General features: G+C 48.6%; 2 protein-coding genes across 3 annotated transcripts; one reads left to right on the top strand and one right to left on the bottom strand.

Moving 5' to 3' along the window:
• Positions 1-17,521: 17,521 nt before the first annotated feature.
• Positions 17,522-35,749, top strand: SPRYD3 (SPRY domain containing 3). 2 transcript variants are annotated; one of them, XM_078156998.1, is made up of 11 exons: positions 17,522-17,624; positions 19,698-19,844; positions 20,906-20,981; positions 21,425-21,549; positions 21,904-22,039; positions 23,147-23,335; positions 31,853-32,002; positions 32,416-32,473; positions 33,628-33,747; positions 33,825-33,997; positions 34,303-35,749. In XM_078156998.1, the coding sequence occupies exons 2-11, from the start codon at positions 19,717-19,719 to the stop codon at positions 34,435-34,437; spliced, it is 1,290 nt and encodes a 429-aa protein (XP_078013124.1). In that variant the 5' UTR covers positions 17,522-17,624; positions 19,698-19,716; the 3' UTR covers positions 34,438-35,749. The 2 variants fall into 2 exon arrangements, with proteins under 2 accessions (XP_078013124.1, XP_020821796.2); XM_020966137.2 differs by lacking the exon at positions 17,522-17,624 and adding an exon at positions 17,739-17,761.
• Positions 35,750-36,008: 259 nt separating this feature from the next.
• TNS2 (tensin 2) lies at positions 36,009-58,326 on the bottom strand. The gene is given in 30 exon segments (XM_020966280.2): positions 36,009-36,667; positions 36,861-36,890; positions 36,999-37,067; positions 37,183-37,250; positions 37,252-37,352; positions 37,603-37,680; positions 37,855-37,932; positions 38,251-38,343; positions 38,527-38,652; positions 38,889-38,978; positions 39,471-40,036; positions 40,201-40,357; positions 40,579-41,793; positions 42,715-42,831; positions 42,943-43,008; positions 43,207-43,336; positions 43,555-43,630; positions 43,970-44,030; positions 44,124-44,236; positions 45,036-45,119; positions 45,661-45,725; positions 45,828-45,950; positions 46,567-46,617; positions 47,329-47,500; positions 48,393-48,442; positions 48,590-48,628; positions 48,975-49,013; positions 50,051-50,088; positions 50,664-50,772; positions 58,137-58,326. Coding segments are annotated over 30 exon segments (4,212 nt in total). The 5' UTR covers positions 58,206-58,326; the 3' UTR covers positions 36,009-36,528.
• Between the last annotated feature and the right edge of the window lie 2,622 nt (positions 58,327-60,948).

The raw sequence follows: 60,948 nt of genomic DNA, 5'->3' as shown, positions 1-60,948 counted from the left end.
CATCCAGTTGAGCTGAATAATAAGCTACTGGGTGCACTGTGGGTCTTAATGGTTGAGTTAGGATCCTGGAGGCCACTCTCCTTTATTCACATACAAAAAAAGTGAAGGGTTTATTGTAATCTGGGAGTCCTAGGGCAGGAACAGACATTAATGCTTTCTTAAGGTTAGTCAAGGCAGCAAGATGTTTGGGATCAAGCCGCAAAGATTCAGTAACTGTCAGAGAAATGGTTATTTCTCTCTTGTATTAACAACCAATAATCAAATTAGGATTAAGGTTTTTTTCCTTTTCTGCTTCCTCATTCAGAAAGTCCCTGTAGGTTATTCAGGGGTGCAGGGCTGATAATGAGAGGGAAAACTCAGGTCTGTTCAAAAGGTAAAGAAATTTTAGTTTGGGTGAACTGATGGATTCTGGCCCATTTTTTTTTTTACTCAGATGGGTCTGGGGAAAAGTGGATTCTGCCCTTCATCTAGATTACCCTAGATGGGGTGATATGAGTATAGATAAGTTTCTTTAACCAAGACTGAGTGATCAGTGGTATCCCCCAGACTCTCATTAGAATAACCTGCTTCTCATTATTATGTTCATTTTTTCATTACTTGTTAACCAATCAGAGCTGATTTCCACCCTCGGGTACACCCCCTTTTCCAAAGGCTTTATAAGTATTGAAGGTTCCACAAATTAGGCCTCTTTGGTCATGGAGAGGACAAATGAGCCCTTTTTGTTGACTATGTGCTAGCTGTAGTTGATAAAATTAATTATGATTTACCTAGAAACTCTGTCTCTTGAAAATTTTTCCTCACCACAACTGGATCTTTACTCAAAGCAACAAGAGGTTTAGTAATCTCAATAAATGAGGGGATTCACAACATCCTCTACTCTGAGGATGGCACATACCTGCTTCTTAGTCTGTGAAATAGATAATTGTTGAAGAGCCTCTGCTTGTGTTTTTTGGAAACAGAAAATGTCCCAGCAGACAAGACAAACTCAAGATAGTCTACCTCATGTTGACACTCCAGGTTGATCTGGAGACCTCATGGCCACTTTGATGAAGCCAAAGAAGGAAATGATGGTGATTTATTAGGCAGATCTCAATGGTGGGTGATGCTACCAGAAGGTCACCAATATACTGGACTTGGACAGAGTCTGTAAAAAACGATCAAATCTAGATCTTGCTACAAAATTTGGGAGAACAAAGCTGGTCTTCCGATGTACCTTTGAGGCAGACGTTTAGGGTTGATTGTTCTAGGTGAAGGTGGATAGGTATTAGAAATTTGGGCGAATGAGGAATGCTAAAAAAAATGCAGAGCACAAATCTATCACAGTAAAGCAGGTTGCCCCAGAGGAAAGGAAAAAACAGTTGGAGTGGGGTTAGGTGCTATAGGGTGTCTGGAATGTAAGATCTATGAATCAAGTTAAGCTGGATGTGGTCAAACAGGAGATGGGGAGGTTAAACAGTGACATCTTGGAGGAGCTCAAAAAGGATTTTTTTTTGCTTTTTTTTTTTTGGTGAGGCTATGAGGGTTAAGTGACTTTCCTTGAGTCACACAGCTAGTAAGTGTTAAGTAACTGAGGCTGAGATTTGAACTCAGGTCCTCCCGACTTCAAGGCCAGAGCTCTACTCACTGCGCTACCTAGCTGCCCCTCAAAAAGGATTTTAAAAATCAAATAAGAGAGAGAGAGAGAGAGAGAGAGAGAGAGAGAGAGAGAGAGAGGAAAAACTGGGGAAAGAAATGGTAGTGATACAAGAAAATAACACCTTAAGAAGAAGAAAGGCATGGAGCACCAGCCCTGAAGTCAGGAGGACCTGAGTTCAAACCCAGCCTCGGACACTTGACACTTTTTAGCTGTGTGCCACCCTGGGCAATTCACTTAACCACACTGCCTAGCAAAAAACAAACAATCAAACAAAAAGAAGTAGGGTAGCTTCCACCCAGTAAGTCAGTCGATCCATCACAACCAGACAGTGTTTTAGATGTCCTTCCTTGGGCATATGTATAAAGTCTATTTGTAAGTGCTCACAAAGAGTACAAGCAAGGGGATGGCCATCGAAAGCTGTAATCCTAAAGGCATGTTGATTAAAGGCTAAACAGATGGGACAATTTGAAGTTATACAGGCAGCACCTAAAATGATACCACGACCAACCCACCCACATCTAACTGAATCAGTTCTTCCCTGTGTGCCATAATGACCAGCAGAATGAAGTGAAAGATATGCCTGATGATAAAAAACTAAGGCAAAGGAGTGGCCCAGACCCCAGAAACCTGTTTTGCATTGTACTGCTGCTTCCATTTCTCCATCGCAGTGTCATTGTAGGGAAGAGGATCCCAGTGAGGGTTGTATGAAGGCTTGCCTGAAGATGATGAAGAATCACAAAGGTGGAGAGCAAGAGTAGGTCCTTCCATAGGTGCAGAATTGGCAGCTGCATCTGCAAAGGCATTTCCAAGGGAAACAGGATCAGTTCCATTAGTATGAGCAGAGCAGTGCATGACAGCAAGTGCTCTGGGCAATTTTATGGCAGACAGAAGAATTGGCAATAACTTTACCAGAGGAAGTAAAAAATCCTCTTTGTAACTACAACACCCCATTACAAGGCATACTCCAAAAGCATGTCAAGAGTCGGGATATATGGTGACATTTATACCAGTAGCAAGGTGGCAGGCCTGAGTAAGAGCAATCCATTCAGCAGCCTGGGCACTGAGGTTTGGAAGGGAGTGAGGCTGCCCATACCATGCTGTAATCAGAGACAAACAGCAGCTCCTGTAAAGAGTTCCTTCATAAACGAGGAGCCAATAGGACAGAGGACCAAATCTGGATTATCTAGAGAGACATCAACAAGGTCACCGTGAGACTTCTCAGCCAAGTCAACAACCTAGGCACAGTCATGTAAAGGCTCCCCTGAGGCAGGGAACACATGGTGTTCTCTGTATTCCCACTATTTTTATAGATTGAATGGTACATCCAGAGCTTGGTTTTTTAATCAAAACTGATTGAGTGGCTCCAGTATCAATATGGGATGCTTGCCATTTTCAGAGTTATGCTTGGTTCTCCAGTTAGGGGATAGGCAGAGGCAGGATATTGGAAATAATACTATTCCCTGCCTCTTCCCTACACCTTCATGCACAGAGGTTTCCTTGTTGTTCATACTCTCTGTTGTTTTTTTCCTGGACCCTTCCTATGCCCATTGGTCCCTTCAATTTGATTTAAAGGCTTCCTGAATCAGAGGCATAATCTTGCCTCTGAGGCCAATTTAGGTTCTAGTAACCCAAAGGCCCCTGTGGGTTTTTCATGCTAGCCTAGGCAGTACTTGAGAAAAAAGTCTTTGATTTTAGGCAATGATTAATTGACAAAGGCTGCATTAATAATCGTTAGTATAGCACAACACTTTCCACTCTTACATAATATATCATAGAATCTCATAGGATTTTCACCCTTTTCCTGAGTGGTCTTCTGAAACTATCCGGTCTCTGCAAAAAGTTCCATACCCCTAAATTGGGCATCTCTAGTCTGTTGCAGCTTGGCAAACCATGTAGGTGGGTTAGGATCCCAGTGAGGATCTTACAGTGGCCTGATCCCTTGACCTCCTGGACCCGAAATTTGTCTGTTTGTAACTTCAATAACACCTGTACTTTCTCCTGGAGATGAAAGGGTCTCCATGAGATCATCACCTCATGTTGAGTGATAGCCGTGAAAGACAGCTTTAAGTTGATTGATAACCGAAACAGGAACTTCATCAAATCTAGGTGTATCTTTCCTCCAATTAGAGAGGTCTGATGGTCTAAAATGACAATGTTCTCTAATATATACAAGCCTTCCCCCTGCTGCTTGGTGCATTTTATAAGAGGAAAATTAGCGGCAGGCTGTTCTGTTCCTTGGACTTTCGTTAAGGGAGGTGGTGCTTCAGAAGGAGCAGAAGCAGAAGGGGCTTAGGAAAAAGGAGGAAGACAAATGTCTCGTAAAGCTCGAAAGATAGATGAGGGCTGGTTGTCTTTAGACAGAGCCTCCCAGCAATACCAATAATTCATCTGCCCTATACTAGTTTTGGGAGATAGCTCAATAAAGTTCTGTAACTCTTTAAGAGTAGGATAGTCAAACTTTGGCCAGAACCATTTCCCTAAACCCTTTGTAGTTTCATACCAAACCTTACACAGCTTAATAGCTCTTTCCCCAATCATCCTCTGTTGGAGAGGGAGTCTACCCTTATCCCAGGCTGTTCAAAGCCTAATGGAGATCCTGTAGAAATGCTTATGCCTCACTTTTTTTTTTACTTTATTTTTCTTGAGGTTTTTTTGGTCTATGTTTTCTTTCACAACACGACTGTTATGGATATGTTTTGCATGACTACACATGTATAACGTATATTGAACTACTTGTCTTCTCAATGAGTGGGGGTGGGGGGGAGCAAGGAAGAGAATTTGGAACTCAAAGTTTTATAAAGGAGTGTTAAAATTATTTTTACATGTAACTGGGGAAAATTAATTACCTAATTAAAAAAAAAGGAATGTTTATGCTTGACCCCATCTCTCCTGTGGGCATCCCCAAACAGGAGTGGCACTCCGAGGAGGTCTCTTGAGAAAACTGGACTAGATTCCCAAGGTACTTGCCTTTTGGCTTATTTTGTTTGATAAGTTCTGCCCTGCAGGTGCCTCCCCCCACCTCCGCACTACCACCATTATGGATCGTAGGGGGCAATCTCCAGTCTGCCTGAGTTCTGCCTATATGGAAATTCTTTCCTACAGCTAATACTCATGTTTTAGGGCTCTGTTCTGGCAAATTTCTCAAATGCTCTTAATTTTTAATTTTAGGGCCAAATCTCTAAGGCTTTAAGACCAGTCAGCTAGAGCCCACAGATTCTTTATCAGTGACTAGACCCAGGTGGTTGGTCTCTCCTGTGAAGCTAAACTGTTCCCTTAGGGTTTGGCAATTAGGAGTTTCTGTCCTGAAGAGTCATACTGTTCAATCCCCTTCAGTCTTTATGTATGAGAGGCTTCCGAAGATGTAGTCACAGACTTGGTGTCCAGGTTCTTGAAACTAAGAGACCCCCAAGGAGGCCTTAACTGGTGGCACCCTCCTGGTCATTTGGGGCTATTCATGTTGTTCAGATTGATCACCCTTGCTTTCAAAGCTGCTATCACTAATAGCTGCTCAAGACAGCCTTGGTGAGGCTATGATCATCCCGGGTACCATGAAAGCTAGCAAGGACCTTTTCTCCTATTAAAGGGTTACAGGGTTTCACTATCAGCCCTTGCTTTCTGTAACTGGAATCACAGTGCCCGGCTCCTCCAGTCACAGGTGCAGCTGCCAGCAATGTGGCCCTTTCCCCTTCATGTAGTACTTAACTGTACTGAAGAGATCCAGAGACCAAGCTTACCAACTACCTCTAGGTTAGAGCCAATTAAACTTCAACAAGATTGATGTCAATTTCTCAAAGGAAAACATCTAAATATCCAGTTTTACTTACTAGTGGAGGCTTAAAAGGAAAAAAAGTAATTAATCTATTTCAACTCTGCCAAAAAAGAAAACCTTTTCATTAGCTGACTAGAAAAAAAAAGAGGAACAAACATTCTCAGCTGACTTCACTTAGCAGTTTCTTTTAGCAAAATGAAGAAAGCAAAGAAAAACTGGGAAGAAAAACCTGGTCTATGTTTTAAAAAGTAAGACTATGGTAATGAGATACTCTTAAGCGCTCTGGAGCTTATGTGCTCAAACAAATCAATCATAAATTTGAACTGTCCCTTTTAACTCAATTAGGGATCTTACTTAAAGGATAAGAATTTGGAAATAAATCAAAGCAGACTCACAAATCTTCAGAGACTTACCTCAGGCTCAGAGAATGCAGGTGTGAACAGCAAGGGGAATCCAACCTTCTTGGGCTTGAATCCATAGGAGAGCCAACAGCAAAAATTGCTCCAGACACACTATCTTTTGGGTCTATTGCAGGTAGGAGAGACAAAGGAGGTGAGAGTCCTGTCCTCCTGGTACCTTTGTGGTTGCCAAGTATGTGGGGACAATAACCCCTAAACTGCAAAAAGAGAAACTAAGCCAAAGCTCCAAGCCAATAGCATCTTATTAAAGGGACCTGGCCCCCTCAAATGAAGTGGGCTCTAAACTTTCCTTATGGTCTGAGATATCCCTGGCTCCCAGGACTTTGTTCCTATAGGGTTTGATATCAGATTCAATACCTGAACACTTTGGAGGGGCTTCACAAAATACAGAATCCTATTGGTTGATGGACCTTGCTTCAAGGGCCAAACATGATTCATCAGCTAGAAATGGTATGCCAGTGATGGGGAAGGGGGTGTGTGTCATGGGTTGGGTGAAGCATGGAATATCTTAACTGACTGGTCATAAGATGGTTGAGTTCCTCCTCATTTGAGTAAGAAGAGATAGTACAAGTTATATAAAGATACAAAAAAAAATTGGGGGACTTTCTGTACCACATTGCCCATGTTTGGCTTGGTCATGGAATTTGAGTAAAAAGTCAAGCCTCCGTCACTTCCAGGGCACACCTAATTAAAGGTCTTTTTCTATCTCAAAGAAAATTGAATCAGGGGCCCCATCTCATGAATTTTCTTGTTTAAAAAAACAAAACAAAACAAATCACACTTGGGCTCATGAAGAAAAGAAAACATAAAATCTGATATGCTTCCAAAAATGCTTTTAGAAAACATTTGAGAATAGACAAAAGCTCTCTTAAAGTCTAATTTGGCTGTCTCATGTCAGAAATTGCCAGCCTGTGTTTGACAAGTTGAGAAAACTAAAATAGTGAATATAAGTAGACTGTATAGTAACTATTCATCAAAATTCCAGAAAACTTTACAGATACTGCCATCAGAAGAATGAGCTTGATTGGGAAAAGATTTTTCTATGTGGTATAACTATCAGAACTGCATCTGTAGTTAATTCCTGCTGCTGTTGCTGTAATCATCTCTGGAACCTTTACATTCCCTGCTTCTAAACTCAAATTTGTCCCCTCCCCCATAATCTAAATTTCTATCCACCTCCTCTAGAGAGTCCCAGTCTCTGCCTCCACAGATAAGAAAAAAAACAAAACAAAACCTCAGTGTATGTCTCAATTATTGTTGATTTGCCATGCCTGCATAATCACCTTTTCGCATCAAGAAACTTTGCAGTCTTATAGCTCAAGTAAATGGCTGGGATCATGACCAAACCCCACAAAAAAAGTCAGATCATAGAATCTTTCTTTGGTAACAAAGAAGATCAAAACATACAAGTGGAAGAAGACAACAAAGTCAAAGCTCTTACATCCAAAGCCTCCAAGAACAATATGAATCAGTCCCAGGCCATGTAAGAGCTCAATAAGGGTTTTGAGAAACAAGAGAAGAAAAGGAAAAACTGGGAAGAGAAATGAGAGTGATGCAAGAAAATCATGAAAAACAAGTCAATAACTTGCTAAAGGAGACCCCAAAAAAATACTGAAGAAAATAACACCTTAAAAAATAGCCTAACCCAAATGGCAAAAGAGGTCCAAAAAGCCAATGAGGAGAAGAATGCCTTAAAAGGCAAAATTGGCCAAATGGAAAAGGAAGTCCAAAAGTTTACTGAAGAAAATACTTTCTTAAAAATTAGAATGGAACAATTGGAAGCTAGTGACTATGAGAAATCCAAAAGAATAAAAAAATAGAAAACAATGTGAAATATCTCATTGGAAAAAGAAAACTTTGCTGTCATGACACATCTATACCTTTAGCATCACTTATGTCATTACATGTGATAAGGCCCAAACTTTTAAGTCTGTTCTGTAAATTTACAACTTTGGCAATTTTCCCATACTTTGGAAAGACTCAGTCTATCTAATGCCTTTATGACTGAGATACTAGGTGAGGCAGGAAGGGTAAGCTGTTTGAGTAAACAAATCAGAGCAACCTGAGTCTCCTAATTGGGAAATCAATTCATTTCACTTTTAGATGTGTAAAGGTGGAGTGGAACTACCTCACCCCATTTTAGCCTGGTTACCTTAGGGAGGTAAGAATACACCTCAATCAATCAATCATAATTTGAAAAGTCTTTGAAAGTCATTGCATAAAGTGAACTGAGTAGACAAGAAATCTAAGTAGCTAAAGGATTCCTCCAAGCCCTTTGGATCCAATATAAAGACATTCAACCAGAACTGGAGACCTCGTGGAGGTCTAGCTAAAACTCTTGGGAAGGGATCTCCTGGGAGGGAAAGAGATGCCTCAGCTTTTACCTTGAGCATCCCTGCCTCCATATTCCCATCCTCCCACCCCAACTTTGGCCAAAGGAAGATCTTGGGAACTTTAAAGGGTCTGAAAGATTTTGGTCTTCTTATCTTTAAAAAGGAAATCAATCAGTATTGATTTCTTTGATTTATTTTTAGTTTGATTATAGGAATAAACTTCTTTCTTTAGGAAAAGCTAGCCCTGACAGCTAAACCAGACTAACATAGTCTCTCAAGTCTGGGTTACCTACAGGTTTAGTGAATAGACTGATAAGACTTTATTGTTTAGTAACAGATAATTTAGAGGAATAAAATAATTACAGGATTATAAGGTTTTTTTTTTTTAATGCTAAATTCCCCTTTCTGGCAGCTGGACAAAGGTTAGCCATAGGTTAAGTTCCTCTTTCCAGTCCTAGTGGATAAGCTCTTTTTTTCTCGAACTAAAGTCTAAGTTGGAAGATGTGTGTGTGTGTGTGTGGGGGGGGGGTGACAGCTAACTAGTGACCACAAGCTCCTCTTTCTCATTATGATTTCTGGTTACAAAAAGTGCCACCTGTAAGGCAAGGACTTCTAAGGAAGGATTAAGAAAACCTGGGACAAGCTAACTAGTCAGGTGACCTGCCTTGTCTAACTGAATTATATTCAAAACAAGTTTCAATCATTTTATTCCTCATTTATGTTATAAAAATCAGCTCTATAAATCACTCATGGCCTCTGACTTCTGAGGAGTCAGATAATCTGATTTGATATGCAAATTAGCTTTGCAAATTAAATCATCGATGTTGGATAACTTTGTCCTCAGTTTCCTTTTATGATTTATTTTAATTAATTTAATTAATTAATAATTAATTATAACATCTTCCCAATCATATCCTGGCATTGGCCCTCTGGGATAGTAGAGACTGGAGGCTGGTAGCAGTGGCAGCATTGGTCCGCTTAAGCGGACCAGCAGTCAGAAGCTGTGAGTGACCCCTTTGCCTCCTGTGCTTTCTGGACTTGGGTCCGCTCTCCTCTTGTCCCTGTATCTGTGGAAGAGTTGTCACAGATATCTCTGGGAAGATGTTTTGTATGAACTGTTCTTACTGTACTACCTTAGTAAACGTTATTGTTATTCAGTGGTTTTTCAGTCCGGTCTGACTCTTTGTGACCCCGTATGGGGTTTTCTAGGCAAAGGTACTGGAAGGGTTTGCCATTTCATTCTCCAGCTCATTTTACAAGTGAGGAAACTCGAGGCAAACAGGGTCAAGTGACTTGCCCAGCTAATAAGTGTCTGAGGCCAGATTTGAACTCAGAAGATGCTATACCACCTAACTTCTCACCTTAGTAATAGCCTTTTCTAAAAATTAGTTAAGTGGGGACAGATAGGTGGGGAAACGGATAGAGCACCAGCCCTAGATTCAGGAGGACTTGAGTTCAAATCCGACCTCAGACACATAACACTTACTAGTTGTGTGACCCTGGGCAAGTCACTTAACCCTATCGCCTAGGCCCTTCCCCCCCAAAAAAATTAGTTAAGTGATGCTGAGTGAAATGAGCAGAACCAAAACATTGTATACAATAACAGCAACATTGTGTGATGACCATCTTTGATAGACTTAGCTCTTTTTAGCAGTAAAATGATCTAAGACAATTCCAAAAGACTTATTATGGAAAATGCTATCCACATCCAGAGAAAGAACTACGCAGCCTGAACACAGATCAAAGCATATTATTCTCTCTCTTTTTTTTCTTTCTCGGGATTTTTCCCTTTTGTTCTGATTCTTCTTTCACAACAAGTGGAAATATGTTTAATATGATTATACATGTATAGCCTATGTCAGATTACTTGTTGTCTTGGGGAGGTGGGAAGGGAAGGAGGGAGGGAGAAAAAAATTTGGAACTCACAATCTTATAAAAGTGAATGTTGAACTAAAAAATTTTTAAAGTAAAAAAATAATAAAAATAAACAATAAAAATTAGTTAAGGCTAGCTGACTGATTCTCAAATGATAATCTTGGAAGGAAGGATATTGGTGGGGGCTTGAACCAATGACATTAGGTTACAAAGAAAACATCAGCAACTGCTGACAGGTGCCTACTTTCTCATTTTTACAAAATCTTAATGAGAATGTTTTGCACACATATGAAGGAGATCCTTACTGAAACTATGAGAAGTAAACAGGTACATTGTACAGATAATTCTTCTACAGCAGATCACATCTTTACAGTTATACAATTGACTAAAAGGTACAGAGAAAAAAGATCTTATATTTGATTTCAAAAAATATTCGCCAAGCACAGTCTTGAAGGCTCACCCTCAATAAAGTTTCTTGTATGTATATGATAAAATGATACTGGATATCTGATAGCTGCAACTATAGAGATAATTGTTCAATAATTGTCTCATTATTACTCCATAAATATAAAATAATATCAAAATTATATAAGGAAGTGACTAAAATATAAAATGCTCATACCATTTGACCCAATAATTTCACTACTTGGCATTTAGCCCAAGAAAGTCAAAGATGGAAAGAAATATTTGATTTATTCTAAAATATTCATAATAGTACTTTTGTGGTAGTATAAAAGCTGGAAACAATGTGGGTATCTATCAGCTGAGCAGTTAGCAAATGTAGTGGATAGAGGGCTGGGCTTGAAGCTAGGAAGACCTGAGTTCAAAACACTGCCTCAGACCCTTACTACCCACATGACACCGGGCAAGCTTAACCTACCTATGCCTTGGTTTGAACATATGTATACGGCACATGAGTTAGGCCTACTCTCCCAAATCCTACTTGAAATGGCAGACTGGATCCCCAGATAGTGGCTACTATGTGTCCCCTTGGAGTTCTAGGGATAACCCTGAGGGGCTGGGGGTATCTTTCTGTTTTTTTTAATAATAAAGAAAAATCTGTTTTGCCTTGTCTTAAGAAGCCATTCATGCCCAAGCCACAGCCCTTCATACTTGGTTCCAGTTCCTTTCTGACTTTCTCCTTCTCTGTAAACCCCGTCTATCTGATCTTCACTTCTGGCCCCTTCCTCCATTTCTATTTTCTTACACTTCCCTTCTACTATCCCTACAATACAATCCCTACTTGGCTTATTTGCTGTTCTTTGAACCCAACACTAGATCTCCCATCTCCATGACTTTGCACTGGCTGTACCCCACTCCTAGAATGTCCTGGCCCCTCACCTCCAACTCATGGCTTCCTTTGAGTCTCAGCTAAAATCCTACCTTCTGCACGGAGATCTTTTCTGATTCACCCCCCCCTCCCATCCCCACCCCCAGCTGCTGTCTTTTTTTTAATTATTATTATTAACTAATTTATTTTTAGTTTTCAACATTCTTTTCCATAAGCTTTTGAGTTTTAAATTTTTTCCCCCTCCCTCCCCACCTCCCTCTGGGGATACCTTTCTAATGCTATATATAGCTCATGAACTCCCACCACAGTGTTCACCCCAGTGTTTATTAATTCATATCAGTTGGTCAGCCAGACTAAATTAGCTTTTAGAAAGGACTTTTTACTAAGGTGATAGAGTAAGAATAGTTGGAACAAAACATTCCCACTCCCAATTCTCTGACACATCTGTCTCGCAAGTACATACAGAAGGGCAGCTAGATGGCGCAGTGGATAGAGCACCGTCCCGAATTCAGGAGGACCTGAGTTCAAAACACTTGACACTTTCTAGCTGTGTGACTCTGGGCAAGTCATTTAACCCCAACTGCCTTAAAAAAAAAAGGTGCATACAGAGTCCAGGGGAAAGTTGATTCAAGTTTAGAGAACGTGCTACAAAGCGGTAACTCATAACCCCTAGAAGTCATTTTGTTGGAGTCCTCAAAATGTTTCCCTTTGGTATGGTGTCACTTTCTACTGGGCTCTGTTTTTCCTGGTTTGTTTAATGTGTGCACAAATCCTTCAGCCCTCCAAAGTTCACAAGACAGTCAGGGTTCAGGAGGGGAGGGAGAGGACCATAAGGACAAAGTAAACAAAGGCTCTACTCTCCCTGCAAGGAATTCAGGAGCCTGGCTGGAATTGCTTTCATTTCTAGCTGGCCAGCGCTCAGGTGCTCTAAACTGGCTTGCCATTTTATAGACGACCCACAGGATATAACAGAATTTCTTCAGCCAATGCAACTCCTCCTGTGTGTGTGTGGCCATCACTTGACTTCTGCCAGGAGCTTTCGAGGACTTTTAAAACCTATGCCTTTCACTGGTTGATTCAGTAGGGGGTGTTTGCACCTGGAAAAGGCAGTGAAGTGGGTTGGGGTAATTGATTATATAGAGTTCACTAGGCCTTGTTCACACTTTGTTCATATCTCTGATTGTGTGATTGAATAAAGAAGTCTGAGTGACCCTTATCTTTACATTTAAATGAGGAGTTTGGATTGGATGGCCTCTGAGGTCCTTTCCAGATCTAAAATCTATGATTTTATGATTATGGTATATAAATATTAGGATATTATTGATTATTGAGGAACAAATAAAGCAAATAATTCAGAGAAAAATGGAAAAAAAACTTTTATGAACTGATGCAGAATGAAGCAGAGCCAATAGACCAAGATACCTAGTAACTAAAATAATGTAAATAAAAAAAGACAAAGGGGCAGCTGGGTGGCGCAGTGGATAGAGCACCAGCCCTAGAGTCAGGAGGACCTGAGTTCAAATCCGACCTCAGACACGTAACACTTACTAGCTGTGTGACCCTGGGCAAGTCACTTAACCCCCAATTGCCTCATCCAAAAAAAAAAAAGACAAAAAGAAAGCTGAATTCTGAGTAATTGTAATGACTGATTACAGTCTCAAGAAGAGATCATTAAGACACTTCCAACAGAAAAGCAGGGGGAATAACGATGATGCTTCTGAGCTCATGATCCCCAGCTGAAGCACTGAGGTCAAGGCTGAACTCCCCATCATAAGGAAACGCCCAAGATGAAATAAGACACTTTCTCTTAAGAAGCCCTTTAAGTTCTTGGGGGGTAGGGTGTGGCAGGACTGTAGGGGTGCAATGTTGCTTACACTGTGTCAATCAGTTTGCTTCATTGTTTTTCTTTTTTTACTGGGAACAGCTCAACAACTTGGTCCGGGAGGGCCATATCCCGAAATAACCGTGATTGTTTCAGTCATATGTATAACAAAAGGCTTTAATGAAAATCATTTTAAAAAACCAAGTAAGGTATAAAGCAGGAGACATACACTCACCACATGTTTACCGTTTTCATGGAAGAAGACCAATACAGGGGGTACTCCCTGTAAATGTCATAGTCCCACTTGGCTAACTGCAGAACAAATCTTAGAGATTTTTCTCAGTGAGATCCATGGCTACTCAAGAGATATTGGCCTACTAATCCACATGGGCAAAAAACGAGTGGATGAAGACTAAATCTTTCCTATATTGTCACATGGAGTAATGTGAGTATCCCAGTGAGTCAATGGACTCAACTCTTTGACCAAATCCAAACCTCACAGAATAAATCCCCTTAATAAAAGGATGTGTTCTGTAAAACCTGGACTCAGTCAAAGGGCCATATTTGAGGACCTACAGGGCCACATGTGGCTTTGAGGCCACAAGTTCCCCACCCTTGGCTTGGCTATGTCTCCATTACTTCCCCATACTGCCCAGTATCTAAACCTTTTTATTTTTTTTTTTAAGGAAATGGGGTGAACTGACTTGCCCAGGGTCACACAGCTAGTAAGTGTCAAGTATCTGAGGCCAGATTTGAATTCAGGTCTTCCTGAATCCAAGGCCGGTGCTCTATCCACTGGGCCATCTAGCTGCCCCCCCCCCTTTTTAAACAAAGAGAAACAGTTAAGTGGAAACAATCAATAACTAACTGCATTTGAAAAATGCCTAAAACATTCTGCTTCTACCTCTGTACTGACAGGAGGGAAATATATTCTCCAGCATCAATATTAAGAAAACCTATCTTTTTTTTTTCTTTAACACCAATAGTCTCCCACTGATTGCTTTTGAATCATGGAACACCACAGTCACAGAAGAATTAAAAATACTAATGATCAAAAGGACAATGAGGAGGTGTATAGTAGGTGTAAAAAGGCAACAGTGATATTTTTCTTTCTCTTCCCATTCTGTGATTCTTTGAGGACCAAATGTTGTAGGAGTAAGAATTAGAAGAAGGGTAACTCTAGGGATAAGGTAGTGGGATATGGGTAGACATATAGTGACTCATAGAATGTTAAAGCTAAACGGGCATGAGGTAGAAGGAGTGATGTAAAATGCTGGACCTGGAGACAGAAGGTACCTGGGTTCAGAGGAGATAACCATAAAGAGCTTTAACATAGCACCTGGTACAGAGTAGGCGCTATTTAAATGCTTATTCCCTAGGTTAAATATGCAAGACACAGTAGTCAATGGCTGTAGTAATCTATTATTTGATAAAAACCAAAGACCCACTCTTTGAAAAAAACTGCTGGGAAAACTGGAAAAGAGTATGGCAGAAACTAGGCATAGACCCAAATCTCACACCATATACCAAAATAAAGTCAAAATGGGTTCAGGATTTAGATATAAAGGCTGATACCATAAGTAAACTGGGAGAACAAGGAATAGTTTACCTATCAGATCTATGGAGAACAGAAGAATTCATGACCAAACAGGAGATAGAGAACATTATGAAAAGCAAAATGGATAATTTTGATTACATTAAATCGAAAAGTTTTTGCACAAAGCCAGTGCAACTAAGATTAGAAGGAAGGTAGAAAATTGGGAAAGAATTTTTACAACCAGTCTTTCTGACAAAGGCCTCATTTCTAAAATACATAGAGAATTAAGACAAATTTATAAGAACACAAGCCATTCCCCAATTGATAAATGGTCAAAGGATATGAGCAGACAGTTCTCAGATGAAGAAATTAAAGCCATCTATAGTCACATGAAAAAATGCTCTAAATCGTTATTGATTGGGAGAAATGCAAATCAAAACAACTCTGAGGTACCACATCACACCTGTCAGATTGGCCAACATGACAAAACAGGAAAATGATAAATGTTGGAGAGGATGTGGGAAAATTGGAACGCTAATACATTGTTGGTGGAGTTGTGAAATGATCCAACCATTTTGGAGAACAATTTGCAACTATGCCCAAAGGGCTACAAAAATGTGCATACCCTTTGATCCAGCAATAGTACTTCTAGGGCTATATCCCAAAGAGATCAAACAAATGGGAAAAGGACCCACATGTACAAAAATATACATAGCAGCTCTTTTTGTGATGGTAAAGAATTGGAAATTGAGAGGATGCCCATCAATTGGGGAATGGCTGAGCAAGTTGTGGTGTATGAATGTAATGGAATACTATTGTGCTATAAGAAATTATGAACAGGCTGACTTCAGAAAAACCTGGGGAAGACTTATATGGTCTGATGCTGAGTGAAGTGAGCAGAACCAAGAGGACTTTGTACACAATAGCAGCCACGTTATGCAATGACTAAGAATGTTAAACTGAACCCTTCTCAGCATTACGAGGATCTAAGACATCTCCAGAGGCCTCGGGTTGGAAAATGCTGTCCACATCCAAAGAAAGAACTATGGAAGTCGAATCGCTCTTACTTATTTTTATCTTCTGTTGAGTTTTGTTTCATCTTTCTGATGGTTCCTCCTATTGGTTTTAATTTTTACTTACAACTTCACTAATGTGAAAATATGTTTAATGGGTATGTAAATGTAAAGCCTATGTCAGATTGTGTGCCGTCTTGGGGAGGGTGGAGGGGAGAAAAAGGGAGAAAAATTTTCAACTCAAAAGCATATGGAAAAAACATTTTTTAAAATAAAAATTAAAAAATAAAATAAAATAAATGCTTATTCCCTTCCCCTCCTGCTTTTAATCATGAGCACTGGCCAATCGCTTAACCTTCCAGTGCTTTAATTACTCCCTCTATAAAATGTAGATAATACATACAGAATCTACCTGCCCAGGTGCTTTATGAGGACCACAGAAGATAATACAGGAGGCACAACCTAAGTTTAAGCTAAAGCTTAAAATTACACTAAGATTTTTTGGGATGCTCTGCATATGTGTAAGAGATGATGCTGATAATAGTAATAAATGATAATAGTTAACATTTATATAGTGGCACACACCACACTGGGCTAAGTGCCTTACAGTTATTTCATTCCATCCTCAGGACAGCCCTAGGTTAGGGAGTAGAGCTGTGATTTTGTTTCTAGAGGGAAGACCTAGAAACTCCTAGGAAAACTCTTTAATAATGCTGGTCTGCACCTTTCCTGCAACTCAATCTAGAAAGCTTCCTAAAGGCCTTAGTATATGTCACAAGTCAGACAGGACCTCAGCTTTTCTTTTTTTTTTTTTTTTTTGGCTAAGCAATGGGGTTAAGTGATTTGCCCAGGGTCACACAGCTAGTAAGTATTATGTGTCTGAGGCCAGGTTTGAACTCAGGTCCTCCTGAATCCAGGGGTGGTACTCTATCCACTGAGCCATCTAGATGGCCTAGGAACTCAGCTTTTCCTGGCTATTCAGCCACAGGCTATTATTAATAAATAAATTGTGATATGACTAAACCATGAACCTATAATTAATTATTCATAAGATTTATGATAAATGTATTAATAAGATAATAATAATTACTGGGCATGGAGTCAAGAAGCCTCATCTTCCTGAGTTCAAATCTGGCCTCAGACACTTACTAGCTGTATGACCTGGGGCAAGTTACTTAACCCTATTTGCCTCAGTTTCCTCATCTGTAAAATGATCTGGAGAAGGAAACGGCAAAGCACTCCTGTATTCTTGCCAGAAGAACCTTCAAATGGGGTCACCAAGACTTGTACACGACTGAAAACGGGTAAAAAAAAACCATTTCACGCCTTCATTTGTCCCCATGAGGATGCTCAGGGCGGGGAAATGATTTGTTCAAAGTCGCGGCGCCAGGGCTGAGATCGGGAAGACGCTTCGGTCTGCACAGCCCGCCCCGGCAGCCGCGGCTCACCACATGCCAGGCAGGAGATTAGTAGGGTGCGCCTGAGTGCGCTTAATACGCTGGGGTTAGGCCGCCCTGACCAGGGGAGCAGCAGGCCTTGCTCCAGTACCGCCCGGCCCCGCCCCGGCAACCTCCAACACCGCCATGCCACGAGAGCTAGCAAGATAACCCGGGATGCGGCGTCACCTCACACCGGTCCCGCCCCCTCTGCGTCACGTGACAAAGCTTCACCACCCCCCCCCCCGGCGTCAAGTGCTCCAGCTCAAGACCCCGCCTTCGCCTCCCGCCCCTTGCACTCTGGCTCTTGGATTGGGCACTTCTGGCGCCTGTCAGCCTGGTCTCGCTGATTGGCTGAGGTGGGTGGATTGGGGGCGGGGCCGGTGCCGAGCCAGTAGGAAGGGTGGGGACCCGGATGTCGGTGGTGGAGGCCGTAGCTGAGCGGCGGCGGGGGTCTGGCAGGCCCATGGAGGAGGAGGACGGGGTTGCTGGGGTAGGCGGGGACCAGGGGGCGGGCTGCCTGCGGGGCTGGTGGGCGGGTACTCGGCACCCCGGGCCCTGGAGCGGGCCCCTGCGGTCTGGGCGAGGAAGAAGCTGCAGTTGGCGCTGGGGCCCCTGCCTGCTCAGAGAGTGAGGGAGCCCGGGCAGCTGCCCAGGCCCCGGGGCGGGGCCTCTGGGCTAGTGGCCAGGGCGCTGAAGCCCCGGGGCCGGAGGTGTGGGGGGGGTGTATGTAGTGGGGGTAGTGTTCCATGTGCAGGGATCAAAGTGCTGAAGTCCTGGGGGCCCAGATGTGGGGGAGCCTCCACGTGCAGGGGTCAGGGTGCTGAAGTCCTGGGGGCCCAGATGTGGGGGAGCTTCCAATCTGCAGGGGTCAGGGTGCTGAAGTCCTGGGGGCTAGATGTGGTGCTGAAGTCTTGGGGGCCCAGATGTGGGGGAGCATCCTTGTGCAGGGCTCAGGGTGCTGAAGTCCTGGGGGCCCAGATGTGGGGGAGCCTCCACGTGCAGGGGTCAGGGTGCTGAAGTCCTGGGGGCCAGATGTGGGGGAGCCTCCAATCTGCAGGGCTCAGGGTGCTGAAGTCCTGCGGGCCAGATGTGGTACGGATGTCTTGGGGGCCCAGATGTGGGGGGCCTCCATGTGCAGGGCTTAGGGTGCTGAAGTCCTGGGGGCCCAGATGTGGGGGAGCCTCCATCTGCAGGGGTCAGGGTGCTGAAGTCCTGGGAGCTAGATGTGGTGCTGAAGTCTTGGGGGCCCAGATGTGGGGGCGCATCCATGTGCAGGGGTCAGGGTGCTGAAGTCCTGGGGTCCCAGATGTAGGAGAGGATGATTTAGGGAGCTTTTCCAGGGCCTAGGTGTTTGGATCTTGAAGTCCTGAGGGCCCATATATAGAGGAGTAGAGGAATCCATGACCATCAGTCCTTAGGGCTAGAGTGTTTAAAACCTAATGTTCAGTGTGTTGCAGAGATGAAAGAATGGATGAGTTAGGTTCTCTTGGGCCAAGGTAGCTTGGATTCTTAGATACCTACCAGATATGGGGGAGGGAGGTTCTGGAAATGAGGACTGTTGTCAAGACCAAGGTATTGGGACTCTGAAGTTTGGGGATATACCGATTAGGTCAGTCAAAGATCTTTGTTCTCTAGGGCTGAGGTGCCTGCACCTTTAGGTCCTGGGTGATCAGAATAGGGGGACGTTCACTTTCCAAGGCCAGAGTATCTGGATTTTTGTTGCCCAGCTATGGGAGAGTGTGGATAAGTCAAAGGCTCCATTCATTAGGGCCAAGGTATCTCAACCATGTAGTCCTGGGTATCCAAATATCAGGCAAGTAAGTGAGTGAAGTTAAGGAACTTTGTTCTCCAAGCCTTCTCTGAACTGTGAAGGCCCTGATGCTCGTGTAGTAGGCGAATGGGAAAGCTTAAGGCCCTCATTCTTTCAGGACATGGTATTTAGGCCCTGCTGTCCATATTTTGTGGATATATATGCCGTCAGATCCTGAGTGTCCTGTTCCTGAGGACTGGTCAAACCTATGCCAAGGTGTCTTGGAAGTAAAGCTTTAGGAATGCCCTGGAGTACTCAGACCTTTGGCTATATGTTACCAGAGACTGGCCTAGTATAGAATTATAGGATTTCAAGCTGGGAGGGATCTTAAAGATCCTTTAGGAAGTCTGCCCCTTCATTTTACAGATGCAGGTGTTAGGGATTTCTGTGATCAGCACTGATCACACTTTTTAGTGGTTTGGAATATGAAGAACAAGGTGGCTTCCCTTTTCTCCTTCTCTGACCAATAGAGAACGGGTTCATGTGGGTTGCTGTTAGTAGGGTGTAGGTGTCATGGGACCCAGGGAGCACAGCTTGTTCCAGGAACCCTGTGTATCCAGGCAGTGGAATTGTGAAATTGAGTTGCTCCTATCTGCCAGCATATGCCCACTCTGCCTTGGGTAGAGTGAGGGTCCTGACTGGATCAAGCCTTCTAAAGAGTGCCTCATTGAGAAAGCAGACATCTAGTCTTCCTTTCACACACCCCCTCCCTGAGTCCCCTACTCCCTCTTGATTCTTTGTTACCCACAACAGGCTGGCTCACTTGAACAAGATGGATGACCTCAACCTGCACTACCGGTTCTTGAATTGGCGGCGGCGAATCAGAGAGATCCGGGAGGTTCGGGCTGTCCGCTACCAGGAGAGATTCAAACACATTTTGGTAGAGGGAGACACATTGAGGTGGGTGTGAGCAAGGACTTCCACACCCTCCTTCTTGCCTGGGTTTTTGGAATGGAAAGAAAACAAGGAATGTCTGCTTTCAGAGAGGTCCCTGAAGGATCAGTCTTGTTGGGTGGGGCTCTAGTATATCCTTCCCTTTGCCAGTGTTTCATGGTTACTCTGGAGACTGGGTCCCTGCCTGGTCTCAAAGGATAGGAAAGGGTCAATCCAGAATTAGGAAGCTTCCTACATTGAAAAGAGGGGACCTTACTTTTCTTGTCACCCAGATACCTGGTGGCTGGCAAATCACACCTTAGCTTTGAGTCTCCCTCTGCCAGTGTCTCAAGGGTTAGGGTGGATGAGGTTGTAACACTTTAGAGATGAGGGGTTTCCTGATTTGGACAATTCTGTGTGTACCCAGAAGACATTGTTGGGTAGAACTCAGAGGTATTCTGCCCCCTCCCCATGTCTTTCCTTCACCCTCTGCTCTTGTGTGTTTGTATATGCTTTCTCTCTCTTTCCCTGCTTGAGTCCCTTCCACGTCCCTTTTCCCAGCCCTAAGTTCTCTCCTAAAGTTGTCGCTGAAGGGGGAAGGAAATAGGGTTATTTAGCCTGGAGAAGAGAAGGCTGAGGAGAGGGGACTGAATAACCATCTTCAAATCAACGAAGGGCTTTGGTACAGAGGATAGAGACCAGCCGTTCTCCAGATCCACTCAGGACAGAGCCAGAGGAAAAGGGCTGAAGCTACAACATGAGGGATTGAGGTTAGGGTTGTGAGATCCCAAATGGGCAGCTAAGGGAGGCTTCAAATCCTGCTCCCCTGGAAACATGGAAGAAACCAGACCTCCTCTGATCTGGTCTGGATCAGATCCTGAGTGGAGGAAAAGGGGAAGGGTGGGATGACCTTTAAAGTATCCTGTAGTATACATCATAGTATATATGATCCAGGACTGTGGGGTTGATTTTTCAGTTCTTTCCCCTTCCTTTGTGCCTTCCCCTCCAAGGGTAGATGTGCTGAACTCTCCTTCCTCAGAGAGCTGGGTCAGGTAACTAATGGGTGTCCTCTTATTTTCCCTCCACAGTTACCATGGCAATTCTGGTGAAGTTGGCTGCTATGTGGCTCCCCGGCCCCTGACCAAGGACAGCAATTACTTTGAGGTGATGGAGACAGTGGGTAGGGGTTGGTTGACCTTCAATGGACTCCTTTTACCAAGTTCTCGGCCTGGTCCTACTAGACTATTGTTTCAGGTCACACGCTGTTGTGGTCCCTAAATCTGAGAAGAAGGTGACCTGGGCTCTTGCCATTTTTTCTCTTTTGACCCTCTGCTTCTCTTCCCCTCAGCCAAGCATATCATATCTTGACCTCCCTGTCCATCCATCTTATTTTCAACCCATCTCCTGGCTCCCCTACATCTTGCCTCAGTATCTCTCCCTAGTTCCTTTCTTTTAATGGGCCGTATCTCTTCCTTGGCCCTTACAGCTTCCATTTCTCCTCACCTAAGCTTTGGTTGAGCCCCTAATGCTTTCACTCACCTCCTATCTAGTTCTTCTAACCCTTGGGTATCCTTAGCACCTGCTGATTATATTCCTTTCCCCCTTAGGTATCAATTGTGGACAGTGGGGTGCGGGGTACCATTGCTGTCGGGCTGGTCCCTCAGTACTACAGCCTGGACCACCAGCCTGGCTGGCTGCCTGACTCAGTTGCCTACCATGCTGATGATGGCAAGTGAGTAGCTTGCTTGGGGCATCTGACCTCTTGGCTAGGAACAGAGGTAGTATGGGAAGTTGGCTGAGGTGGGTGTGTCACCGCCCCCAGAACATTGTAGGATGAGACTTCCTCTGTCTTGGATACTAAGAGAGATCACTAAAAGGGGGAAGAGAGGAGATAGTGCCAACCTGAAGAGAAAGACAGGACACTGAAGGTTACCAAGATGAATGTGGAAATTAGTGGCTGCTAGATCTAGCAGTGCTGTGGCGTGGGGAGAACTTAGGGATAATGGGCATAGGATGAGTCTGGGAAGGACCCCTTGCTCCATGACTCAGCTCTTGCCTTTCTATTTATTTATCTATCTGTCTGTAGGCTGTATAGTGGCCGAGCCAAGGGCCGCCAGTTTGGGACGAAATGTAGCTCTGGGGACCGGATTGGCTGTGGCATCGAGCCCGTCTCTTTTGATGTGCAGACAGCTCAGATCTTCTTTACTAAGAATGGGAAGCGGGTGAGTGGGGGTCAATGTCCCTGTGGGGGGAACTAGCCAGGGCCTGTTGGCTACCCAAGGTGGTATGGACCGTAGGTAGAACCAAGAGTCAGCCTTTACCAGTGACCTGCTGAACAGCTTTGAGGGAATTGTTTGGCCCTTCAGCTTGTTACCTCATCAGTACCATATCTGCACCCTGTCCTGAGCTTTGGGGTGAAATCAAAATGGAGGAGAAGGTGCGGTCTTGGCTATCACAGAGCTCCCAGCGTGCTGAAGGGCACCCAGAGCACAGGCCAGAGCTGCGTGGACAGAGCGTTCATGTTTGGGGATGGTGAGAAATAGAGGCTCCTGAGGTCAGGGAGGGCGTCCCCGAGATCAGGGAGGGTGTCCCCGAGGTGGGAGGGAGCAGAGATATGCTGTGGCCACAAAAGGGATACAAGGTAGCCTTCTTGGACTTCTAGACTTGAAATCCCTTTGTGGTTTCTGTCCTCCCTTTCCATGACATTTTGTCTCATTTCCCTTTACCTCACTTTGCACTTTTCCTCCCTTCAGTTGTACCTTAGAGAAAGGCTGATAGGGAGTAGATAGGGACAGACAGATTGAGCTCGCAATCTCCAGAGCTTTCTTCTTTCCGGAAGTCTTGGATTGCTTCATGGCCCCAGGCCCTCTTCCAGCCCAGACCTTTTCCCACTGAAGGCTCAGATGCTGAGCCTGGGTTTTAGTCCCAGTTTACAGGTGGCTGTCTGTGCCATTCACTTTGGGCATTCAGCCTTTTCGTGCCTCATCTGTAAAATGCAGATGATGTGTTTCTAACCCATCTCGTGGGGGTGCTGACATGTGTGTGGAGATGTGGTTTGTGATGTCAAGGGAGTGGTGCTTGACTTGGTGTGAGTAGATCTAGGCTTGAATGGCAACCGATGCTTGCTTACCATGTGACCTCTCTGAGCCTCCGTCCTCATCAGTAAATTGAGCATATCACTTCCCTACCTATTTCACATGGTTATTGTGAGGAAAATGTTTTGTAAACCTTTAAGCTTTATGAAAATGTGACTTATTAATATTACCTACAAAAGCAAGGCAGTATTACCTGTTTCTTAAACTTCTTGGGCCTGATCTCGTCTGTTGCAGGTGGGCTCTACCATTATGCCTGTGTCCCCAGATGGGCTCTTCCCTGCAGTGGGCATGCATTCCCTGGGCGAAGAAGTACGGTTACACCTGAATGCTGAGCTGGGCAGTGAGGAGGATGACAGCGTGATGATGGTGGACAGCTATGAGGATGAGTGGGGACGATTGCATGATGTCAAAGTATGTGGGACGGTGAGTTGGGGGCTGCCCGTGGGGACAGAGTGTGGAGCAGTGGAGTTGGCAAGATGGCAAGACTTAAGGTGGCAGTGAGACCTCCACAGTTTGGTTGCCCAGTTGTGACTTTTATACCCCTCTCTGTTAAGTCCTTCTTTGTGTCAGCCCCAGTCCTTCTTGTGTGTCAGATAGATGTGAACAGATGTCCGTGGCCTGAAAGATCAAGGAAGATCTCTCTGCTTGGTGTATTGGCAAAAGAACTTGGAATCTTTGGATGATAAGGGGACAAGATGCGATGCCCTAAGCCTCCTCCTGAATACAGATGCTGCTTAATTTGGGGGTGGGGTGATTGTGGTAACTTGATTTAATTCTTTGGCCCATGAAATCAGCACCATTTCTTTATGTGTGTCTTTCTTGGTGCCTTCAGCCTCAGGTTACCCAAGTCCCCCATATCCTGTCTGTGCTTAGAGGAGCAATTTTTTGCATGGAAGGTAGGAGTCTTGTTTGGAGGTAGAATACCTGGATCCCATTTTGTTTAATGCTTTAACACTGCTGATTTTGGCTGTCCCTACTTAGTTCTCTGTTTGTTTGTTTGTTTGTTTTGGCTAGGCAATGAGGTTAAGTGACTTTGCCTAGGGTCACACAGCTAGTAAGTGTTATGTGTCTGAGCCGGATTTGAACTCAGGTCCTTCTGAATCCAGGGCTGGTGCTCTATCCACTGAGCCACCTAGCTGCTCCCTCTCCCTACTTAATTCTGTGAGACTGTTCTAATCACCATTCCTCTAGACACAAAAACTCAAGAGTGCTTCAAGATAATTTTGCATGGTTTGTATACCATTCTTCTTCCACCAGGCAGACAGAATTATTCGGTTACTCTCTGGACTTCAGACCACCCTGTTAAACACATGGACTCTTAGAAATCAGTAAATTTTTTCTTCCTATCTATCTGTAGTCCTTTTTGCAATAATGAGAGTAAAAGGATTGAGTCCAGCATTCCAGGTCCTAGGGTGGCTGCTCAGGACTCCCATAGTAGCTTGTCCACTGCCTGACCTTAGGTGGGTTGGTGTGACCTTCCACACACACTAGCCCCACCAGAAACCCTCTCAGAAACCACAATGTTCTCAGAATAATGTTCTGTGATTGAAAGCACAATAGTAGCAAAGTGGGATGTCCAGTATAAGAAAGGAGTTCTAGGTGAGTTGGGCATAGGACAGATGAGGAGAGAGGATGCCCTTGCTGCAGTGGGAATGGTGCTGCCCATCCATGTTGGAGTTTGAGGACTAGAGGTTCTGGGATGTCTTCTAAGGTCCCCACTCCTTTGACCCTCATCTTTTTCCTTTCTTTCCTTCCCCTCCCACCATCATTTTCACAACATCTGCAAAACTGAACTTGGTACAAAGCCAGGGTGATATTCCAGTTTTCAAGTTTGCATCTCTGACCTTTCCTTAGGGAGTTTTTTCTTGGCATCCTCTTGCTGCCCTCTCCTGCCTGGACCTGTCCTTGCTCCCCTCCCAAAGCACTCCAGCTCCTCCCAACCAATCCTTTCTAATTGATGGAAGATGCTGTCCGTGTTTATAAATAGCCTTCTCTCTGTCCTGCCTCCACCCCCCCCCCCCCCCCCGTTCCCCTTCCCAACACCCCTGCAGGCTCAGGAACGCTTTCCTTCTGTTTCAGGCTGTTGAGCTTGGCTCTCCTCTCTTATTCCCACCCCTTCTTTGGGAACAGCAGTGCAGGAATCCTATTCCTGAGTAATTTTTTCTCTGTGGCAGTCACTGATGCCTAAGGCATCCCTCCCCAGTGTCTTGGGCCACTGTAGTCTTCTCAACTGTCTCCTCTCTTGAATTGAGAAGACCTCGCTGCCCTTTTTAATTTTCTCCCTAGTCCCCAATATGATCATTTTCTTTCCTTTTAACTTCTACCACACCTAACTCTAGAGAGTTGTTAGTCCATAAGGGCTTGTGAGAAGTTGTCTTGGCCATATTCTTGCCTTGTGTTTCTGAGGCCTTCAGAAAAGAAAACAAACACTATGGTTAGTTTGCCTTCCCCGTCCTTTGTAACTTAGCTCTAGAAGAGTCTTTGAGGCCTTGTTACCACGTGCTCTTGGTAGAGATAGACAATAAGCAACACCTTTCCTCTATCAAATATCCTTTTACATCAGAGGTTCTTAACTGAGATCCATGGACTCCCAGCATCTGCATGGAGAGAGTTCAGGGAGTCCTTGAGCTTGTTTTTGAAAATATTTTTAAAGTTACTTCAATGTAATTGGTTTCCTTTGTATTGCTATATATTTTGTGCCTTTAAAAACATGAATCTGAGAAGGGGTCCAGCCCATGGAAGAGAAACCCCTGTGATTGAAATCATGGAATAGGAAGGGGGCTTGGAGCTTGGGAGAAAGTGGGACTTGGCCAGAGCTCCATAAAGCAGGGAAGTGGCAGAGCCAGGAAGAACATTCAGCCCCCAGTTCTCCTGTCAGACTTGGAACTCATGACTTTGGTACCTGCAGTGTGAACATTTCAGTTCGACGGACATTGTGCATCTAGAGCACTGCCGTATTGTTGCTAGCCTCAGGTTTCTGCTCAGCCTCTTTCTTCTTTTCCTTGTAAGATAAAGCCTGAGTCCTTGAGCTTCGCCCTCCTTTCTTCCAGCCCCTGCCCCATTCTTTTTAGCAGTTGAGTTTACCTGAGTCCTCTACATTCTCTCTTCCCTCCAGCTCATTTTGGGGGCTCCTCCCGAAAGAACCTAAAACATTCCTCCCTCTCTTTTTCCCCTGCCCATTGTTCTTTTAATAATCCTTCAATTGATGGGTACCCACTTTGTTTCCAATTCTTTGCTCCCACAATGAATGTTGCTATGAATATTTTGGCATACAGTGATCATTCCTTTCTGTCTTGGAGAAATAGCGAGTGTGCTGGGTCAAAGGGAATGGTTGGACGGTTTAGTTTCTTTTCTTGCCTAATTCTAAATTGCAGTCTGGAAGAGTATGTTAGTGCGTGTATTAGTCCTTTAACCCCTCCAGCAGTGACTTCCATTTTTTGTCCTCTTTACCAAACTGTGTGATGAGGGCTGAAACTTTGGAGTTGGTTTCAATTGCATTTCTCTAACTGTCTATGATTTGACCCATGTCTTCTCCTGGTCCTGTGCAGGGTGAATTCTTCTTTTGAAAGCTGCTTGTTCATGTCTTTTGCTGAATCAGTGATTCTTGCTCCCTGAGGTGGGTTTCAGTTTTCCCTCCTACAAAACCATGGCCCTGAGCTCTAACTTTGTCTGAGAATTGCTGTTTTAAGTGGTAAGGAAAGCAGACACACCTGCCTTCTTCTTGCCTCCAGGCCCAGTGCAGTGAGGTAATGCACGGGGAGGGGAGGGGAGGGGGACTCTGGGGGATTAGGCTCCTTTTATTCTTTCTTCCTGTTTGAAGCTCCTTTTGGCAACTCCTTAGCGACGGGGCAACAGCTTCCATATACAAAGTGGGGTGAGCACTGGCCCCACCCTGGGGTTATGGGGTGTGGGGAGGGGTCCTCCCTGGAGACCCAGCCCAAGAGGAAACCATGTTGAAGCCTGACCTGTGTAGCAGAAAGCGTGTTCGTGGTTTCTGTGCAGCTGTTTGTGACGCCCCTAGGGCACTGAGCCTTTATGTGCTCCTGTCGTGGGGGATTAGGGTCTGGGCTGGCAAGCAAAGAAGGCAGGTGCCAGTAAGGGAAAGCAAGCCGGGAAGGTGGTGAGGATTAGGAGGGGGCAGGGTGGGAAAGGAAGCAGGGTTCAGAAGGTTCTTCTCAGCTCTGCTGCCTATTTGCTCTGTAGCATCAGGCCCATTGCTTAACCTTTCTGGGCCTCAGGGGCTTTCTATTTATTTATTTTTTGGGGGGGCAATCGGGGTTAAGTGACTTGCCCAGGGTCACACAGCTAGTAAGGTGTCAAGTGTTTGTTCTGAGGCCAGATTTGAACTCAGGTCCTCCTGACTTCAAGGCAGATGCTCTGTTCACTGTGCCACCTAGCTGCCCCAAGGGGCTTTCTTAGAAAAAGATTACTAAGCAGGTCCCCAAGCCTCCTGCAGTGGAGGCCTTAATGGTATAGAGCCCAAACGGGAGGATTTTTTTTTTTATGGCTTACTGCGACTGAGCAAACAAGCTTTCTGAACAGTGGGATAGATTTGGGGTTATGCAGAATAGCTAGCAGTCAGTGGTTGGGGAGTCAGGTAGGTGGGAGATGGTGGTAGACAGAAGTGAGATCCACTCCGAGCAGCTTTAGTGGATATACAGGGTAAGGATGCTGCTGGGGGATTGACATCCCGAATTCTGGGCATTATATTGCAGGGACTGCTGAGACAGCCCCCTTGAAGGAAAATGCAGTTGTGTGGGTTGGTTTTGCTGAATTGTATTTTTTTCCTCTTTATTCTTTGTTATAAGGGATAGGTTTTTGGGAGGAGCAGAGTGGAAAGTGGAGGTGATATAAGAACAAAATTAAATCAGTGAAATCTAAATAAAGTGTAGCCCCCACCTTAACGCATTGCAGATACTAGCTGCTCAGTGATTGTTGGATTGAATTCAGTTCAGTTCAACAAAGTACAACGCAGAGGCCCTTGAAGAATCACACCAGGGGCACCCAGAGGCAGCAGAGATATGCCTGTTGGGCAAAGCACCGACCCTCAAACATGCACCAGGCGCCAGTTGATCCCTTCCCTCGAAGAGTCCACGTCCTTCTGGGGCTTGGGGGACATGCAGCATGCAACATCGATGCATGTAAGTGTAAATGCTTACATTGTAAATACAAGATGTGACTTTAGTGAGGAGATCAGGAAAGGTTTCCTGGAGGAGGTGTCCTGTGAACTGAGCCTCCAAGGAAGCTCCACGTTCTAGGAGGCCAGAGGCTGAGGAGGAGGGCATGCTTCTCAGGCCTGGTGGATGGCCTGGGCAAAGGCACCCAAGTGTTGTGGGTGAGAATCATGTGGGACATTTGGACTGCAGTTTAGCATACGTGAAGAGGAGGACTGTGTAGTGCATTCCTGACAGGGTGTTCAACAGATGAGCTTTGCATGTGTTTTATCCCAGGGTTATGGCAGCGTCATGGGGCTTATTGAGCAGGGAAATGACATGATAAAGCCAGTGGATTAAGAAAATTACTTTTGCAGCTGTGTGTCTTTAGAGAGGGGAGAGACTTGAGGTGAGGAGACCTTTAGGAGGCTCTTGGGTCTGTCGGAGAAGTGGGAGGGGCCTGCACTGGAGTGGAGGCTGTACTCATGGAAAAAAGGCAGTGAGGCTCACCGGAGGGGATGTTCACACTCGGCAGAAAGGGCAACATTAACACTGTCCACCTGGAAGAGGGGGTAGGTTAACTGTGTAGCAAGAGAGAAGCATAACTAGTGAATGAAAAAGCACTATACACCAGCTTCTGAACTAGGCTCTGCGGATACAGATACAAAATCAAAATGATCTCTGTCCTCCAGGAGTTTTCATTTTAACAGGAGACAACACACAGAGGGGAGTGATGGCCAGGGAGAAGGGTGTTTTGGTCTAGGTATCAGAGGGATGGAGTGTGAAGACACAGGGGAATTGATTGACACACTCTGTCCAGAAGCAATGGTGTGTGGTTATAGACAAAAAGGGCAGGGGGAGGAGGCCATCCCACTTGAGCAGACTTCTGGCACTGCCCAGAGCATATAGGCAGCTCAAATCCTACACTCCTTACCACACATTAGTAAGCCAGAGGAAGGACTGCAAGCTGGTCAATAACTCCTCTGTGGAGTATGTTATCCAGGAAGTAATTTGGACAAAAATCGTACAGGATGACAAGAGACGGGTAGGTCCCAGTGAAACAGGTGAAGTGAGTGTCAAATTAAATTGAAGCCTTTCATTGTCTCTGGGCAGCCATAACGACAGAAGGGGTCCAGTGAGAGAAGAGACATTAGGTTACAGTCCTCTGTGTGTGTCTAGCCTCCAAGAAGGTAGGAGTGGTATTTCAGGGCCTAGGACAGTGCTCTGTAAATAGCTTCTGTCTTCTCTCAGTTTCTAGGTATTATTGCATAGGGCAGGGGAAAAGGTATAATCAAAAAGGAATTCTACCCTGTCCTGCCCTACCACCACAGTGGTGCTCCTTCCAAAGAAGATGCAGGAATTAGAACAGAGGCTGAGGCTTTCTTATGTCTCCATTCCTTACCTTCCCCTCCCCCCACACAGAGGCACACTTTTTTCTCATCCATCTGAACTGGTTGAAGGGAAACAGATTTTAGGGTGCCATAAGGACTTGTGAAGAAGTTAGTGGTTCTTCTTGGGACAGGGAAAAGTTGAAGGTACAGGACAAAGAGTTACACAGCGGAAGGGATGACTATTTAGGTTTTATAGCACTTGGGAGGGAATTGTGGTTCAGCATTTGCAGAATACTCATTTCTCCTATATTATTACATGCCAGATACATCTAGAGGCCTTTTGATTTCCCCCATTTCCTGGCTTATGGGATTTCCTTAGCTCTTCTAGTCCATAAAGCCTCATGTTCCTTGGACAAAGCTACAACAGCTGCCCTCCCTAGGGCTGGGGCAGAGGGAATTTTGAGGCATGTTTTTCTCAGGGATCAGGGTCTGAACTAGATGTCTCTTGGCCCTGGGACTGGGGAACGTTGTGTTTCTCACATTAGGGCCAGTTGGATGGTGTGGGTTAAGGGCAGCTGTGGAGTTCCCCACTCTGTGCTGCAACATTGAGAGGAAATGGTAGGCTCTGGGCTACTCCTGAATGAAATGAAAATGAGATGAAAATAGTCACTCTCAGTACTGCCTTTCCTCCTTTTCTCCTGACCCCTTTGCCTGCTGGCCCCACAGACCCAGAGGAAGGGGGTGCTGAGCCTAGTCTGATGGGAAAGAAGAGGCCCTACATGAGACAGAGGCAGAAAGAAAGACAGATGAATACAACACAGGAGGCAGAATAAAGAAATGATTTGAGCTAGGGGAAGACCCCCAGAGTATAGGAGAGTAGAGCCCAGCTGGGGAAGAAGAGGGAAGGTCTGGGGTGAGGAGCGGATCTGCTGTCATAGAATAGGAGCTGAATTGGGAGTCTGCCTGGAAGAGCCTGTGCAGCAGCTGGTTCTGTGAAATGTGAGGTGGCAGGAGAGCTCACGGAGGGCCTGCGGGCTTTGTCCCAAAGCTCTGCCTGCCTCCTCGCATTCTTGGTGCCCCTCTTTTTTCTAAGGGGAGGCTGGGCAGGCAGACTTGAGGTCATTGAGTTTTGGGAAGAGAAAGCTAAGGGGAAGCTGTGCTCTCTTCTCTTCATCTCTGAGGAGTTAGGAGACAGGCTGAAGAAGAACTCCTCTTTAGACCTCTGGGGTTAAAGGGCTTTTGCTTTAGGGGATAGACTAGATAGGAGATCCCTCTCTCACTGAGACTAGGAGGGCTCAGGGAGGGGTTCTAGGGACCACAGGAGCTGGGAGGGTTGGTGATTTTCTTGGGAACTTTTTTTTTTTGAGGGGAGGTGACTCTCAGGGGGCAGTTCTGGCTAATTAAAAAGGGATTAAAGAATCCTAGGTGATATTGGGAGAAGAGGGTGAGTCATAGTCCTCTGTTACCATGGCAGCTGATAAATAAACACACCCAAGGTGTGTGTGGGGGTGCCCTGTCATGCCTGAGGAGTGCCATTGTGGGGCCGAGTAGCCCCAAGAATCCACAAGGCATCTCCCCTCTCCTGCTTCCCTTAGCAATTTGAAGTAGAGATAGAGGCTAAGAAGAATTTTGATTCTGAACTTGAAGGTGAAGTGAGGGAAGGGACCCCTGAACCAAGAGGACGATGCCAGAAGCCCTAGCTTCACATCTTGGCTTTGACCTCTTTTCTGCCTTGCCTTAAATTTGAGTGGAACTGGGAGTCCCAGGGCCTAGATTCCCTTGGCTTCTCCCTGACCCAGCTGCAAACAGCCCCATTTGCTGCCAAGTGGAACAAGACCCTGAGAAATTGTGTCAATCCCAGCCCAGACGGGGTCGCCTCTTGACCTTCCTCCAGCATCTGGAGCTGCCTGCTAGCCTCCCCCTCTCCCCGTGAGGGCCAGACCAACATCATACATAAATTACCCCAAGTGCGTAGCCTGGTTTCCTGTACAGCTTCCCCGAGTCTCTCTTCCCTAAACTTCAAGGCTCCTCAGGCTGACCATTCTCAGACATTTCAGGCTGGCTGGAAGGTGGTGATATGGGCAGGGTATCCCTGGCTACGCCTCGATGCAGATTCCTCTGGGCAGCTCAGCCAGCAACCTGGGTTTTTGTACTGTTCCTCACTCTTACCCCATAAGCCAAGGGAAATGTTGGCCAGCCCTGAAGGGGCTCTAGCTCAGGGAGCAAGCTGGGGAGCAGCAGGAAGGAAATGTTTCCAGTCCTGGGCTGCTGGCCCCTGTTTAGCCTTATCTGCTAGCCTGTCTCCCAAGTCTGCTCCCAGACATCCAGGCACATTGGACCTTTAGCAGCCCACCCTGCCCTCGGGGCAGACTCAAGTTGCCCTGGCACTGGACTCTGGGAAGTTTGGGGTGGGTTTTAGCATCAGCCACCCTGCCATCACCTGCTTCCCTCCACAGCTGCTGGAGTATGTGGGAAAGGGCAAGAGCATCATTGATGTAGGGCTGGCCCAAGCCCGCCACCCACTCAGCACTAGAAGTCACTACTTTGAGGTGGAGATTGTAGACCCTGGGGAAAAGTGCTACATTGCCTTGGGGCTGGCAAGAAAGGTGAGGGGGAGACCTGCAGTGGAGAGGGAGGGTCAGGGTGGGTCTGGCTGCCCCTGTGGCTATGGGAGGGAAGGATGTGGGGGGGGGGATGCAGAGCCAGAGCTATAAACTGGATTTACCAGAGAAGATGGAAGAGCTTACATTTATACACGTGTGCACGTGCATACACATACCTGTGTATGCTTACATGTACAGAGTCACAGAAACTTGGCACCCATAGATTACCATCTCTATGGCTCTGGTCCTTTGGCATTTGAGCACCCTGTCATTTCCTGCCCGGGGGAAGTTTTGGCTGGGAGGTGATTGTCCATTGGCATTTTTTACAAGGTTCAGAAGAAGTGGGTGGGGAAAGCTTGGGGAGGGCTTTTCCCCTTTCCCAGTACCCCAGACCTCTCTCTTCCTGCCTTGGCCAGGATTATCCCAAGAATAGGCATCCTGGCTGGAGTAGAGGTTCCGTGGCATATCATGCAGGTAATTGGAGGGTCCTTGGGTTGGGGGTGAGGGCATTTTCTTCCTTCCCTTGGTCTACCTTGGAGGAAGCCGGGTGGTTGGGAATGATGTAGGGACATGATATCAGAGGGAAACCCCTGCCCCACCTTTGTGCTTTCTCCTGTTCCCTCCCCTCTGCCTTAAGTGTTCTGCCTTATTTCTTTTCCTACTCCTTTGAGCACTTGGGTGTTTTTCCTCCCAACCCTGGGAGCAAGACGGCTGGGGGGGTGGGGGAACCTGGGGCCAAGCTCTGGAACATTCCAGGGCTCTGAGTTGGCTTTCTCCCCACCCCACCCCTGCAGACTCCTCCTTTTTTTTCTTGTGTTTTGTTCCCTTTGAGCACTTTTTTAAAAAATTATTTTTTCTTTTTAAAGTTTTCTTTTTTGGTATTACAAACCTGACAAACATCAACTTTTCCTTATACTAGAGTACAGAAAATGAGGATTTTATGTGACCCCATGAATCCTGGACTTTTTCTTTTTTTTTTTTTTTCTTTTGGCTAGGCAGTGGGGGAAGTGACTTGCCCAGGGTCACACAGCTAGTATATGTTATGTGTCTGAGGCTGGATTTGAACTCAGGTCCTCCTGAATCCAGGGCCAGTGCTCTATCCACTGCGCCAACTAGCTGCCCCTGGACTTTTTCTTAAAGTACATGTTACATTTCACGTGATGGTCCCAGCACTGCCTTGCTTGTCTGGGTACACCGCTGCGCCTCCCTCTCCCTGCTGTGTGGGGAGCTGCATTCCCCCTGCCTGTCCTCTCTTCACTGCTTGCTTTGGGGCATCTATCCCTCATGTCATTTCTCTGGGAGTCTTGATCTTCCAGTCACTCAGATGACCAGTCTGGTGTAGATCTGAAAGCTGGAAATTCTGGATTTCAGGTCCCTTATTTGGCCACTGACAAGCTGTGTGACTGTGAGCAAATGACTTTTAATTTCTCTGAACCCATGTCCTCATTGATAAAATGAGGACCATAAAGCTTGCATGCCTCACAGGATCCTCACAGGATTTTTGTAAAGTTTAAATGAAATAATGTATATGTAATATCTTCATAAACTCTTTAAAGTAACAGCCAAGCCTTTGGCCTGCCTTCCCACAAATGAGTGTTTTTCTCCCTCCCTCCACTGTCTCTCCCCAGATGACGGGAAGATCTTCCATGGCAGTGGTGTAGGGGACCCATTTGGGCCACGCTGTTATAAAGGAGACATCATGGGCTGTGGGATCATGTTTCCCCGAGATTACATTCTGGATAGTGAGGGTGAGTAGGCAAGGGGGAGGGAAGACTGCAGACTGGCCTGGTGGTAGGAGCACAGCTCACACTCCTTCCTCTCTTAGGAGATAGTGATGACAGTTGTGACACGGTGATCCTGTCTCCCACTCCTCGAGCTGTCCGAAATGTAATGTACCTACATCAGGAGGGGGAGGAAGAGGAGGAAGAGGAGGAGGAGGAAGAAGAAGAAGAAGATGGGGAAGAGATGGAGCAAGAGCATGAGGGCAAAAAGGTGGTGGTAAGTGTGGGGAGTTGAGATCTTGAGGGAGGCGATGGGAGGGACTCTGGGGGACAGAGACGAAGAGATGTTAGGAAGCTGGCTGTGGCAGGAGAGGGTCGAAGGCATCTGCCCTTCCTTTGGGGGTTGGAGGGAGCAGCAGAAGAGTGGCCCCAGCGCGCCCTCTTGTGGCCACTCCGTGGTCCTGGCCCCTTGTGCTTGTTAGAACAACGCTGTGGGAGTGGAAAGGCTCACTCTTATGCATCTTGGCGCCCTTAGCCTTGGCAGAGAAAGCTTCAGACACCACCTGCTTCATGTTCCCACAGGTGTTCTTCACCCGAAATGGCAAAATCATTGGCAAGAAGGATGCTCTTGTGCCCCCTGGAGGCTTCTTCCCCACCATTGGCATGCTGAGTAGTGGGGAAAAGGTCAAAGTGGACCTGCACCCTCTGAGCGGCTAGGACTTCTTTGGCCACTCCCTCTTCTTCCTCCTTCCCAGGACTGTACACTCAGTTCATGGCCTCTCTTTCCTGCCTCCTTCCTTCCCCTGGCCCCTGCCCTCTTCTTCCGGGGTTCGAGGAGGGCTTCATTCTGTTTCTTGCCCTGGCTTGGCTGAGCACCAGGCCAAATGCCTGCTGGGCCAGGCAGTTCTCCAGTGTCTGCCTCTCTGGTCCCGGTGTCACCTTCATCATCATTCCTTAGGGCCAAGGCCCCAACATGACAGGGATGTACCAACAGGACCATGGTGCCCTTGGTTTTTTGCCAGTGACTCTAAGGCCCTCTCCCCTTCCCAGGCCTCTGGGTCAAAGAAGGATGAGTCTCAGTTGTTGACTGAATAGGGCCAGGTTTGTGTTCTTCCCTTGACCCCAAGCTGGACACTGCTCAGAGCATCTGGAAGTCTTTGAAATGCCAGCTTTGCCTGAGCCTGGGGCAGTTCTCAGAGGTGGGACTGGAGGACAAGACCACCCCAGTTGGTCTTTCCCAAGGATCTCTCTGCTTCCTTCCATCTCTTTGTCTACTGAATGTCTGTGATATTTGCTGCTTTGGTCTGTCCCTCCTCCCACCCCTGCTGGCAGGGCTTGGGGTGAGGCTTTTTGCTTGTACTGACTGTTGCCCCAAGCAGTCTAGGGACAGTCTCCCGTTCCTTCTTCCGAGGTCTGGAAGACACCCTCATGCTATACCATTGACCCGTGGAGAAACTCCTACATTTCTCCAGCCCCATCAAATAGCTTGGTGCCAAGTGTGTGGGGAAGATGCGGCTCCTTTAGCTCGTTCCGGAGATTCCCTCACTTCCCTGATGCCGCCCCTCCTTGGCTTTCCCAGCCCAGTCTGCCCCCAGAACAGGTGGGGGAGTGCAGTGACCCCAGAGCCCTGTGACTGGACTTCCTGCGGTGGGGCTGCTCTCGGCCCTCCCTCCCTCCCTTCCCCTGTGTTGCCCTCCCGCTCTTCCTCTTTGGGGAATGAGATGTCTGCTTGCTGCTTGCGTCAGTGTTTGGTTCCAGCTCTTATGCTCTCTCCCCTACTCCCACTGTGGGCTCTCACATTCTCCATTCCCCTCTCCGTGACAGGGGACAGGAGCTCCTTGCCCTGGTTGGCACAGAAGGAATGGGGCCTCTAGGGGAAAGGAGGGGCTGAGCTGCTGTGCTGCTGGGGGACCTAGACCTCTGGCCTCTCCCCACCCCCACCTTCCCTGCACTATGATGTATGAAATGTATGTACAGACCAGAGATGTTTATACAGCCAATAAAGATGGAGTTTCCATATTTATCAGTATGGCTGAGATGCCTGCATCCTTGGCGGGAGAAGTTGGCATTGCAGGGACCTAAGAGCTCTCGATAATTGAGGGTAGCACTGGGGACACGGGGAATACAGTTGTGCATGGGGAGATACATGGATGCAATCATGGGGAAACAGGAGGGCCATGCATGATCCTACAGCCAGGCAGGGAGAGTGAAGGTGAAGGAGACACACAGAAGCAAGTGATCATTCACACTAGGGCCTCCTACACCTCCAGGACACCACCAACTCTGACTAAAGCTCATAGAAATTCTTTATTAGACAAAAATAGACTCTTTTTCTTTTTTTTTTCTTCATATAATCCCATCCTGCTCTCTCTCTCTCTCTGTTTAGTGGGAGGAAGCAGGAGGAGGGGCACAGTCCTCCCCCCTTCCCTCTCTCCCTTTGACTCCGCTCTGGCCTGCAGCTGGGGGGGAGCTGGCAGTGCTGCAGCCCCTCCCAGACCTGGGTCCTCTCGGGCAGGGCCATCCCGGACCCCTCTGTGGCCTACCTTCTGACACCACCCCTGCTGCACCCGAGCTATCCCCTTCCCCTCTGCTCACCTACAGTTGCCATCTCCTATGCTCATCTGGTCTGTGTGGCAGGCTGGGGGTGGCGGTGGGGGTAGGGAGTGGGGAGTGTCACAGGAAGCCCCTTGCTTGTGCTTGGGGGCAAGGGCTGCTTTTTCCTTAATCCATGTGAGGGGAAAGGTCAGTGGGGGGGGCTGGGAGAGGAAGGGCACAGTTAATATGGGTGTGGTCGCCTTCACCCCCTCTTCACTTTCTCTGACCCAGCAGAACTTTGGTGATGAAAGTGACAATGGCAACAGCTGGCTGGTCGGGATCAAGCTCCGAAAAGAGATGACATACGTTTTCCCAGGGGCTGCCCGGCTTCCTGGCCACAAAACCAAAGATCCTAGGGAATCAGTGGGCAGAGGGTGAGGGTAGAGAAGAAAAGAATCCTGGAAACACATTAGGCTTTAGGGTGAAGCCGTCTCTGGAGGGTTCCCAGCTGATGGGGGTGGATACCTGGCTGGGTAGGGAGCAACACTGGGAGTGCCTGGGCCCTGGGTGGGGGAAAGGGGTTCCCAGGGGAGGAGTGGACTTACTTAGTGGTGGTTCCATCAGTGTTGGTCCATCTGTAGTGGAAGAGTAACTCGTATAAGGGCCCAGAGGTAATTCTGTGTTTGGGGAAGTTATGAGGGATTGGGGGTACAAGCATTGGCCATGGGGTCGAGGGACTTTACCTTCTGTCCTGTGGGTCTATGCTACAGAAGGTGATGCTGTTCACTGGGTAATGTCGCCTGAAGAAGAGCCTAGAAATGGAATTGGGGATGACATCAGACTCAAGAGGGGCCTTGAGGCCATAATGAATCAGGCTTTGGGGGTCAGGGTGAAATAAATCAGGAGTTTGGGCTCATAAAAACTTACTTCCGTTGGTTATCCGTCAGGGTGATGCCTTGGGCTGAGACCTTGAAGTGGACGGTGACTGGAGTTGGGGTTGGGGCTGCAGCTCAGAGCAGCGGAACTGGCCCGGGCCACAGCCTGGGGGCCGGTCAGGGACTCTGTCTCCACGGAGGTCAGATACAATACACTGCAGGCTGGTGGTGGCGTCAGGGTGAGTGAGGGGAGACAGCTGAGATCAGCAGACTGCTAGAGGCCCTCAAGCCAACCTCAGCCTCTTCCTACAGGAGCAGGCTGCTTCCTTGCGTCTTCAGGCACCACCCTCAGTGGCCCCAGGGACAAGAAGCCTCCAGGATGGAGTCAGTATCAGTGGGACTTGTTTTCTCTACTTCCCCCCTCCCCTCCTCCAGTGCCCTGCAAAGTCTGGGGAAAGGGGAAGTTCTGTACCTGCTCCCTGCCGCAGGAGGTCTGATGCTGTGCTCATGTTGGTGTGCACTGAAACCTCAGGGGTCTTGTCCAGGGGATCTGGGATGGAGGGAGGGGCAGGGAGTAAAGAATGTAGTCAAAGGAGACGGGGGGAGGCTCTCCCCAGAATCATGGCCTCTTAGGAGTCAAGATATTTCAAGCCAGGTTGGTTTAGGCTTGCTAGTGGCTGGAAGGCTCATTGGGAGCGAGGTGAGGGGAGTGCATGATACCCACCTTTACTGGGGATTCGGAGGCAGCAGGGAAGGGAGATGGGGGCAATAGAATGTTGGGAGACCAGAGCCGACAGGCTGCCTATAGATTGGAGAAGGTGATTAGGATACTGGTTTCTCCTCTTCCCCTCCTCACCTGCCATATTCCCCCAACATTTCCCACTGTACCATCCCTAAACCAATTCCTGCCCCCCCCCCCACTTTCCCAGTGATCTCAAAACCATCTCCCCAGGAGCAGCTAGGTGGTGCAGTGGATAGAGCACTGGCCCAGGAGTCAGGAGGACCTGAGTTCAAATCCAGCCTCAGAAACATAAGACTCACTAGCTGTGTGACTCTGTGTGACTCAACCCCAATTGCCTCACCAAAAGAGGAAAAAACCCCATCTCCCTAGGCTTCTCACCAAAGTGGGGTTCACTGGGGCATCCCTTGATTTTCACCCCTTTGGGTCCTGTCTCGATGAGGAAATGACGGACCAGCTGTTCCAAGGGGTCACCTAAGAAAGTGAAGGCAGGAAGGGGTTGGCTTTCTATTCAACAGTTCCCTGCTTCTTGTCCTTTCGGTTTCCCTTATAGAAAAAGGTAGTTTTCTCCTCTCCTTGGCCCTTTTCAGCTCTCTTGCCCTTGGTGTATCCACCATATGGCATGCTTTTTTTGTGTTCCTCAAATCCCCAGCTCACCTTTCCAGGCCTGGGCGCTGGGTGGAGGTGTAGCCACTTTGAGTGCCAGCCCATATGCCCCTTGGAAGGAATGACTGTCTCGTATCAGAAATGCACCAGGCTCCTTGTCCTTCAGCAGGGAGATGGCTGGGAGGTAGGAAGAATAATGAACAATTGAGCCTCCTGCCTACCTTCTCCTCCCCCACAAAAATCCTCATTGTGGAGTGAGCTCCCCAATCTTCCCCCTGACCCAAGAACAATTAGAAAGAGTGGCAAGGGATGGAGAGAGAAGGGCAAGGGGGATGGTGTGGGGTTGGGTTTGGAGGAGCATTGAGGCAAAGACCCTGGGTACAAGGATCTTGAGAAAGAGACTGTCTTCTTACCTTGGTCTCTTGACAGGTGTGGTTTATACCAGAACTTGGATGTGTCCTGTACAAACTTGACATTGCTCTGGCTCTCTTGGGAAGGGGGCTCTAGGAGCACAGTGGGACAGTGGCTCTGGTACCTATCTCCCACTTGAAACCTACCCCCTAACTCTAGCCACCTCTACAACCATCCCGAGAGAGAAAGGGTTTGTTAGAGGCAACTAGGTGGTACAGTGGATAGAGCTCTGGCCTTGGAGTCAAGAGGACCTGAGTTCAAATCCAACCTCAGACACTTAACAAAGACACTAGCTGTGTGACCCTGGACAAGTCACTTAATCCCAATTGCCTCACCAAAAAACCCAAAACAAAACAAAACAACAAAAACTAGCAAAAAAAAAAAAAAGAAGAGTTCAAACCTGGCCTCACATACTTCCCAGCTGTGTGACCTTGGGCAAGTCAAAATTATCTTCCAAGGTCCAATTAACCAACAAACATTAAGTGCCTACTGCATGCCAAGCATTGTACTAGGCAAAACAATCCCTCCTCTTGAGTTCATGTTCCAGGTTCCTCCCATTCCTATCCCCGGTCCTCGGTGGATACCTGCAGAACCGGGGGCATCATCCGGAAGCAGGGGAGCAAAGGTGACGCGATGACTGTTCCCTCTGCCTGGCGGAGATGTGCGCTCCCCACCCCACACTCGGCCCTCCTGCTGCCCAGCTGCTGGGGGGTGCCGTTTCTCAGGTGACGGGGGCTGGGCAGCACCACTGGAATCATAGGAGGCGGCCAGAGGAAAGGCAGGTGTGGGTGAGCTTTGTGGGGGCTCGGGGGCAGGCACAGGTGTGAGGGGCGATCCATCCGGACTGTCCGAGGGACCACGAGGACCCTGCCAGGTGGCATGATGGAGGCCAGGCAGCGTGGTAGGCACTGGGGCCCGGGGATTGGCACTGCCAGAGTACACGCCCGGGCTCCTCTCCTGAGGCCAGTCCCTGGGGGAGCTGGAAGGAGAGGCCGAATGGAAAGGGCCAGAGGGCGGGGGATCAGTCCCGCTCGTTGAAGGCAGATCTGGAGTCTTTTCAATGCTCCCCTGGGGAGCAGAGAGAGCTACTTCTGGATTCAGTCTCAAGGCAGGTACCAGACTAGGGGATCGACTTTCTCGATTCTGAGGGCTGTGAAGAAACGGAAGGAGGGGCAAAATCAATGTGGTCAACCTAAGTGTCTCATCACCTTTTCCTAGAACCTATATGAGAGGTGGAGCTCAGAAAATGCTAACCTATTGGCCTGGCCCTTCCCAGTACTTCTCAAGGCCAGCATCCTCCCACCACCTCGGTACCTTTCCTTGCCCTGGACTGGGCTGCTGGTATGAAGAGGAGTGGGGGAGCCAGACAGATCCGATGGGGCACTCTCTATACCCTGCGCATTTAGGGTTGGCCGGGGAATGGGAATATGCCCACTGGGGCCCTCCTGCCATAAGCCTGGTTCTGGTGAATCTGTAGAAAGGAGGATACAAGTGAAACAAAGTAAAGATTGGGACAAAAAAACTTCACCTTCCACTGGGGATGAGATCCATGTTTAGCTTCCCAGGCTTCTTATTGACCCTTCTCCATCCCATTTATCACAGGCCCCCCCATGGTCTTCCCAAGTCTCTCCCGGGACCCTCCTCTTTGCCCGCTAGCATACCTTCCCCACTTCCAATCAGGATGCTACTCACCTGTAGGTGCCAAGCTGCCTGTCTGAGCCAGGTGCCCCGGCAATGGGTACCCATCCCCTCCCTCCTCAGGAGGTATCTCGTAACTCAGCTTGCTGGATGGTGGGTAGGAGGGGTTTCCTGGCAAGATGGAGCCAGGACAGGGAGAGTGGACTCCAGGGCTGGGATACCCTCTGCTCTCACTGGGTGACACATAACCCCGGGCTGACCGCCCATACGCGGGGCAGTACCCGGGCATCGCTCCCCCACTGCTGTATGCCACCAGGGTAGGGTACCCTGGGTGCCCGTACCTTCCTTCAGGGCAGAGAGCATAGGGGTACCCCTCGTGACCATCCTCTCCGGCCTTAGGCTGCTTCAGACAATTGTAGTCAGGCACTGTAGCATGGTGGTGTCCATAAGTAGGCATTAGCAGTGGTACTGGGTGCCTGGTCCGTAGAGGGTGTAGTAAGGGCTTCCCTGGCTCTCCCGTCCACCCCTCACCTGCCTCCCTCTCCAGTCGTAGGCCATAGAGGGCAGCTGTGGGCAGTGCCAGTTTCTCTTCACAGGCTGGGCATGGGCACAAAGTGGGCAGACCCCCATCCTCCAAGATCACTACATCTCGGTAGCCAGGAAGACGGTAGCTAAATTCCCCATTGGCCTGTTTGCCCAGCTTTGGTGGGTAAGGATATGGTCCCTCAGATAGGGATCGGCAGAGCTGTCTTTTCTCCAGGGGGACCTCCCCATAGCCCTGAGGGAGGGCCTCATAACCCCCATAGGCCAGCCGCCTTCTTTCCAAGGTCCCCTCTGGCCTGTAGTAGCCACCTCCATTGGGAGCCCCACAGGGCTCTCTATAGCCATGGCGACAGGAACAGTGTCGGCTCAGGACGGGCCTCTGGCTCTGGTAGACTCCAAGCGGGGCACCACTCCCAGGGAGCAGCTGGTCCTCTTCATCCAAAATGGCAGTCTCCCGGCCCACTCCCTGGCCCACCCCACCTATTCCACAGCCTCCCAGAAGTCGCTCCAGCTCCTGACGCTCTGCAGGAGTAGGAGGAGGTCGAGTGGGGGAGTCAGCTGGGGGCTCTGCAGTCAAGGTGGAAGAATGGCCTGAGTCACTGCTGACAGAGAGGAGTGGAGGTGGGGGGTGTTCTGGGGAGGGCCTTGGCGGGGAAGGCCGGGGGGCCCGCCGTACCTGGGCATAAGGGCTGCCATCCAGAGGTCCCCGCGTATGGGGTGGGGAACCTGCAGGGGGAAAAAGAACTGGGCAGAGCTGGAGCAAAAGGGGGGCACTCACAAAATGCAGAATGAGATATTTTGGGGATACAGGCAAAGTGGGAATTAACTTTTTGTTACACAGATTTTGTTTGTTTTTCCAATGAGGGGTGGTGTCATGAGAGTTAAGAGGGGATAGAGAAGGAGGGAAGGAAGGAAGGAAGGAAGGAAAGGTTACAGAAGCATCTCTTTAAGAAATGAGAAAAAGAAACGAGGCCAGAAAGAAGCACAGACAAGTAGGACAGCTTTGAAAACTACAGGTTGAGTTTATTATATGCTTTAAAAAGAAAAGTAAGCTGTACATTACAGAGATATCCAGGTTTGTGTATAATTCTCTTTTTCCTTTCTACTATGTATATGGAAATGTATCATTTTATTTGGCATTTTTAAAGTTCAGGATTTTTTTTAAAAGCACAAAAATAAAGAGGAGCTGTCAGTATGGGAAGGAAGAGCTAGGAGAGATCAAAAAGATCAAGCGAAGAGAATGACAGCACAGGAAAGGCGGTCAGGAGGGCCAGAGAGTTAGTGGAATGACCCTCACACCCTCCCCACTCTCCTCCTACCCCTCACACCCTCCCCACTCTCCTCCTGCCCCTCACACCCTCCCCACTCTCCTCCTGCCCCTCACACCCTCCCCACTCTCCTCCTACCCCTCACACCCTCCCCACTCTCCTCCTGCCCCTCACACCCTCCCCTCTCTCCTCCTGCCCCTCACACCCTCCCCACTCTCCTCCTGCCCCTCTCACCCTCCCCACTGTCCTCCTGCCCCTCACACCCTCCCCACTCTCCTCCTGCCCCTCTCACCCTCCCCACTGTCCTCCTGCCCCTCACACCCTCCCCACTCTCCTCCTGCACCTCACACCCTCCCCACTCTCCTCCTGCCATTCATACCATCCCCACTGTCCTCATGGTGCTGGTTAAAGTTCTCATAGGAATCCCAGCGAACAGCTGAGTCTGTGGTGTTGTAGTCAACAGAAACAGATGCATCATTTCGTGGAGGTTCCCGACCTAAGATGGAGGAACAGTGAGTACCAGGTTCAAAGGGTAGGCAGGAGACCCAGGGAAGAGGGAAATGGGAAGTGGGGGAACACAGACAACAGAACATGGTTTGGGTCTTACCTTTTATTTTCTCAGGGCCAGAGGAGAAGACAAATTCCACTGAGGCTTGGAAGGGGAATCTCTCATCTGGGGAAGAAGGAAGACAAGAAGCCTGAGCAGAAGGGCCCTGGGGATCACCCATGAGATCCTCAGCCACTTCCCTTGCCTTTGTGTGAGTCCCTCCCCCTGCTCTCAACATGGACACTATCCCTTTCCCAGGTATGCCAGCCCCCTCCCCACTCCATGTCCCTTCCCCTTCTGTCCCCACCCCACACACACACTCACCAGTCCAGGCCTCATCCAGCTGGTCCTTGGAGAAGGTAAGGTGGGGTCCATGAATGGTACATGTGTGGAACTGAACCCGGAACACAAGGGTCCGCTCTGACTCCCGGCCCCCCTTATGATAACATGTCACCTGTTTGGCGGAAAGAGGGGAAAGGGCCCTTAGGCACCCAGCCACCATGTCAGGTTATCACCATAGCTCAACACCAGGGAACCTCTTCTGGGAACCCCCCCTTCCCCACCTCAAAGTCCCACCTTCACCACCTGGACCCACAGAACATCAGAATATGACTCTCTTCTCTATGCCTCCCAAGGTCTCCCCTTTCTTCCCCCAGGCTTTGCTGTTCTTACCAGGACATCACCTTTGAGGAGAAGTGCGGGCTCCAGGCTGATGCAAAGCTGCTGGGGCCCTGGGTTTGAGATGTGACTTCAGGGAAAATGAGAGGAAAGGCAGGGATGAGATAGAAGGCTGACTGGAGAGGAAGCTTATCTGCTTTACGTCTAATGAGTCAGGAATAAGGGAGCAGACACAGGGACCAAAGGCTCAGACTGTGGGGACCCAGATGCCAGGTGAACTAGGGAGTGGAAACATCTGGGGAGGAGGGAGCAGTTAGAAACAGACCTTCCGGGTTAAGGAGGAATTTGGAAGAATCAGGATAGTGTGGGGAATAAGATATCTCAGCTGGGGACCAAGGCCTCTAAGGAGGGTAGGGGCTGAGCTTGGGGAATGGCAGATGGGGAGGAATAGGTGTTGGTAACAACTCACTAGACTCCAGACGTATAGACGAGTTGCATGGACTGATAGATCTTGAGGAATGGTTGATAGCCTGATGTAGAGAAGAGGAAGGTGAGGAGGAGGAGGAGGAAGAGGCCAAGAAAGGCTCCGCCCCTTCCTGAACCCACACCGTCAGGGGACTCACCTGTTCCTGGCTCAAAGGCAGGCAGGACTGGCATGAGCACATGGTGGAGAAATAGGGGGCTGCTATTCATTCTGATGGAGCCAGACAGGAGACCGCTGAAGTAGCTGATGTACCTGTGTGGGTTTATTCAATGCACCATGAACTGGGTGTAAGGCACTGGGCCAGGCAATGAGAGGGATGAACAGACACTGTCCCTGCCCACAAAGTGCTTATAGACTAGTAGGGAAGGGTGTTTAGGCACACAAATCATGAGGCTGGACAAGTGCACAAGAGGCAGGGGGAGAAAAAGTCACATGAGGACTGAGAAAGGAATGAACATTTCCAACCAGAGTCAAGAGAGGGAGGGATTCATGGTAGAGATGGCTAGTTCAGAGAAGGGAACTATATTCTATACCTTTCTACATATTCTGTATCAGGCTTAAGTTCCTGATCTTTTATTTTTTTTTCTATCACAAACGCCTTTGGCAATCTGTTAAGGCCTATGGACCCCTTCCCTGAATCATGGATTGTTGTTTTAATTCCTAATTGAAGGAAATGCTAATTTCAGTTAAAGGTTAGTGAAATAAAAATGTATTTTTTTTCCCCATCCAAGTGGACTCTCTGAAATTCATCCACAGATTCCTTAGGAGTCTATGCAGTGACCCCATGTCAAGAAGAATGCCTATCCTGGATCATCTCCTCTCTCTGTCCCCTTCCAGGCAGTTCTGCCCTCTACCTCTCAGCCCCAGGAAACTTCTCCATCTTCCACTCTGGGACAGGGCATCCCAAAGAGCTCTTTTCCTTTCACTGAGTCCTGCTTCACTTAGAGCCCCTTGGTTCTCACCTTATTCCTTAGCAGGCAGGCCCCACTGTACCTGGCCACCCCACGCTCACCCTTGTCCACCACTCCCTTCCTGGGGGTCCTCTGCTCACCTTCTCTGGGAGGGCTGGAACTCAGAGGCCACTTTGTCTTCACAGAACTTTCGCATGGTGAGAGTGGCCAAAGCCTGGTCTTCACTGGGAGGGGAGGGAGTGTCAGGGGAGTTATGAAGGTATAGAGCCTTTTTTTTTCCCAACCCACTCCCCAGTGACCCTCTAGAGGAAACCTTGCAGGATGGGGGTGGGGGTGGGGGGAGGCAACCATAATGATGGTCTACTTCTGTATAGCCTAAAGCTATACAGCTTTATATAGAGTATATATAATATAATAACATATACTATATATAATACATACATATAAATATATTACCCATATATACATATATATTATACAATATTATATACATATAACTACATATTACATATACATATATATATATATATATATGCCTATATCATTTTCAAGTGATTGCCTTTATCTCCACTTTACAGGTGAAGTTAAGTGACTTGTCCAAGGTCACAAAGCTAGTACTGACCCAGGGGGTCCCATTCTACTCTGCTGCCTGAGGGGGAGTGAGATGTCAATGGGTCACATCCTGAAGAGGGTGGAGGATGAGGCTGTCTGTTCCAAGCTTCCCCGTCCCTAGCTGGTGGGAAGGAGGGAGGGATAGAGGCACACCTGGCCGAGATCTTGCTGTAATGCATGTAGGCTGCCACAATGACACCCAGCTTGGCCTTGTTTCCCTGAGGCAGAGAGACACAGAGACGGGGCTGGTACTTCGGCTGGAAGTCTTGGTCCTCGCAGACCTCATCTCCTCTACCCCTCACCCCACATGCTGGGCGTACCTTGCAGTAGAGAACCACCACATGCTGGGGGCTGGAGCTAAGCCAGTTTTCCATAGCCTTGCAAATGGAGCAGAGCTTGTCCAGGGGGGGTGCGTGTAAGTCAGGCCAGCCGAAGTCCTGGACCTGGAGGGGTCAATCAGTCCACAGGCAATTTATTAAGAACTGTGCTAAGGGCTGGGGATACAAAGAAAGGCAAAAACCTGAAAGAAGGCAAGGTAGGATGACTAGGGCCCTGGGGCCAGGGGTGGGTAGCTGTGAACTACTTGAAGGTGGGAGAGGGAAGATCCTGGGATCTTCTATGCTGGTCTGTGCCAGGCTCAGATCCCACAGAATCACAGATTTAGAGCTGAAAGGAGCTTCAAAGAGGACCTCAAAGTCACCTAGTCCAAACTCCCCATTTTACAGATGAGGAAACTGAGGTCCCAGAGAAGTCCCAAAGTTATATAGACAGTAAATGGCAGAGGTGGTATTTGAACCCAGGCCTTTCCTCTGAATTCTAAAATTCAGCACTCCCTGTTTTCTGGAGCACAGAGCCCTGGCATGTCTCCTTCCCCACCCTCTCTGAACCTGTTCTCTCTGGCACATCATAGCCATCCTGCTCTCAAGGAGGCAGGCTGGGGGAGGCTTTTCAAGAGCAGCGCAGCCATTCCACTTTACAGGGAAGGGGGCAGATTGGCCAGGTTTCCTCCAGCCTAAGGCAGAGATACCTGTTTGGAGAGTCTGGGCAGCCCTCCCCTACCTTGGGGTTCAGGCGGTTCAGGTCATGCCGTTTCTCTGACAGGTTGAAGAGCTGCAGAAGACAGGGGCAGGGGTAGGGGACGGTTTGTGATTTTACTGGTATAGGGAACTCCCAAGACCCACCAAATGCACCTCTGTTCTGCAACTTCCAGTCTTCAAAGAGAGTTGCTTGGAGGCTAAGTGACTTGCCAGGGTTATACAGCCAGTATTTATCAATCAAGCAAAGTATCTACTAAGCATCTACTATGTGCGGCCACTGTGCTAAGTGCTGAGAATACAAATACACACAAAAAAATGAAACTGAAGGGAATAAGGATTTATATTTATAGTACTTTCTATATGCCACACACTGCTATTACTGTATTATAAATTACACTATTACAAATATTATCTCATTTGATTCTCACAACAACCCTGGAAAGTATTAGATGCTGTTATTAACCTCATTTTACATTTGAGGAAACTGAGGCAAACAGATGTAAATGTGACTTCCCTAGGCTTGACAGCTTAGGATGTGTCTGAGGCTGCATTTGAACTCAGGTCTTCCTGACTCCACACCACCTCAAAGCCTCGAAAACCTATTCTCAAAGACCTCACATTTTATAGCAGACATAGGGCTAGAACCCAGATTTTCTAACTACAAAGTAAGCTTTGAGGTTATGCCATGAGGCAGCCCAATGGCTGTTAGCTTTGTGACCTAGTACCCCACCACGCCAGGCCCCTCCTCCAAGCCACTCTCCCAGGTCTTGGCCCTGTCTCTCACCAAGTAGTTGTCCCGGTGCTTGGACTGTAGCACGTGTGCCAGTTCCCGAAGGTGGCCTCGGTGTCTCTGTTCATCGAACCTCCCTGGGAAGGCGGCCGCCAGGATTCTCTCAGTCACATAGGTCAGATCCAGGTCCCAGCGGCGCTCCATGAGTGGGTCCAGGCTAAAACTCCTAGTAGTTATATAGAAGCAAACAGGGATGGAGGAATGAAAGTCACAGGGAAAAAGACTTGGGGTCAACCTAAAAGAACTTTCTACTATTAGTAGGAAGCAGTTCTAGGAAGAATTTTTCCTCTAATTGGAATGTAGTGAGCTCTCTGTCACTAGAAGTATCCAAATTGAAGGGGCTGGTCAGGGATATTATAGAGAGAATCTACTCTCCCTGGGAGCTTTAAAGTCATTTCCAACACTCAAATTATGGAGGAGTTTATGTTGCCAGGTAAGGTTATGTACGGGCATAGGTGCTAAAGAATCACCTAACCTGGGCATGGCAGATATCATAGTAGAGGAAGAGTGGGGAGATGGGAAGGAGAAGGTATGATACCAATGATATCATAGGATTTGGAGCTAGAAAGAGGTCATTTACTCCAACATCTTTATTTGTTTTTTTTTTTTTGGCTAGGCAATGGGGTTAAGTGACTTGCCCACAGTCACACAACTAGTAAGTGTTATGTGTCTGATGCCAGATTTGAACTCGGGTCCTCCTGACTCCAGGGCTGGTTCTCTATCTACTGTGCTGCCTAGCTGCCCCAACATTTTTAGTTTACAGAGAAGAAATCTCTAGCCCAGGTAAATGAATTATCCAAGGTTACACAGGCTGTAAGTCCTAGTAAGCTGGCATTTGAATCCAGCTCAACCAATCAATCAATATTTATTAAGCGCCTAATACTCTTACATCCTTTCTACTACATCATATGGGGACATTGTGCAGGGCCGGGACACAGATGACTAAGGGATGGGAACTCCTCACCTACAGATGGGGAAGCGGGTATTGTCTGGTTACAGCTGGAGACTAAAGGGGGGAGGGGTTAAGGCCACCGCCACCCTCCACCCTGCCCTCATACCTGGGCAAGGTGCTCCGCTGCTTGGAATGATTCAAAGACTTGGTGGATCCCTGGGGAGGAGAGAAACCTTGTCTGGGACTCCCCAGCCCTTCCCTCCTCTCCCACCTCCTTAGCATCCCCCCCCACCTCGTTCACTTGAAGGTCATCATTTCCCCTAGCTAACCCCCTCCCCCATTCCTCCTTGACTGCTACCTTACCAGGTGCTCGATGCGTCTGACTGGTGCAGTGTTTCTCCTCTATGAAGGAAAAGAGCATTGGATGAATTAGTGGTGGGAGCAGAGTGGAGACATAGACGGTATCTGGGGAACGTCCAACAAACTTTTTAGTAAGTCCCATAGATTGCTCAGCCTGAGTGGGCAAGTCACTTCCCAAGGGTAGAGGGTAGAAAGGGGCTGCTGACAGTTGAGGAAGTGTCTATACCAGGAGGATGAGAAAGAGGATGAAGATGGGCACCAAGATGCCAACTGCTCCCTGAATGGTGCCCACAACCAATTTCCTAGGGTATCCCAGAAGAGCCAACCCACCCACCATATCTGGAGCTGTTAGACAAGAGACTACTCAGGGTTCTCTGAACATACTCACCAGCTCCACAGGAGGCAGGGCCTGGCACGCTGTGGTCACCTGGAAGGAGGCCCTGGTGAAAGGGGTATCTATGCCCCCAATGCCCACTCCCTGGAAGGGTGGTGGTAGAGGGTACCCCTGGTCCAAGGTGAGATGGCTGAGGGGGTTGTGGGCACCAGCGGAGGACTGACGCTATAGAACGGAGCTGTTGCAGTCTCCCCTCTGGCCTCTCAGCCCCCCACCCCCTAGGCCCCTTGCTTGTTGCTCTTGGCTCCCAGCCCCCTCCCCACACAGACCCCCATTCATCCCAGCCTAGGGACGAGAAGCTATATATAGTACAGCGCAGGCGGGCAGTGGCCGAGTAGGGACACTGGTGTCTTTCATGGGGGAGAACCCGCCCCTGGGCACAGAGCTTCCCCCCAGGCTGATTCCCTCCCCCTTCTCCACCCCCAGCACTCTACACCCTCGATCCCCAAAGAGGTGACACTGCTAGATGGTGGTGAATGGCTCTCTGTGCCCTCCCTTCCTTCTTTCATCTTAAACACTTTCCAGGAGGCTGGAGGGTGGGGGTGGGCAGGGCTGGTAGGGAGTGGTAGAATCCGGAGGTCCTGATGACCAGCACTGCTCCAAGCTCTAGGGGCCATTCCGGGTGCCCAGAGCCCTCTTTCAGAAGTACAGGAGAAAGCTAAGCCTGACACCTGGAGCCCCACACTTAGCTCCCCTTCCTCCCTGCTGGGGCTCACCACCCCCTCCCCCCTTCCTTCGACTCCCGTCCTCGTCCTCAGTCCAGCTGCAGCCTGGGCACATCACCAAGACAAACTCCCAATTCCCCCCTCCACCCAGCTCGTGACACCCCCCTGGAGGTGGAGCCCAGCGGCTCTTAAAGGGATAAGCACAACATCCTCCCCCGTGACCAGTGTGTCTGTAGGGCTAACGATACAGGATATCTGAAGGGTTGTGGGGATGGTGGTAGGAGGGAAGAGTGGGGGGGGGGGGTGTCAGGCTCCTCCTGGGCCTGGGGGCCAGGAGGGTCAGCTAAGCCCTAGGTTATCTCTCTGGGACCCTCCTGGAGCCAGGCTGAGGGTCAGGGGACTTACCTTGGCCTCACATTTCTGATGTGCTGCCGCTTTGCAAACTGAGGGGGAATAAGAGAAGGAGGGAATAAAAAAAACACTTTTGGATGGCCTTAGGCTACAGCCTTTCTCCCTGACCTTGGAAGGGAAAACCTAGGGATCCAGTAGGATCTGGGAACATAGGGAAGGAAACATGGATTTCCTCAATCAGGGATGTTGACAGGGATGAGAAAGGGAAAAGGGGATGGTAGGTGTTGTAAGTGGAGAGTGGCAAGGAGGAACTTGAGGACCACAGACTGGGGTTGGGGAGATTTCAGAAGGGAGGATGAAGCTGGGAATGGAGTGCCAGGGGCTGAGGGGGCAGGGACGAAGGCGCTGTTAGTGCTAAGTGTTGTCTGGCTTATGAGGGGACATTAATGAATTTTGGTGTTGGAGATGGGCCAGTTTTAAAGGAGTGGGGCTCTTTCTAAGGGGGCAGCTGGGAGGGAGAGGTTGTCAGGTTGTCCTGCAAGAGGAACAGGCTGGGAATATGGGGAGGGAGCTGCCTGGACGGGGAATGCCCAGGTTAGATGGGAGTGGGGAATGTCTAGGAGTCAGGGGAGTCTCTCGAGTGTGGGAGGATGTCAAGGGCTCTCACCTCGGCATACCAGCCCGGTTCCATCAATTGTCACCTTACAGGCAGTACAGGCTGGTGGCTTCTTCCGGAAAACCTTCTCCCTAAAACTGTGTGGCTCAGCCTTCCCAGGCTAAGGACACAGGAATGGACAATTCATTACAATCTGGATCAGATACTGTCCCCAGCGTCTTCATGCTTCGGCCCTGTCCTTCCCCAGTCATCAGTCTTGAGCCCCTCCCCCTCCCGTTATCACTCTATCTGGCTTGGGTTTGTCAACCGGAAATTATAAAGGCCTGCAATACACATTTTTCTCCTTTTCCCCCCCTATACCCTCACTCTCCAAACCTCTAGCCCTGCCTCCCCTGCCTGGAAGATATAGAGACCCCCTTCAAAGCCGTTAATTCTGGGGAGGAGTCCTGGCCCTGGGGAGTTTCTGGTCTCACCCCTCCCTCCTCTTGGGGGAGGTGGAATGTGCTTGGAATCTGCTTCCTCTCATAACCTGGGTCTGACGACCTGGGCTCCTCCCAGGATAACACTTGTGTACATCACATGGTCATCGATGGTACAGTGCCCTCATGGTCCCTGCCTACCTTGCCAGGCTGGAACATGGGCACCAAGCCCAGGGAGGGGCCTGAGAGCTGGGTCGCCTAAATCTAATCCAGGGCCTGCAAGCCATCCCTCTTTGCTCTAAGTGCCTCCCTCTTTGCTCTAAGGGGTTGAGGAAGGCCCCCTCCGTTCACTGACCCTGTCTCCATTTCCTTCGCCCAGGGAGGCCCCACTGTCTCTTCCCTTCTTTTCCTCCCTCACCAGTTCCTGGGAAAGTCACCTGAATGCAGCAGATAGGCCCTCCCGTCATGTCCCTGAACCTACCAGTTTGGGACATTGGAATCTCATCTGGTATTCAGAAGAGGGGTGGCCTAAATCGGGCACTTCTCTCCCCTCCCTTTCATCCCCCATCAGAGCAGCTGGTATGCCCCCTTGTAACAACACTACCCTTCTCCCTGCTCTCTCCCCCCTCTCTCTTGGCTGCCACCAACTGCTTGCCACAGCCAGGGCCACATATTTGCTCATTGACCGGGTGGAGGTGCCAGCTGTAAGGTGTGATTGCAGTGAGAAGACAGAAGGAAGGAAAGATCGAGGTGGGGTAGTGGACAGAGATCCAGGAACACCAGAAGTGTAAACACTGCCCAGCTGTGTGACCCTGGGCAAGTCATTTAATTTCTGTTTGCCTCAGTTTCCTCATCTGTAAAATGGGGGTGACAATAACTCCTACCTTGGGGGGTTGTGAGGGTCAAGTGAGAGAACATCTGTAAAATCCTTTGCACAGCAGACTTTATACTTTGTAAAATCCTGGCACACAGTAGATGCCATATAGATGTTAGTTGTTATTATTATTAAGTAGGAAGCAGCCTGGAGCCTCTCAGGGTGGGTGGATGCCTCTTCGTCTGACAGACTATACTCTGATTCCAGAACTCTCCTCCCTCGTGACAAAAACTCAGAAATTTGTCCTGTGACCTGGGCCAAGTCACACTCCATCTCAGAGCCTCGGTCTCCTCATTTGTAAAATGAAGGGGTTGGGTCGAATAGTCCCTAAGACTTTTCCTAGCTCCAACATTCTACGTTTCTGAGGGGTCACTTACTTTGCTTTTTTGGTGGGTCCATATTCCTCTACTCTCCGTGTGGATTTAGGGTCGTTGACACTTGTGTTTTAACCAATGACAACTTCAACCCTCCCCCATCCCCCATCTTCCAAAAAACCCCAACAACCAAAAAATACTCTCTTGTCCCAAATTCAGCCTGCTCAGATATGATACCAAAAAAACCCAAACAAACAAAAAAACCCCAAACAAGCAAAAAAAAAAACTTCTCACAAATTTAGAGCTGGAAGGGACCTGAGGGGTCATCCAGTCCATTTTATAGATGGGGAAACGGAGACCTCAGAAGTGACTGGCCCATGGTCACACAGATACCAGAGGTGGAATTTTAACCCAGTCTTTTAACTTAATATCTGGTTCTTTCTACTCTCCTGAACTGCCTTTTCCACAACTAAATTTCCGTTTAGGTCATAAACCTAGCCCACCCATACTGACAAAGATCACTTCCTGTTCAACAATTCAGCTTCAGAAAAACGTTGGCGCTTCAAATTTTCCCTGTCATTTGAGCCCTATGGCCTCCTTAGTCTGCCCTCCCAAAGACAGGACATCCTCCCGTATCCAGGTTTACAAGATTAGAGACAAATTGCTTCTCCTATAATCTCATCATGGATTGGAGAGGCAATACTCCCTTGACCCTTTTGGGGTCTGGGATGAGAGGCTGAGGGGAAGGCAGGCAATGTTTTCTGATTCTCTACCCCACCACACACAGTCTCATTATGTATTACCCAACCTGTCCCCAGCTCCTGCCCAAATATCCTCCCCTCTGACCCCTCTCTTTTGCAATCCCCTAAGAGACTGGTTGGAACCCAGGCAGGAATTTTTCCACTCTGGGTCAACCCAACCAGACCTATCGGTTTTTGAGAGATCCAGGCAACTAGGCCTGTTCACAAAATGCAAATGTATATAAAAGTGAGGACAGATTATGTCCTTCGGCTAGAGTACTCCTAATGTACCCCTGGCTTCCATCCCACATCCTGGGGCCAGAAAACTCCATCCTAATTCCAGTTAATCCCACTTCCACAGAATCCTCTAAGAGGGAATTGGGAGGAAAGGGTTATCTCTGTCCAGTTCCCCAACCTGAGTGCAGACCCACGGGGCATGAAGGAAATAGTTCCAAAGTACTCCAGGGTTATGGTTTCCCTGGACTCAGAAAGTGGAGGACCAGCTAAGTGACTGCCCCCAGCTAGAGGGAAGGAGGAGACAAGGACTTGTGCCACTACTTCCTCCCTAGCTGGGGGATCTGTTAGTCATTCCCACCCCCAAATTTCTGCAGAATCCAAGCACCCGCACCCCCACCCCCACCCCCGGCTTTGCCCACAGAGAGACTGAGAGAGTGTGGCCAGGTTAGGGGGGAAATTAAAAGGAGAAGAGGAGCCTGAGAGGGATCAGGTCAAAGGGCTTCAGTACCCATTTCCCCTCTCCCATCCCACGCTTTGTCCCATTTCTACCCCTCTGCCAGGGGCCATGCCCTACAGAGAAATCCCCGCTCCCTCATTCTGCCTCTGTGGCTTCTCCCCAACTTGTCCTCCAGGCTCTGTCCCACTTAAGACCCCTGCTCCCACCCGATCCCCCCGGTGCCTGTCCCCTCCTACCCTGCACACAGCCCGGCCGCTGTCCCTTCTCCCCAGGGCTCGGAGCAGCCTCTCCACTGGGCTGCTGGACTTCATGTTTCCCCAGGGGCCAAAGGCCACCCAGGCTGGGATATTTGGGGCAATGCTGGGTGGACACTGAGTGTCCGGCTGGGCGGGGGAGCCAGGAACAATGAAATGGCTGGGCCTGGGGCTTCCTGGAAGCCGCAGGATGGAGGCGGCTGCTTCCCTTGGGCGGGGGTTGGGACAAGAAGTGTGTGTGGGGGGGAAGGGTGGGTCTGGCTTGGGTCAGATGCTAGAGGTCCACCCCTGCCTGGAGGTGGAAGGGGAGTGCAGGGTGGGAGGGGGCACAGCTAGGCTTCAGGAAATGGGGAGGGCAAGAGAGGATGGGGAGTGGGGGTGGGGACAAAGTCAGATTATATTCCCAAGATCTATCCCATTGGGTCCGTTCAAGGATCCAATCAGATCATAACCTCTCCAACTGACCGGACGGTGGCCATTTCTAGGGATCTATCTCCTGGGGGGGGGGAATAGGTGGACGGGGAATCCCAGATTCCTCATAGCTGGTATACACCCACATCAGATCCTCGTTGTCAAGGAGAATGGATCTCTGGGATCTGGACAGACCTGGACCTGGTCTCCCTGACAAGGATCCAGATCCCAGAGAGTTCGTGAATTAAGTGAAAGGAAGAAGTGGGGACGTAGTGTCCCAGTTAGCCTAGTGGTTCAGAACATTTTGTGCCCCCAGGGACTTCCTGGCCCCTCCCTCCATAGGCTGGAGGGCCCTGGGAACCACCTTCCCTTCTCATCACCTTCTCCCCGCCTCCCACTCCTCCCCAGTCCACTGTAGTCTGGCAGTAGATGCGAGGTATGACGATTGCAGAAGCCCTAGACACATGAATCCTTCTCTGGGGCAGTGAGGTACCCTGTGAGCTGGTCCTGCCAAGGGTGTCATGCTGCGGGGGCCTGAGGGATCCCACATCACCTAGGAGCCCTCCTCTGGGGATAATCCTTTTGGCCCCAGAGTTCTTCCAGGTGTAATTTCTTATTCTGTTACCATATCTCAATCCTGATGAGTCTCAAGTCCTGGTCTTCTTTCCTGCCGCAGCCCAGCTTCCTCCCTCCTCCCTGCTCCCTGACAGGAGAGGAGAGCCCATAGGTGGCCTAAGGAGACAGCTCCTCATCTCTAGCCCATTTCAACCTCTTCCCACCCCTCCTTTGAGCCCTCCAGCCCTCTCCTATTCCTCCCCAGCAACCGCACCCCACTCCCTCTCGTCACCTTCATGGCTGCCCTCTGAAGTGCTCCCCTGTATTCACCCAGCTCAGCTCCAGAGCCCAGGAGAACAGGACAGGAGTCTCTTCCCCTCCTTCTCACCCTCCTCTTCTCTCCCCTCCCTACCACAGGCCTCCAGCCTCCTGGGAATTCAGCCAGCTTCCTGTCTCAGGAATGGGGTGGAGGTGGGGGGCGAAGGGGGGAACGGAGGAAACCCTAAGTTAGTCCTTGAATACAAGGGGTTCATGACCTGAATTTGCAGGATTAACTATTTTATTGTCCTAACCCCAACCAGAAACCTTTGAACACCCGGGACCTGAGCAATCACTCAGAAAGAATGTGTCACCCCCTCACTCATTTGCATCTAGTTTGCATGGTATTTACTGAAGGTCAGCCTCTGCCCAGGCAGTCTGCCCAAGTGCTCCTTTTTGACTCCATCGGTCCTACCTCTGATTTCCTCAGTCCCTGCCCCCTTTTCCCCTGAAAATCCTCCCCCCATCCCCTCCACCATAGTTGTCCCCAAGCTTTATGTGGGTGAGGCACTGAATTTGTATATAGAATGTTATAGACTGGAAAAGCCCTTAGGGTCTGTTTAGTTTACTAAATTGTAAACACCAAGAAGGCAGACACCTTGACTTATCTAAACTGTGTCTCCCCCGGCAGTTAACAGTGTTCTCTCAGTAGATGCTTAGTAAATCTTTGTTGAATTAAACGGAATTATTGAAGTATCTATTCCAACTCCCTTGTTTTACAGATGACAAACCTAAGGTCTAGAGAGGGGTAAAGGGTTTGCTTGCCCCACCACCCCTTGCTTCCCTGTTTGAACTGGCCTGTATCCTGAAAAGTATCCTGACCTCCATTTCTTTCTTGCTCACCCACTCCTGACTAGCTCTCCCCTTCTGGGCCCTAGCAGACTGCTAGGATACTAACCTCACGGGGCTAGGGGAACCTCTACAGAAAAATCTTGCTTCTTTCTATTTCTGTCTCCTCCACTTCCTAACTGAATTGAGGGACTGGGTGCTGCTAAATTGAATCAGACCCTCCTAATGCTTCTTGGCTTCAGGCAGCATCTGCCCAACTAACTAGGCCCCTTCCGAACAGGATGGTGTGCAGAAATAGGGAATTTAGGACTAAGGACAGAAACATCCAAGAAGGCTAGTTTCTCAGCCCTGAAATTTGAAAGGGTCAGGCAGTGGATCTTGGGGCCCCCCACTTCCACCATTAAGTCTGGCCAGGTCTCAGGACATTCCAGACATTGTGCCAATGTGGGCAGTAGGACCCTAGCATGATACAGTACCTAGGGAGAGACTGGCACAGAGAAGATCGAGTGGCAGGTGATTTTTCTTTTCTTTCTAGTTCCTCACATCTCCTCTGAGTTGAATCTCTTCTTTTCCCTTGGGTCAGCCCACAAAACCCTGGACTCTTATCTGTAGCCCCCAGCTCCCTTGTCTTTAACTCCTCCCTTCAGGACTGCCATCCTCCTCCTAAAGGGTCTTACACTCATCTCCCTGGTACTGGCTCATGGCAGCCTGCAGCTAAACCCTTCCAATATCCCTCCCCTTGAGCCTCTGTAGGTCTGGCAACACTAACTCTTCCACCTTAACCACCTTTGCTGGTGGTTAGAAATGGTGGGAGGAAATACTTGTGGGTCAGGCCTCAGTTTCCTCCTTGTGTTCTGGGCTGGGAGGGGCATGAAAAGAGAGGCACTACATTACAGAAGTGATTTGAGATCACCAGGGTACCCCTGATTGGCATCTGCAGAGGAGAAGATAGGTGAGGCAGGAGGGAGGGCAGTCTAACTTCCTGCCATATTGTAGAGTGGGAAAACTCACCTATCTGGTGTGGATACCTAAGGGTTAAGGTAGGAAGAAAGTTGTAATATTAGCCCCCTAGACCACATGAAACTCAGCTCTCAGCTGGACTTCTGCTCTCCCACTGCTCCCTCCTGTCCTAACCATCCTTGCTGGGCACATTCCAGTGTTTGCCTGCCTCCTCCCTCCCTTGACTTGGCCCCCTCATATGCTGGGCCAGGAAGTCTTCGGTTTGTTTGGAGAAGCCCCCTCCACCCCTTACCCCCCCCTCCTGGAAATAGCTGTGGTTGGATACACAGGCTGGAAGCCCAGGCCTGGCTAGAGGGGAGGGGGAAAGGGTGAAAGGGCCAAGGAAAGAAGGAAGGATCCAGGCCTTAATTAGGATGGGGGGGGGAAGAGTCCTAGGGTAGGAGCAGAAGGGAGGCCAGATAACTGGGGATGCAGAATAAATCAGGGGTAGGGACTGGGGGAACTGAAAGGTGTGTGTGGTGGGGGATTGTGCCAGAAGCATAGCTGGGGATATAATTTCAGTCTTTACTTTCTTCCTGCCTCAGTTTCCCCAAACATGAAGTGGTGGGGGGAAAGGAAGCCCTCTCCACTCTCCAAAACCTCTACAAATCTTGGGCCCAGGGTAACTTTCCTCCTGCTGTGGGACTCTTGGTGGCGCTGGGTGTGTCTTTGGGGCATACTTGCCTCTAGGTAGCATTTAGCGGCTGCCTATCTGGATATGTCCGCTACCTTGAATGCATTGAAAGGTGCGGCGTGGCCGTGGGAAGGTGCGCGTCCCGGGACGGTGGGGTGAATGTGAGTGTGCTGGTGGGTGGGCGTACCTGTGTGCATGGAAGGGGGTGTGTGCGTATGCCAGTGTTGTGTACGTGAGTCCGAGTCCCCGCAAGCCCTGCCTCCTAAGGCCGGCGTTTGCACATCGTTGAAGAACAAACTTTCCGTGTCTTAGGCTAGTAGAACTGGGTGTGAATGGGTAGGTGTGGACTGCCCCCCGACCCAAGCCGGGCTCCGAAGCGGGGTCCCCCTCCCCCACCAGCCCTACTCCGCGGGGCTCCCTGCCTCCCAGGCCTCGCCCAGGGCGCCGCCCTCCTCCCCTCTTCTCCTCCTCCTCTTCCTCCTTGGCCCCGGAATCAGCCGTGACGCAGCCGCCGCCCACTCACCTTGGGGGGCCGTCCTGAGGGGCGGGAGCGCGGGGGGCAGCAGCAGGGGGAGCCCCCAGCCCAGCCCATCCCGCCGCCGGGGCGGAGAGTGAGGGATGGAGAGAGGAGGGACCCGCAGCCACCGCCACCGCAGCAGCCACCCCCGGCCGAGCGCTTCCAAGCGCAGCTCCGCTCGCCTCCCGCCTCCGCCCCGCGCCCCGGGTCCCCGTGTCCCCGCTCGCTCCGCTGCCCGGCCCGGCTGGGCTGGGTTGCTCGCTGCCCTCCTTCGTTCCCTCTTTTCCTCCCTCCCTCCTTCCCTCCCTTGCTCCCTCCTTCCCTCGCTCCGGCTCCAATCCCCACTTCCCGCCCCGCTCCCCGCCCCCTAGCCCTCTCTTCTCCCCACCTTCTCCCGAAGCCTGTAGGAGACCCAGACTGGAGAGGAGAGACGGAGAGAGACCCCGAGACCCTGCCAGGTCCCCCTCTGGGGAGCGGGAGAGTAGGGGCTCCCTGGGCTGACCTTTTCACCCCTCTCCTCCCAGCCAGAGGTCGGGGGTGGGGTGGAACACAGCCATCGGGTTCGAGGGTCCTTCTGGTCGCCCCCCTCCCCCGGCCCACCCGGGGACGCTCCCAGGCCCCGCGTCGGTGCACTTGGGCTTGGGGTCAGGCCTAGACGGCCTCTGGCTTCCTGTTTCCCAAGCAGTTGGACACACACACTTCTCCTCCCTCTTTCCCAGCCGGGCCTGGCACACAGCCAGAGCCGATAAACAGAGGACAGATCAACAGCCTCCCGTCCTAGTTATTGACGTCCGTGGTTTTCTCCGCAAGGAAATGTACTTCGGTGAGGGGCTGGGGCAGTGACCCCTCTAGCTTAAAGTACCCAGGGAGCTTAGCATGAATTCAGTTCACATTTACAGTACTAAGTACCCAATCTGTGCTGAAAACGGTGTGCTAGGCCCTAGGGGAGATTGGAAGTTTTTAAATACCTGGTCCCTGTCCACAGGGAGCTTACAATCCAGTAGTGGTATCCGATACAAATTCGTAACTATATCAGAAAATAAAGCGTGTGCGTAAGAGGTGAGCAAGGTATCTTGTAGGAGGCAGGGAAGCCTTGATGGAGGAGGACTACATTTGAATTGGGCCTTTTAAGGAGGGGTAGGCACTAATAAGCCTATGCCTGAAAAGGAGTCAAGAGACAGAATATACCAAAATATTCACAGCAGTACTGTTCGGATTAGCAAATAACTAGAAACTTATGTAGGGTCCCAGAGATTGAGGAATGATTGATAAAAGGATGGATTGACAAAGATGACAAGAGAGGAAAATGACGAATGTGGAGGGGCTGTGGGAAAGCAGAGACACTGGTATGTTCTTGGTGGAGCTATGGATTGGCCCAGCTATTCTGGAAAGCAATTTGGAACTATGTCCCCAAAGTTACTAAATCATACATAAACCCCATATCTCATAGTGATACCAATACTAGGCCCATAATCCCCAAAGAGAGATGAGGATCTATATTGAAAAATATGGGTAGGAAGTCTTTTTTGTGGTGGCCCCAAACTGGAAATTAAGAGGATGTCATCCTATTCAGGAAGGGCTAGACACACTGTGGCATATGAATGTAATGGAACATTATTGTGCCATAAGAAACGACAAAAGGAAATTGGAAAGACTTGTATGAACCCATGCAGAGTGAAGTGAGCAAAACCAGAGAAATTTGTACAATAACAACGTAGGGGAAAAAAAACTTTGAAAGACTTTAGAACTCTGATCAATGCAATGATAAGCCATAAATCCAAAAGAATGAAGAGGAACATGGCATCTCCTGACAGAGAAGTGATGAACTTAAAAGAAAAGTAAGTGTTTGGACATGACTGTTCAATATGGAAATTTGTTTTGCTGGATTAGGCATCTAAGTATCAAGGACTTGATTTTTCATGTTTTTTTTTTTTACTGAGGTAAGTGGGAGGGACAGATTAATAAAACAATTTTTTTTTAAATTTGGGTATATGAATGCAATGGAATCATATTATGCAGTAATAAATGACAAATAAAATGTAAGTCCTAAAGCATAGGTCTTCCCATGTCACTCCCTGACACTGACTTCAGTGGCTTCAATTTATCACCTCCAGATGACAGACCCTGAGTTTGGCATTCAAACCTCTTCACAACTTGGCCCCTTTCTAACCTTTCCAGTCTTTTTACACTTGATTCTACATTAATGAATAAGCCTACAGTACTCAACAAGGATGAACTGCTTACATTCTAGTATAGGGAAATGACACTATATGTTTCCTCTTAACCATGTTATCATCAGGGACCATTAAGGGAGTATAATTATAATTATAATAATTATTATTATTATTATTTTGGTGAGGCAATTGGGGTTAAGTGACTTGCCTAGGGTCACACAGCTAGTGTCAAGTGTCTGAAGTCACATTTGAACTCAGGTCCTCCTGACTCCACGATCGGTGCTCTATCCACTGGAGTGTGTATAATTAGACAAGGCCTGAGAGTGGTTCTTTGATGATTTTAAGAGAATGGAAAGAAATAGGAAGAGGAATATCCTGGGATTGAGGGAGGTTATGGGGAAGGGAAAGAAAGGTTAAGGAAAATTAGTATAATCAGGTTGTGCAAGTAGGCACCTAAACAGGGAGTGAAGAAAGTGACTAACACTTGAACCTTACTCTCATCTGAATTGGTCAAAGGTGGGAAGATTACATACACATACACAGAGAGTTGAGTACAGGAATACATTTCACTCAACAGAGAAAGGAGGGAAAGAGAAGAGAAAGGGGGAATTATAGGGAGAGTACATTAAAGGAGGGGTTAGTCC

Source organism: Phascolarctos cinereus, unplaced genomic scaffold, assembly GCF_003287225.1.
Source record: "Phascolarctos cinereus isolate Bilbo 61053 unplaced genomic scaffold, phaCin_HiC Scaffold_1;HRSCAF=81, whole genome shotgun sequence".
NCBI lineage: Eukaryota > Metazoa > Chordata > Mammalia > Diprotodontia > Phascolarctidae > Phascolarctos > Phascolarctos cinereus.
The sequence above is the reverse complement of the archived record's forward strand: the minus strand, read 5'-3'. Positions and strand labels throughout refer to the sequence as shown.

Coding starts and splice junctions, on each gene's coding strand:
- SPRYD3 (XM_078156998.1), top strand. CDS start 19,717: ATGGATGACCTCAACCTGCACTACCGGTTCTTGAATTGGCGGCGGCGA. Junction 22,040..23,146: donor TTACTAAGAATGGGAAGCGG/GTGAGTGGGGGT, acceptor CGTCTGTTGCAG/GTGGGCTCTACCATTATGCC. Junction 33,998..34,302: donor ATGAGGGCAAAAAGGTGGTG/GTAAGTGTGGGG, acceptor ATGTTCCCACAG/GTGTTCTTCACCCGAAATGG.